The following is a 72089-nucleotide window of genomic DNA, read 5'->3' as shown; positions in this document are numbered from 1 at the left end:
GTCCAGATAAGTCACTTTCAAATAAAATTTGAAATATGCTTGGGATCCACTGTCTAAATTTTGGATCCTCTGAATAAAAGTGTGTTGATCAGTGTTCAGCTGCTGGTATTTGTATGGGGTGCTCATCATACTGACCTCCTACTCCAGTGGGAAACAAGACAGTAAAACATAGAGTCTTGAAGCTATCTTCTCATACACTCATTGGAGCTCCTTTAGCTTGCTTAACTTGGAAAAGGTCTTCTTTGGAATATAATGGATGGATGCTGTAGTGCTCATAATTTTTTTCTGGTCGGGATGAATCTATTATTTTTATTTGTCCACTTCCTGGCAAACTCTCATCACAATTAATATCAGTGAGAACATCAACATTTTTATAATAAACACTATTTTGTACCAGGTATTATGTTGTTTGTTTTACTTTGCTAATATCAACCAACTCTTGCCACATTTTTTATTCTTAGTAGGTATACCATTTACCAGGATTATACGTGGTTTTTCATTGCCTTTCTCTAATCCTATAGTTTCAACATTTTTTAAAGTCTAATGGCAAATACACTAGTCTTCCTTAAAGGCCTTTCAATATCTCTGCTGGGTGCAATTTACCTATCTTTGGTTCCAAAAATATGATTGCTTGAAATGGATGTCCTGATTGTATAAATACATATTCATATACTTTTAAGTTTTGCAGTTGTACTGGAACACTCACAAGTTGTATCCCTTTATAGACTGCTCTAGTTGGTGTTTTCGAATCTTTTAACATATCATAGCAGTACTTACAAATAATTTGCTGAATTGACAAATCAAAATTTTCTTCTACAAATCAAAGAGCAGCAGGTTATTCACACTTTTCTCTGTTTTCCCCTTCAGGTTTTGAAAACACATCCACATTTTGTGTTTGACTTTTATAGCGAACACATCTACAGCAAATGCAGACAAAGTTAGGCTTTTCAGAACAAGCTGAATTAAAATTTAGAATCTCTTGTTCAAAATTCTCAGTAGCAATACTTGTGCTCTCTTCCTCCACAGCTGTACCTGCAAACTCCTCAGTCTCTCTGGAATGTTCTTCAGAACCAAAGAACCGGAACTGCACATCCTCACAATCTTTTTCTACCTGTTGAACAGTACTATGCAAAAGTACTCTATTCATCTCTCCTTAACATAATGCTAACTAACATAGTACAATCCCCTAACTAAAGTATGTTCTTTTAAATGATGAATAGCCAACATTCTAAAATGATGAAAGGAGCTTTGGCACACTTTCTTGGATAAACATGCTAATGAATGTCCTTGTAAATGTGTAAACTTTCTTACTTTGCCTGGATGTAATCCTTTCAAAGTTGACCTTTTATGCTTCAGACTTCTACAAGGAAAGTCTTGTACAAACGTTCTTACTAAGTCAATAGATTGTTGCCAAACGCTACAAATACTGCTACACCTTCACTCGTAAACAGGGCCCTGTCGTCACCTTCCCTGAACCTCGTCAGCTATCACGTCTTCCAAATTTCTTGGAATAATCTTCTCTTTTTCAATTGAACTCCCTTCCTTCAATTCATAACATCCACCAGATATGTCCACTGCATGTACTAATGTGTTCTATTGCAAATAACTTTCTTAATTAATAAAAGGTTAGGTAATGGATGTATGCTGCCGTTCACCAGTAAATATTTTACAGAAATGACTTCTGCCACAAGTCTCTTTCTTCAACTTCATCTCTTTATACCAAACACCATTTTATCCAAGGCTTCCATCATATTGATAGTCAAAATGAAAGGTTTCCTCTTCAAGGCAAATGCCTTGTCAACTATAGCCTCAACTATTTCTTTTGTTTTAGTACTTCTCTTCTACTTCTATGTTTCTTCCTATATTATTCATATTTCTTTCTATTTTTAATAAGATTCTGATTTTCCCTGGTACAAAACATTCTCACTTTAATCTCCTTAAACTGTTTGTATCTTCTGCTTTTACCTTTCTTATTTTAATTTTTGCTTCCATTTACACAAATAATTCTATTTTCTCTAACTGATTTAAAAGTGTTCTGCTTCTTTGGTTCAGCTTGCAAACATTTCAGTTTCCAGCATACAGTTGTTAGATTTTATTTTTCTGTTTACCAGAAACTCCTTTGTCCTTACTTGCATTGTCCACATGTTACTTTTGTTTTTCATAACTTGGAAGTAGATAATATATTTTCTGCACTTTCTTTTTTGTGTTTTCTTTGGCATTTTTCAAATGTCCTCCACTGCAGGAATATGTATGTGCAAATAAAAAAAAATATATCAGAATCATTTCTCTCTAGGATGGTATCATTTCCTCCATAAGCAAATATTTACCCAGCCAGGCACCATGGCGGAAGCTTCTCTACATTAGACCTACCCACAAATTTCTACATCATCACAATGGTAAGTAAAATAAATGTATGTTAATTATATAGGTATTCTACATTTTTCTCATGTTAAAATAGAGTTGGACAACACTACACATCACTACCTACACTCCTTTCCAGCATAGCCTTTTCAAATGCACCTTTATGTCTTTGATTTTTATCACACACTATTCTTCCTGTACCTAATATACCTCCTATTTCAAACGTCACCTATATCAAATAAAAAGTATACCTCTGCCTAACTCTATCCTCATAACAAGTCAATTGATGTTTTCAAGGATTTACCCAAAACTCTAGTATAATATCATAAACATTTTTGAACATAATATCTATCATAAATTTTTTTTTATAATAATTAATATTTTTCTGGCTACACCTAACTTAAAATAGATTTTATATGTCAGCTAAACTTTTATTTACTGCTATTAGCCAACAGAGCCTACTTTCAAATTAATAGTGTAATTTACATACCTGCAAATAGCTTTTGCTGATAGATAAAATACTTTCACACCATCATTTGTGCTCTTTTTATTTAGATGAATAAAAACTCAGAATAAGAATGGTAGCCCACTCTCATACCAAGGAACCAGTAATGGCAACTCTTTTACCTTTGCTCTCACTGATACTGTCCTAGTCATCAAATCACAAATACTGTTTCATCTTTTATTTATGTTAGGCTACATGTAAGTAGTTACTGTGTATTAACCCTATTTTGTGCTCTTAGTCAGAAGCATAATTTGCTACTGTGTGCTACAGAAGTTGCAACTCCGTTGCGTCCCCCTGGGCGGGCCCCTGTGTAACTTTGCGATGGACTCGCAAATCCAGTCGGTAATATACAGATATAGTTCCCATTTTTTTCTGTACATTTTTAACTACATTATAAATAGAGATTATATTTATCTAGAAAAAATGTTTGATTCCAGTTACTATTTCACATTAATGTCACTTTTAGTAACACATGCCTGTGTCCCTTAAGAATTGCTCTCCACCTCACATTCAAGCCCTGATTATGTGTTTGGCAGGCAGAAAAGCTATGCAGCAGCCCTCCCGCAGCCCCTATTACGAGTTTTCTGCTAGGCCATTGGGGCCAGCAGGAAACAGCCCACAACATTGGTGCTGGCTTGTAATCGAGTCAGCTGCAATGTTGCAGTGCGTCAGGTGTAACAGCAGACAGTGAAAAGTGCGACAGGGTTTTCCATGGGGGCCCCTGCACTGTCCATGCCAAGTGCATGGGCAGTGCAGGGGCCCCATGGGGCTCCCAGCACCCCGTCTCTGCCAGCAACCGCCACGTAAAATCCAGCAGAGAGGGGATTCGTAATCCCCAGAGTAGTCCTGCTTACAGCACCTCCCTGGTGGATTAAGACCCCTGGCACCTCCAGGCCGTCGGCTGGTGAAAAAGTGCAGTGCCGGTGGTCTGACTGTGGCGCGGTAACCACGGTCATAATGAGGAGACCCTCCCTTGGGACACAGCTGTTTGTTTTTGCTTGGTAGGAGCAGACAGCTGCCACCAAGCAAAAGCAAACAAAGCCCAGTTTCTGCAAGAAAGAGTTGTCAAACTGCTCTCACTTGCAGAAAGCTGAGTTTTCCTTTGTCTTCCCTACACACAAATATGCATGCAGGGAAAATAGATGAAAACATTGTGCCCACAAACTAGGAGAGCAATGCTGGCTCCCGCAGGACCCAGGGAGCCGGCTAGGACCGCGGGGCCATGAGGCTCCTGCCTCGGTCCTGTCACTCTCGCTCTTTCTCTTCCATCCCATAATGGGATGGAACAGAAAGAGAGAGAGAGCAGCAAGCAGTATCCTGTGGCAAAGCTGTTAAGATCACAGAATCTCTCAATGAAAGTTAAGGGTTCTAGTCCAGGTGTGTCTGTATTTATATCCCTATTTTATTTTATTTTAAACTTTCAAAGTTGAAGGTTCATACTGAAAGGTGATCTCACTCTTTTTAATTGACAAATACATTTTTATTTTCTATTTGTCTAGAAATATCTCATTCCAAGAATATCCTTCACCAAAGCCTAAAAAACTTGCAATCTCTCTCACTTTCTTTCTCTCCTTCTCCATTTTTCTTTTTAAAACTCTTTCTCCCACTCATGCACCCACTCAGACCCTTACGCACCCACTCACAGACCCACTCAATCATGCACCCACTCACAAACCAACTCAGACCTTCGTACAGCCACACAAACCCTCACACACCAAGTCACAGGCCCACTTAGACTCTCACACACCCAGTCACAGACCCACTAAAGCCCTGAAGCACCCACTAACAGACACTAATGCACCCACTAAGACACTGATGAACCCACTCTCACACCCAGACAGACACTCTCATACCTATTCTCACACCTACAGAGACAGGCGGAAGCCAACTCCTGCCTCTCACCGCCAAAGGGCCCAGCACAGCCGGAGGTTGGGGAGTTTGCGGGTTGGCAACAGGGTCGGGCTGCAGGTCAGGCCCTGCAGTTAACTGCCACCACGCACAGCTAAAGGCCTTGCATGATACTGGTTTGATTAAAGCATAGTGACGAAAATTACTTTTACATGAGAAAAAACATAGAAAATTACTGAAAAAAACAAAGGTTACACAGACATTATGGTTGGGCTCACATATTAAACATATAAAAAAATAGAAATTCACCTTTTATAGTTAGAGTTACCTCAAGTAAATATAACTTTTGCCCTAAGGTAACTACAACTTGCACCCTAACCATGCACTGCATGAGTTATAGTTACTCTAGATAAATCTAACAGGTGAATTTCTATGGTTTTGTATGTTTAAAATGTGAGCCTAACTATAACATCCATGTAACCTTTGTTTTTTTAAGTGAAGGTATATATATATATATATGAAGCCAAGGAAGACAGGCACTCCAGGGCAGCAAAATATCTCAGTCCTTTATTGTCTGCCAGAGGATTCCATTACCAATGCACTTTGGCTCTGCGCAAACCTTTGTCAAGGTCACAAGCCCAACTACTATTCAAACTAAATAACAAAACCAGTGTAGACTCTGAGGAAATCCTTTGTTGGATCTCCAAACAATAAGTATCAATTTACAGTAGTTCTGCATCTGACATAACGATAATATAATTTTAAATTTATAGCTGTACATTATGTTATTCCACAGTTTTCTTACCATGTACAAAGAAAATATTACATGAAAAGAAGTGCACAAAGTGTGTAATAAACATAAAGAAAATACTAGTATCAAATATAGACCAGATCACGGGATCAAAGATTCCATTAAGAGGCTTGTAAGATATCGAGGAGCAGCCAATTTTCCCATTAGCTGAACCCACAACATAGGGCAGATCTAGCTCCTGTAGGCACATAATACGTATCTCAGCTAAATGCAGCCCACCAAATCCATCACACATAAACAAATCATGTTTGAGCTTAGATAGTGCCTCTGTGGGCAATACATTGCATACATATCCATATCATAAGTATAAAAATAGTGAAATGGATTTCACGAGTAATGTGCTTATATGCATGTGCTTTGACTAGCTCTTTTAGAATATAGCAAATTAGAAGCAGTGTGTTGCATATATGGCATATATTGTGCAAATGTTTTCATTTGTATGACGAGATGGGACATAATTATATTTAATGGCAGTCTTCGTTTGGTTATTAGGTGTGTCAGACACAAAGAGCCCAATTCACAAAAAAAGGTTATAAATCTGCACCTCCAATGCCAACACTCCTTCATGGAAGCATATTTGCGTTTGAGGAACAAAAGGGTTTCTGGAAGCCTACAACATTTACAGGTTTCTGGTGCCTCATTACATAAAGTGGCCAAGTGGCTCGGGGTGAGGAGGCAGCAAAACAGGTGTGTGCCCCCTTTCTCAGCCCTAGGGGCACTTTGGTATCAAAGAAGATGCTGCAGACACTTTGTATTGCCCTCTCTGTAATGCAGATCGTGCTGGTGTTATGTGTGACCGTAGGAGGCATAGCTCATATCCACTGAGTGTGCTTTACAAGGAAGGTAGTGGCGCACAGCTTGGGTGCACACTGAAAGGGGGTATGCCAGGACAACCTCAGACATACCTCTGCTAGAGGTCAAGTCACTCATGGCACTCGCCAACATGGGTTCTCCCTGCCCATTCAAAAAGCTTGTTCAGTTGCTGCATGCAATGTGAAAGATGGAGCAGCTGATTCTAAAAGCTGGTCCACCTTTCATCAATGAGTTGTGGGAAGCACTAAGGGGCAAATTTAGAAGCCCCTAGCACCTTGAGCTGGCCTAGCGTCATTTTTTTTAATGTTAAGGCAGCGTTAAGGAGGCCGTACTTACAAAGTGGTGCAATGCTCGCATTGCACCACTTTGTAAACCCTTGCATTACATTATGCCTGCGCCAGGCACAATGTATGCAAGGAGGATGGGGACTTTCCCACACAGGGAGGCCGGAAAAAATGGCGCAGTGAAATTCACTAGATTTCACTGCACCATTTTTTCTATCATTTTTAACACCTGCTCAGCCTGCTCTGCCTAGTTCTAGGTGAGCCATGGTGCAAACAGGAACAGGAAACCAAGGCCCATATTTATACTTTTTTAGCGCCACATTTGCGCATCCTTTTGACGCAAAAGCAGCGCAAACTTACAAAATACAATTGTTTTTTGTACGTTTGCGCCACTTTTGCGTCAAAATGACGCAAATACGCCGCTAAAAAAGTATAAATATGGGCCCAAGGGTATAAAATGATCCTGGGCATACTACAGGAAAACATTTGTCAAACAGCATTGAGCCTATATGTAATGGTTTCACAAGTCAGAATTCTAAAGTATGCATGAGGAAATACCATTAAATTAGTGAAACTGTGCTTTTGAAAGAAAAGTTGCGAATTGTTAACAGAATTAATTGATTTTCCGGTGGAGAAATCACTTCTAAATCATCATTGATGTTTGGCGTGTTCTCTTAAACTTCAAACCTTAAAAAAGGATTCACTTATGCTCTCAACAGGAGTAAAACGTAAAATATTCCGAGAAAGGCACGCATTAAAGAAAAAATTTAAAATATTATGGGGCATATTTATACTCTGTTTGCCCCGAATGTGCACATTCGGCGCAAACACTGCCCCATATTTATACTTTGACGTCCGACGCAGCGGGCATCAAAGTTCCACCATGTGCGCCATTTTTTAGAAGGGTGAACCAGCCTTGCGTTAATTATATGCAAGGTAGGCGTTCCCTTCTAAAAAATGGCTTTAAGGCCTGTGCCCCATATTTATACTGTGACGTCATTTTGACGCACAGGAGGGGGCAGGCCTTAAAAAACGGCGTCCAGCCTGATGGGCGCCGTTTTTTAACGCCTGGGTCAGGGCAGGCGTTAAGGGACCTGTGGGCTCAGAAAGAGCCCAGAGGCGCCCTCTCATGCCCCCAGGGACACCCCCTGCCACCCTTGCCCACCCCAGGAGGACACCCAAGGATGGAGGGACCCATCCCAGGGAAAGAAAGGTAAGTGCAGGTAGGTATTTTTTTCGTATTTTTTTTGTGGCATAGGGGGGCCTGATTTGTGCCCCCCACATGCCACTATGCCCAATGACCATGCCCAGGGGACATAAGTCCCCTGGGTATGGTCATTGGGCAAGGGGGCATGACTCCTGTCTTTCCTAAGACAGGAGTCATTTCAATGGGGGTTGGGCGTCGAAAAAAATGGCGCAAATCGGGTTGAGGCCAAAATTTAGCCTCAGCCTGACATGCCCCATTTTTTGACGCCCAAGCTCCATTTTCCCCTACGCCGGCGCTGCCTGGTGTGAGTCATTTTTTTTGACGCACACCAGTCCGCAGCGCCGGCTAACGTCATTCATTAAATACGGCGCCCGCATGGCGCTTTGGAATGGCGTTAGCCGGCGTTAACAGCAGTTGTGCGTCAAAAAGTATAAATATGGGCCTCAGTATCGCTTATGTAATTGTGTGTTTCCAGTCTTTCCAGAAACGCGCAGTCCTTACTACCGTTGAGATGTCCTTGTGCCCAACATGTGGCTATCATGAGATCGAAATACGCTTGAAATGGATTTCTTTTATTGGTAAATTGCATTTGAAAATCAAGCCGTGTGTGTAAACCGAACGTAGACAAACTAATTTGCTTTGAAAATTAACCTCAGGATTTTCAGTACCATAATTTCTTTCTCCACTGAGTTCCGTTGGGAAATAGTAGCCACAGTATAGACAAAACGACACAGTAGATAAACATTATCAAGCACTTTTTTATTACAAATTGTTATAATTTCTATAACCCCCATATTTTTGATGCCTTTGGGTATTTTGTCTAATTTGACAAAGCTGTTTTCAATTTTAGGTATTAGTATTGCTAGACATTGACTATTTTGGTGCTAAACTAGACCCAATGTGCCACCGCTAGGTTACTATGGTAATTCTAGCAAAAATTAGATTGCAATAAGATTTTTGAATGCTGATCACTTGTGTTCTAAATACACCAGGCCATCAAATAACACATTAGGTGCGGCGAATGGATTGTCGAAAATATCACTATCTAAAGCAGCTTTCAAATAAGGAATCTAATTAAAAAGAAACACTTTCTTTTCCACAATATAAAATACACCTGCACCGTTATGTTTATTGACTGTTACATGTTCCACAATTTCCGGGACTGCAAATTGAATATCTCATAAACAGCGCATGAATTCATTTACCACACAGCAGGAATCTTTCAAACTAAAACGAGCAGTTGATTCCAAAGTGTACACTAGAAGTATAGTTAATATTAATAGCTATAATGTGCACTTTCTGGATTGCAAGAAGCTGTTTTTCTTTTCTTTTTATAATTCAAATGTGCAAGATATTAACGTAATTTTGTAGTGTGTAGTCTTCTAACCGACATAATCATTACAGTCTATATTATTCAAATGATGTGTAGGTTGAACTCTTCTTAACAAGCACATAAAGTGGTTAAGGCTGGACTTGCAGCAGTGTGTAAATGGTGAGGCAGACATTAGGTAGGTCTGGAAACAAGATACTGCAGTAACATCCTATATGCAACAGACGGTTAACACGTCTGTGAAACCCGACTTCACTTTACCTGAGCTTCCACGTACAATATTCCTGTTTGTAATGCACCAGCAGTAACATATTAGTTGCATAGACATACAGTTGCACAAGAAAGAAGGGGAATCCAGAAATCCGACTTAGGGTTGAACTGAGAGTAAGGAACATTATCAGTTTATAAGCCTGTCTTAACCACAGTGTCCATCTTCCTTGTCTCACTGGTTGCTTGAAGAGGATAAAGCAACAGTGGCAGGACTTCTGTCGACATCTACTAGCATCTGCCTGTGAAAAAAACACATACACAAAATCAAGCTTTAGAGTCAGTAGCTCCGCCAAACTGTGGCATAAAACAAGTGACAGTTGTGGATACCAATTATTTAGTGGCTGTTGGAGTGAAACCCTCAGTAAATAGGCTATATCATAGTCAGCTGCCAATGGCTATAACGTGTTAAAGGCACTTTCCGCAAGTTATAAGAAGAATGAGAGCCTTTAACAAATGTTCTAGTCTGAGGAAAAATAGATAGAATACTCTTAGCATATTCCACGCACCTAGGGTAGAATACTGAATTAAACCTACATTAAAATTTACACAAAGATTAGAATGCTAAAGCAGAAGGCCTACATGAGCCACTAATCACTGTCTGTCTCTCCATTGTTGTCAATATAGATCCCAACACTTCAGTGTTTTAATTAGGAAATGTAGTTCAGTGGGATCCACCAGCCATCCTTATTACTTTTACATTACACATGGATCAAGTTGGAGGAAGATCTTAGAGATCAAGGCAAAAATGAGTGCTGTGTGCACTGAAATATGCCTAGAACTCTCTGATGATTATTTTGACCTACTATAATTCATCCCCACCTACAACTCGGGACCCACCATAATTGCTTTAGTGGCACTCAACAGGGAAGAATGAAGACATGGTGAAAAAAGGGTAGAAGGTAGGACAGAAAGTTTGTTACTGGGTATGCAGTGCACTTCCTCCATCTCACTGTCATTGCTCGCTGCTGCATGAAGTGCCAGATGAGACATTTTTTAGATTCCATATTTCACATCCTCCTTAAGCCTATGCCTCTCATCTCCAGCTCCATGTATAATTTGTTGATGATCAACATATGACTGTTTAGATATACATTCAAATCAAAGAAACAAATCAGTCATTTTGTAATGGTCTGTGATACATGTTTAACTATCTATGTATGCAGCCAAATCACAGACAAAACAATGGGCCTGATTTAGAGTTTGACAGATGGGATACTACATTACAAATCCAACAGTTACCATCTGTCAGTCACGTTACAATTGCATTATGGCCTATGGCATTTGTAACATGGGAAACAAGATCCCCTCTTTCAAACTCTTGAACAAGCCCATAGTTATTTTGCACTGGGTTATGGTCAACATGTACAAATGTAGATATATAGCCAATGCACTGAAACAACATAATTAATTATTGTTGGTTTGCAGTCAATATGAAACTATTTAGACATACAGCAAATGCACAAAAAACATAGCTGATTTGTAATGGTCAATAAGAGATGAACAGCATGCTGATGATGAGTGCAGGATTGTATGAGTGAATATTCACTCTTTGGGCCAGAAATCTGTCCTGACACCTTGATAGGGCATTCTTGAGAACCCTTCATTTGCCATCTGTTCACCTTTCACTGGTACTAAGTTTATCATTGGTTAATCAGTTTTATTATCAGTAATAAGTGGACATGCGTAATCCCTACAGTGGTTTTACTAAGTGGTGCTTTAAAAACCATATACTGGCATATCTTAAAATCTATACTAGTGCTACTGAAAGTGCTGATGCAAGGTTCAAAGATAAGTCCAGTGGCCTGCAAATATAAAAAGAGTTGGCAAGGAAATATATTGATACCCCACCATCCACACACTTAGGCAATTGGCATAGCACATATTTCACCTGCAGAAAAATGGTAAATGAGGCCTGGGTGTGTTTAAAACCATGTATCTGAGCCCTGGTGATCATTGTACAAGCTGGACACACAGAACCTTTAGGAGGTACAATTATGGAAGTCCCCTGGTTTGATAATAAGAGGAATAGCAAGACAGGACAACAGATTGTCATGTGATATTTAGTCTCAAAAACCTAATTAGACTTGAGACAACACTCCTATTCATTTGCCTAGAAATCAAAAACTGAAAATATAGCTAAGGAGTGCGAGGCAATAAAAAAGTGGGAAAGAAAGTATGTGTCTAACCTCCACTGCATCATCATGCATGCTACTTCCCTACAGGCAAAGAGCTGTCAGAGAAACAGCTCCACCATCATCTTCTCCAGGTAATACATAAGAGTAAAAAGCCCATATAACATATACCGAGGCATTACACAATGATATCTGATGTGGTGCCAGAATCAAAATGACCTAAGTAGGCCAAACAGTACATTACAGCCAGTTTAGGAAGTAATAGTCATCATAACAAACAAAATGCATGACCTATCGGCAGGTAATTCAAACCTCAAAGACCACAAACAATTTTTAATCAGTATTGAAACTCTAGTCCAGGATAAATAAGAGAAATATGGAAATTATTAACGTAAAAGATAAAGGGCCTCATTACAAGGCTGGTGGTCACTAGACTGCCACATTACGTGTTTGACGGGCGGACCTGCCAATAGACTGCCATCTCCACCAAGATTCATGATCCGGACAGGGTAATGGCGGTTTTGTTTGTAATGAGCCAGGGGGGCGCTGAACTCGTCGCTGACCTGCTGCTTTCAACCCTGTTCTCGGCCAGGCTTTTTATGGTGGTTTCCACACAATGAAAGGGCTGGTGGAGGGCAACAGGGGGGCACCTACAGTGAAGGTCCCCCTCTACCCAGCACCATCAGAATGAGCACTGTCTGCTTTGCAGACAGTTTAATGCCAAGGGGGCTGGTCGGCCCCCTCGGTGCTACGAGATTTAAGGGAGCTGAGTGCTATCTCGATGCACTGTTCCTGCCGGTCAGACTGATGGGAAGCTCTATTTCAAGGTTTCCATCAGTCAGCCAGGTCAGACGGGTGGAAACCTTGTCCCCGAGAGTTTGCGTTGTGACTGCAAAATTTATAATGAGTCCCAAAGTGGTTCTTTTGGACAAACAGCAATAGAAGAACTGTGGTACTCAGAAGCAAAAACTACAACTTTACAGGGAAGGAAGGAAGGTAACGGGCAGTGAAAAGATGCATTAATTAATTGAACAAATGTCCATTTCTTTTGCCCTGCACATCCCATGACACATTGTTGACTTGTGTCATGACACAGAATCTGCTCCAGACATTCAACCTGAATAGAAAGTCAAGTTATTGGCACATATATTTATTGACATTTTGACAATTGTGAACTTATTACCAAAATGATATAGAAATAATGTTCCCTAATCCCACAGTTTTGGATCACAAAACAGCCTTACAAAATATCTTATCTCACAAACAGGATCTTTATTCAAATAATGAAAAAGTCTATAAAAACAGACTTTATGATAGTCATAATAGGCTACAGCTGTATAACAAAATGTCTAATGGCCTTAAATCACTAAAACATGGATCTGCATACCTGGGAATCATTATGAGCTTAATCCTTCAATCAATCAGCTCTGTCACGGAAAGAACAGTCTAAAATCATAATGATATCACCATAAATATAGTAACAGGAAACAGAAGACTGTACAGCTAAACCTACCAAAAACTATATTGATGACTGGTTAGGACTCTTGAACAAACCCTTCAACCTCTTCTTGTCTAAAAAGAGATAAAAATTGAAACAGCAGAGTTTTGAAGACCTTCAGTTAACTCTGTACTTACATCAGGGAAGGTTCTGGACAGTGGCTGGGAGTATTAGAAATTGGGTCTCTAATTGACAGAGATTTGCACTCTGTTCAAATAGAGATCGCAATCCTAGTCAGGGCAAGTAAAATACACACTAAATGTTTACCTGTGCTCACCCTCTGGTGGCTTGGCACAGAGAAGTAAGGCTAAACTCACGAGGCAATGTTTAAAGTATTTCTGAACACACACACTAACATGGTGAGAACATTACAAAATGACTCCACAGCAGTTTAGAAAAATAGCAAATATTCATCTGAGTCAAACAAGATTAAAAAATAATAATCTAACATACACAAGGCAAGTTATGAATTTGTAAAGATTATATCAAAATGCAGTGCTTAGAAGACAACAGCGCAAACCGAAACTATCTGGTTGCAGTGGACTGGGGCTAATTCAAAACTGCAGTCTAACCACAATAGAGTGCAGGCCGTGTACAGGAGTCATCTAGACTCACTGACAGTACCTTTGTTGTGCCAATGCTCAGTAATGATGCGTTGATCCAGAGGAGGGTCTGCTTTGGGCTTGCAGGTGATGCATCATTGCCATGATCGGGCAATGTCGGGGATGCGTCGATGTCCAGATTGCGACGAGTACGGGTTCCGATTGTTGGACCTGGCTTTTTTGACAGGGTCATCCCCAAACTTTTTGCCCCCTTCCTTCTATTTTTTCTTACCTGTTGTTGTTGTCTTTTGAACTCTGGGCACTTTACCACTATTAACCAGTGCTAAAGTGCATATGCTCTGTGTAAATTGTACTGTTGATTGGTTTATCCATGATTGGCTATTTGATTTACTTGTAAGACCCTAGTAGACTGCACTATATGTGCCTAGGGCCTGTAGATTAAATGCTACTGGTGGGCCTGCAGCACTGGTTGTGCCACCCACTTAAGTAGCCCCTTCACCTTGTCTCAGGTCTGCCACTACAAGGCCTGTGTGTGCAGTTTCACTGCCACTTCGACTTGGCATTTAAAACTACTTGCAAAGCATAAAAGTCCCCTTTTTCTACATATAAGTCACCCCTAGAGCAGGGTGCTGTGTGGGTAAAAGGCAGGACATGTACCTGTGTAAAATATGTCCTGGTAGTGTAAAACTCCTAAGTTCGTTTTTACACTACTGTGAGGCCTGCTCCCTTCATAGGCTAACATTGGGGCTGCCCTCATACATTGTTGAAGCGGCAGCTGCTGATCTGAAAGGAGCAGGTAGGTCATATTTAGTATGGCCAGAATGGTAATACAAAATCCTGCTGACTGGTGAAGTTGGATTTAATATTACTATTCTAGAAATGCCACTTTTAGAAAGTGAGTATTTCTTTGCACTTAAATCTTTCTGTGCCTTACAATCCACGTCTGGGTAGGTTTAGTTGACAGCTCCTGGTGCATTCACTCAGACACACCCCAAAACAGGGTACTCAGCCTCACTTGCATACATCTGCATTTTGAATGGGTTTTCCTGGGCTGGGGGTTGGAGGGTCTGCCCTAACACACAAAGGACTGCCGCACCCCCTACTGGGACCCTGGCAGACAGGATTGAACTGAAAGGGGACCTGGTGCATTTCCTAGCCACTCTTTGAAGTCACCCACACTTCAAAGGCACATTTGGGTAAAAAACAGGGCCTCTGCCATACCACCTCAGACACTTGCTGGAGAAGTAACCTGAACCAGAACCAATATCCTGCCAAGAAGAACTGCCTGGCTGCTCAAAGGACTCACCTGTCTGTTTTCTACAAAGGACTGCTGCCTTGCTGTTGGCCTGCTGCCTTGCTAAACTATTTTCTGGCAGTAAAAGTGCTCTCCAAGGGCTTGGATAGAGCTTGCCTCCTGTTTTCTGAAGTCTCAGGACCAAAAAGACTTCTTTCTTTCCACTGGACGCCGTGTGCGGCGAAAAATGCGACGCACAGCTTGTTCCGCGGTGAGAAATTCTCCGCACACCGATCCGGAAAGACGCCGCTCGACGCAACGCCTACGGTGCGACCGGAAACTTCGACGCACGGCCTCGCCTGGACAAAGCCGCCCGACTTCTAGAGAGGAAATCGACGCGACGTCTGCCGTGAGGAAGAAAATTCCATGCACAGCCGGTTAACAAGTCTAGGATTCGACGCACAGACCCTGGGACATCTGGTAATCCCGCGAACCATAGAAGGAGTCGGCCCACATGGCGGAAAACGACGCACATCTTCTCCGAGTGAAAAATAACGACGCAAGTCCGTGTGTGAAGGGGCGAAACCGACTCACACACCATTTTTCTGCCCGCAGAATGACGCACTTCTCCCCCGTGAAAAATAACGACGCAAGTCCGTGTGTGAAGGGGCGAAACCGACGCACACACCATTTTTCCACGCATCTCCTTCTCTGCGGCCCTCTTCAGAGATCTTCCACCCCAAACCAGGTACTTTGTGCTTGAAAGAGACACTTTACATCACCTTTCAGTGATATTTCTACAAATTCTTATTGCATCGTTTATTGTGTTGATCTGCAGATATCCAGATAAATATTCTATATTTTTTTCTAAACACTGTGTGGTGTATTTTTGTGATGCTATATTGTGCTATTGTATGATTTATCGCACACATACTTTACACATTGCTTTTTAAGTTAAGCCTGACTACTCTTGCCAAGCTACCAGAGGGTGGGGACAGGATGATTTGGATTGTGTGTGACTTACCCGGACTAGAGTGAGGGTTCTTGCTTGGACAGAGGGTAACACCAATGTATTGTTGCTGCGCTGGCGAAGCTGAGTCTGCATTGTATGTTTGGGTCATTGCATCATGCAGTTCGCGAACAGGGTCTGAGGCTTTGGTGCAGGCAGCGGCAAAGCAGAGTTTCTGCAGCAGATGAGTGTGGATCCCAGTGTCACGCTGGTGCCGTTGTGTTAGTTCTTGTGTTCTAGCACCACACCCACCTCCAAGGGCCCAGGACTGGATTTAGGACCACTTGGCAGAATAGGACTCACAGGAGAGAGGCCCAAGTACTGGTAGCAAGAAGCAGGTGAAGTCTTTGATATCCCTGAGACTTTGGAAACAGGAGGCAAATTCAGTCAGGCCCTTGGAGAAATTTTAGATTGCAAGATGTTGAGAATTCGATCCAGTCCTCTCACTCCCCAGGCAAGAAGTAGCAGTCAGCAGGCCAACACAGCAGAGTAAACAGTTGTAGTCTCTCCTGACAGCACAGCAGTCCTTCTTACTGGTAGATGTCCTCACAAGGCAAGAAGAAGCAGGCAGCATGTCAACACAGCAGAGCAAACAGCAAAGTGTGACAGTCCCTCCTGACAATATCGCAGTCCTGCTTCCTTGTAGAATGTCCTCAGTCCAGATGTTTTCTGAAAACATGGGGTCAGAGCCTCTGTACATATACTCAAAAATGTTTTTGATCAAGGAGTGACTTCAAAGGAACCCTTTCAGGTGTACATTAAAGCCCTTTGAACCCAGCCCTGGCTCCCAACTATCTGTGGAGGGTTATCTCACCTTTGTGTGGGGCAAGCCATTACCCTTTGAAGTATAGGCGAGAGCCCTCCACCCTTCTAGCCCAGGAAGACCCATCAGCATTGAGATGGAATGCAGATACAGTTGAGTGTCCTGTGTTTATGGCTATCTGGATGGAATGCATAAAGGGAGCTGTCAACCCACACAGATCAGACGTAGTCTAAAAGTGGCATTTTCAGAGCAGCAAATTAAAAAAAAACTTTACCAAAATATGTATTTTTAAATTATTAGAAGGTGTTCCAAGGCAATCCAAATGTTAGCCTATGGGTGAGAAAGTCCCTGTAATAGTGAAAAATGAATTTAAGAGTTTTTCACTACCTAGACATGTTAAACTTAAAAGTACATGTCCACCTTTTTAAATACACTGCACCCTGTCCAATGGGGTAACTAGGGCCTCCCTTAGAGGTGACTTACATCCAATAAAAAGGAAGGTTTGGGCTTGGCAAGTGGGTACATAATCCAAGTCGAAATGGCAGCTCAAACTTCACACACAGGCCTTGAGACGACAGGCCTGAGATAGGTTTGAAAGGCTACCATAGTGGGTGGCACAATCAGTGCTGCAGGCACACTAGTAGCATTTGAATTACAAGCCCTGGACATACTTTGTGCTCTTTACTAGGGACTTACTAGTAAATTCAATATCCCAGTCATAGGGAAGTCAGTGTTATCATGTTGTGGACAAAGAACACATGCACTTTATCACTGGTCAGTAGGAAAAATGCACACAGAGTCCTAAAGCAAGAAAAAGCAAGTTTAGCACACAATCAAAATTGGAGGTCAGAAAGCAAAACATCAGGGGTAAGCATGCCAAAAGATGTCAGGTCTAATGGGGAGGCAAATTTATTATTCTAACTCCACCAAGTACTTCCCTCAGGGAAGGTCCTGGACAGGGGCTGGGGACAAATTTACTATTCTGACTCTATCAAGTACTTACCTCAGTGAAGGTGCTGGACAGTGGCTGCTGAACAAATTTACTTTTCTAACACCACCAAGTACTTTTTCCAGGGAAGGTGCAGGACTGTGGCTGGGATGCAGATTTACTATTCTGACTCCGGCAAGTACTTACCGCAGGGAAGGTGCTGGTCAGTGACCGGGGGTGCCGATTTCAGTGTTTTACAACAAGCATAAAACATGCATAAAAATCTTATAAAAAAAAGCTGAAATATACAATTTTTTTATCACATATTACCATACAATACCTAGTATTTTTACCTCATTTAGCTGAAAAATAACACAATAAAGACACCAGTGTAAAACCATTGTGCAGCAACTTTAAGTGAAAAAGATCCAAAATGAAATAGCAATACTTTAACATAAATATTCAATCCCACAGGAAAGGTTAACCAAAAAATATTCTGGCAAAACAAGAAAATAAGTTTTATACCTGAGACATTCTGAAAAAAATTGAACATTATTTTTCAATATTTAACTCAGAATCTCAAGGTACCATCGCATCTCAAAGAACCCAAATCACAAATCAAAGTGAAGAAAGAAATCAAGCAAAACAGACCGAACCTTCAATACAAAAAAGTTAATTACTATTAGTTAAAAAACAACTCTAAAACACTTCTCTTTAAAATTCAGAAAATGAAGCGGCTCATTACAAGTTTGGCGTTATGGCAGAGTCGACAGCGAAACTCGTGGGGATGAGGAGGCTATCAACATGGCTGCCTCACCCCTTCATATTGAGATGTTCCCACCGGACTGACCAGCGGGAACATCGTATTACGATGTTCATACCAGTTCAGTGGTATTGGTCTTGGCTCCAATAACCGTAGCACAACAGCATTCTCGGAAAGCGCACTGTCTGCAAAGCATCCAAGGATGTTGGGTAGGGGGCCCCTGCACTTCCCATGACATGGTTGTACACAGTGCAGGTGTCCCCTTGTGGCCTGCTGCACTGTGTTACCACCAGCCTTTTCATGAAAAGACTGGCGGAAACTCGACTCGTGATCAACGCGCCAGTGTCAAACGCAGCACCTCTATGACTTCACCTGCTGTCAGCCCGTCATGAACCATGTTCCTGGCGAGGATGGCAGTCCCCTGTAAGTCCGACCGACTGGGTCGTAATGTGGCAGTCATACCACCTGAAGTGAGGTGGTCTGTCTGCCACTGCGGCAATGGCAGTCCTAGGACAACCAATGCTGTAATGAGGCACTAACTTTTTTCCCAGGAAATTAACTGACATTTTAACAGAAACTGATTTTTGAAACTAGTATTTTTTTAGTTACAGACAACTAATGCAAAATGTTTACAAAAACATTTTGCTAAAACATTTTTTTCCAGAAAATATAAAATTGACAAGCTGCAAGTGTGCTGTCAACCTAAGGAACTCAACTTCTGAAATACAATGGTTACCTTTATCATAATGAGAGATTAACTGAACCCAGGAGTGATTGGCAGTGCGTTGAGTATTTCTCATCCTGTACCAAAGGCAGAACAGTTGCCATCCATGCCATTTGATGCAAAACTATATCTACTAAAAATAGTAGACAGAGTTTTGCACCACAAGTTAACCCCATTTGTAAGGAGGTGTTAAAAGAAGGAATGTTTTTATTTTGCCTTTCTTTTCTGACTTTGTTTGCAAGCTGCACCGTGCAGCACACATACAAAGTAGGAAAAGTTTTAAAATACGTCTAAGCATAGTGTTTTGTACTGGAAGGGTACCTTCTCAGTACAAAATCTATACAAAAATCATGCACACACCCTTGTCCTATAGCGCAAAGATGTGTGAGTGGCGCACACCAGCTAAAACATGCTCTCACACTAGGGAGAGAGAAGGAGAGAGCAGTGTCTCTATAGCTATGGTGCTCTTCTGCTCCTTCCCTGTCAAGCAGAGCAGCGTAGCATTTTTGGCTGCTGCGCTGCATTCCATGACTGTTTTGTAAATCTGGGCCTGACAATGTTACAATGTGTACCCTCTGAATGTGTGGACAAATTATAGACCTCAATTATAAAATCAGAATACCTAAAATGACAACAAATTGGCACCACTGGTTGAGACATGTGGATTGGATATCTAACCAGGTTGATTCACAAAATAAAACAATGCTTTCCAATTGAGTGGTGGAATTGTTACTCGACCTGCTTAGAGGCACATTCAGAAACCATCAATTCAATAGAAGAATGGCAAAATTCATTTAACAGAAGTATTGGTGAAACCCACTCTAACCTATATGATTTCCTGTACATTTTGAAAACAGAACAAAGTTTCCAAGCAAGAAGAATGACTCAGTCATTGTCAGGTTTCCCTGAGTTTCTAAAAAAAGTAAGAAATAAGTCAAAGAAACTAGTGTGCTATGTCCCACTATTTTCGCTGATGGTTACTTCCGAGTACTTAGACAATCGTGTGTACATTCTAAACCATTAAAATTAAAAACAACTGTGCTGACTACTTTACTGTTTTTACCCTCTAAACTAACTAAACCGCCATTTGTCATATATTTTTATTTAAATTAAAAAACATAAATCCTACCACCCGGATTCTTCTTTTTTCACCTTTTGGTGATTTATCTGAACTCTACTCACCAAAAATTGCAAGTAATCCAATGAAGAAAAAATAACAATCAAAGTTGAACCCAAAAAAACCTTCTTTCCTGGGTTGAAAATATTTAAAGAAATTCATCACCTCCTTCCCCTTAATCACGATCTGAACTGGACTCCAAACTTGTAGTTAAAATAATCCACTTAACATGTGTACTTCTTTTGAAAGTTTTTTAAATTAAAATCCACATATGATCCTTTTCTTCTTCTGCCTGCAAATACTTCGGTATTTCTGGAGTCAAGGGAATTTGTAAGAAACACGTAGCAAACAGTTTAATAAAATATTACATTTTTGTGACATAGGGTTTAAAAAAGAAACATCACCTTTGCTTTTCTTTTTCAAACCTATATTACAAAAATAAAGCTGTCATCCTGATGTGTGCATACGAAAACAACCTGTATGGGGATCTACAACTGGTTAAAAAATCATAAATCTTACAATTTTTACCATTCATACAATTAACTACCACCCTCTACCTCTCCTTACAATAAAGGTACTAGTCTATATGTTTAATAAAGTACATTAGTTTCTCCTTACTTGAGTACAGCTCCACAGTATGTCTGATCTTAACCACAATACTCCACCGACTGTAGAAAAATGTGTTGGAAAATTATTTTTAAAAGGAATTGCAAATGTTCAATAAACTTAAAAAGGTCTACTGTTGTTATAATAAATCTAAAATTAGTAGTGGATTTTCTAAAATTTATTTGACCTTTTTATAAATTGAATAACATTTTTTACAAATATATATTGTAGCGTAAAACTGTTTTTAAATTAAAATGAACAGATTTTTAAATGTAATTATTATTTTTACTTTCATGAATCTTGTCTAACATTTTTAAATATTACTTTGAATCCTGGCTGCCCTCTGAGTGTGCTGACTGCTTGAAGGTTTCCTGTGATCCCCCTCACCTGTTTTAGAGATTATGCTCAATAAGCACCAAGAAGGCTTACATCATCTGTGAGCTACGCAACATAAATACAAAAGTAAATATAAATTATAATAATTCGTTATTTATTATAGACATAAATGATTAAACGCCATTGTACCTAGAGTCTTTGGTTAATATCTGGATGAGGGTGGGGGTAGGGAGTTTTGTAGGTGGGAGATGAGGCTTAGACTAATAGGCACTTGAGCTGGTAGATGTAAGGTCTTGACTGTGGCAGTGATAGATTGTTTGAGGTAACCACATTCACACCTATAATCATTGTGGGATCCTACTGCCTTCTTGACCTACACTGAGAACATAGGCTTCACTGTAAAGAACCAACTGTCAAAGGAGGGATACCCAACTGCGGCAATGGTAGGTGGTAGCAGTGAGCTGAATGTAGTGTGCGATCGGCAGAAAGCTGATGGCCGGCAAACCGGGAGCATCTTCCCCTGCTCTTCACAGTTCTGACTCTCCCGCACAGTGTCTCTGTGTCTGCATCCAGACTGGAGAGTGCAGAAGTAGATGGTAACGCTGGAGGGCAGTCAGTCAAACACTGCTTCCAGTTCCAATTCCACATCCCTACATGATACCTGTGGTGGAGTAAGCTCTGCTGTATAAAGTGGATTTTGCGCTGAGGATGGGAGATGGTTCCTTTCCTGCTTTTATGTTGCTGCAAAAGAAACAACTGTGTGCCTCATGATCAAAGAAATTCCTCAAGTTGAGAAAAAAAAGAATATTAAGGCCATTCTTGAACATGTTAGAGTTGCAGATTGTTAGAGAAGAGCATGAAAAGGGTTGCTGAGGTAATCTTTATGTGTTAAAGCCTTCACATTCCGGTTGGTGCTCTTTTCTGCACAGAGACCCCTGTTCTCTTGAGAACATGTGACTCCCTACCAGGTATTTTATTTAGTTTAATTTGGACAACGCTATTTTGACAATACTCAGTTCCTTAAACGGAAGCCACCACAGCTATATTAGCAGTCCAGTATAGCTATATCAGCAGTGGGGTAATACGGTGTAAAAATCATGTTTCAGAAATCATTAGAGCAGCTGTTTTTTAAAGTCACACCTGCAGAAGCCAATTAGTCGTTGTTTTTATAACTCACTCTGGAGAGCGTGGGGACCTATAGAATTGAGTGGATATGTGGTTCAATAACTAAGGGAGTTATTTAGAGTTTGGAGGAGAGGATACTCTGGATAACCTGTCCGCAGTATTACAAGTACATTATTATCTACAGTACTTGCAATTCTGTAGATAGGATATCCCTCATATTTTGAGAGGTTGATCTTCTGCCAAAGTCTAAATAAGGTACAAAATCTATATCTCAAGACCCAGGGTAAGCATCGAGCTTCTTTCTTAGAATTTAGAAAGTTCACTGAGTTCATTAAAATGAAGTCTAAGCATTTGAGTATACATCAGTGTTGGGGCACTGATTCTAAAAAGATTTCATCCAGGTTTTGATGGGGTGATGGATGAAAGATGGAGACAGGAATGAATCACATCTATGTACACATACACATGCATTTTTTAGACAGAAACAAGTTTAGTGATATTATCCTTGGCAGCTACATTTCGTTATCTTTGAGTAACATCAGCATATTGGTGAATTGAGATACCAATCTTGATGACTAAATCTCCTAAGCATTACTTGCGAGCGATGAACAGTATTAGTGATACGATTCAACATTGAGGCACCACAGAAATATGCTGTGGGTAAAATGTAGAGGTTGTGTTTTAAAATTTCACCAGTTTGCTGTGCTCCTAGACAAAGGAGAGGAAAACTGCTTGTGAACTTGTCAGTTGATAACCACGTGTGACATCTAGATAGTAATTTGGAAACTGTGTTACACTATTTTAAAAGTTGCTAAGACATGGAATGAGAAGGTAGTATTTGGTGTGCACCAATAACATCATCTACCATGAACATTGTCTCAGCCTCAGTTCCTGCAACTTTTTCTTAAGCACTCTTGGCAAGTTCACAGTCAATAGATATCTCTGATGAATTCTAATATTCTGACTGCTATTGTTTGCCATTACCGGGAGGACCATTACATAGAAGTAGTCGTTTAGTTCATTTTGATGCATGTTGGCCTTTAGCAAAGGGTTTCTCATCTAGTTTTCCCTCACTTTGGGAAATACCTTGTTCCAGTGAAGAGCTGATGATGTGGACTCAACAAGGCCCACGTCACAAGGGTTTGAGGAGGTTTTAGAAGGACAAAGGTTATTGTGTGAGCATGCATAGTGATAGGCTACGTTGCGTATCCAATTACAGTCATTTTTTTTTTCTATGTTTGTTGTGCTTCATATGTTTTAGGCACATTTTTAAAACTTTAAGTAAAATTATTGTCAAGAAGCACACAGCTCAATCATGTTTACCTGGCCATGCTGGGCTGGGTCAAAGTTAAAAGTTCAGCCAGAGTGCAATGCAGTGTGGGTTGGATAGAGTGACCAGGGTTGTCCTGCTGGAAAGGCCCATTTAGTTTAGGCAGAAAAATGTAAGGGGCATATTGATAGGCCCCTAGCGCCACCTTGCACCACATTAACTTAATTTATTTTTATGTTAATGTGGCCCAACAAGGCCAAAATCTCTGCGCCGTATTTACAGAGTGGCGCAATTCATTCATTGTGCCACTCTGTAAACCTTTGCGCTACATTATGCCTCAGCCAGGCATAATGTATGCAAAGGGGGCGTTCCCCCATTAGGAGAGCTGGAAAAATGACGTAAGCCATTTTTTATGACACTTTTAAAGCCTGCTCAAGAGCAGACGTTAAAAGGGGCCTTCCATTCTTCATAATGGGGGCCTATGTACACTGCAGGAGTAGCGTCAATATTTTGGCGCTACTCCTGCAGAGTACATCAATAGCGTCATGAAGGATGACGCTATTGCCCCCTACCCTGCGCCATGGTGCACCTTATTTTAAACATGGTGCACACATGGTGGCGGTAGTGGGGTGCTAAGGGGCGCAGGGAATGTGGCACTGCACTCGGTGCAGCGCCACTTTCAATAAATTTGCCCCTAAATGTTTAAGACTAGTAATTTAATATCCGACTTTAACATTAAAGAGGATGTTGAAACCAATATTAATTAGTGGGAGAGATAGTTTGCTATAGTGAAAAACTACTTTGGAAGTTTTTACTGCCAGGAAATGAAAAACCTAAGAACACATGCCCAACTTTTCTAAATACTATGCAACCTACCCTATTAGCTTTTAGATTCATCTTTAATGGTGAATTATAAGTGTTAAAAAGGAAAGTTTAGCCCTGGCAAATGGTTTATGTTGTCAAGATTAAAATGGCAGCATAAAATTGCACACTCAAGCTGCAGGGGCAGGCCTGGAGATGGTGTCTTTGGTGGGTGCTGTAGCCCACTAGGAGCATTTAGAAAACAGGTCCTGGGTACATGTACATATATTGCCACATTCTAAGGATGTATAAGTAAATTAAATGGACCATTTGGGTGTATACCAATTATATCATGTTTAGAAGGGAGTGCTCAAGCATATTACCATTGGCTAGCAGTAGTAAATCATGCAGAGTCCAAAAGCCAGCACAAAATTGTTCAGGAAAGAAAGCAAAAATCTAGGATTACCCTGAAGAAAGGCCCGGTCAACATGACTCCCCCAACCAAAAGCCAGGATAGATAATCAAAACCTCGATGGATGTTAGAATGTGGACAATGGGCCTCATCTGAAGGGGCACTTATCTTTTCTATGCACTCTAAAACTAACTATATTCCTATGTCACTATCCTCCTGAGTGACTGCACTGACCAATGGGAATCCCTTTTCTACACCTGTAGACCCCACACTGTGAGCCCCTGACCTTAGATTGCTCACATGTGCATCCCAGTCAGCTCATGGTACCTGCCTTGCCAACAGGTTGTTGTGGCCCACTTTGCTTCTTCAATCAAACTACCAATTTCAACCCAGGAAAACTCTTCCCATAAGGCCAGCAACCAACAGAACCCACAGACACCTGTCAGTGTCAAGAGCCAGGCTCTTGTCATCCATATATATATGTCAGTCAGTCAGTCAGAAAACTTTATTCGGCATAATGCCATAAAAGTGCACGTGCATATATATGTATCACCATAAAAATACAATACTTATTACATAATTATAAAAGCGAATAGCTTCAATCTGATGATTTACAAGGATTATAAAATCACATTATAAGATCACAACATGTCCCTTAGCCCTTCTAAATCGAAAAAATATTAGTTAATACTTATAAAATCATATACATCAATAAAACAGTATTTAAAATTGCATTAACAAGTGGTCACATCAACCAATTCATATCGATTTCTAATAGCAATAGCTGATTTGATAAAGCTTAAAATGGAACAACACATATGTTTGGATGAGAGGCTTTGAATACCAATCAAACCTTCTTTGTGAGAAAGAGTGTGTAAGTTGCGCAAAATCGGTAATATAAAAGTTTTCCTAAGAACTGAGTAACGTGAAAAAAATAAAATAAAGTGGCAAGTGCTTTGTTTTGAGATGTTATCACAAGGGCATGGTGGTAATGTTTTTACCCACACGCATTTTGTTGGAAACGCCACTCTAAAATGAATCATATTGAATCTTAACAATACAAGTAAGGAATATAAGGAGGGAAATGGAAACCAAACAAAATAGGGTTCTAACGAGTTTGAAAATGAAATTTGTACATATAACTCAAATGATCTCAAATTCTCTGCCGCTTGATATCTAAGATTCATAACATACTCCTTCTTGAGGAATTTAACAATTTCCTTTGCATTAGCAGGGATAAGCTCTGGGTTAAGATACATGAACTCCAAGTCCAAATTTCGGAAACAGGTTTGAATAAAATTTAACCATGGAATTTTATTGTGGTTTGCTAATGAAGAGCAGTCTTTTACACAGTCCTGTGTTAAAGTGGCCGCCGGGGTTGACCATACTTTTATCCAAAAAGGAGGGCAATATCTATCAGATCAGTAATGTAACAAATTCCCAGCTCCTCATGGCATATAATATTAGCTACATTCTTGGGTACCATTAGTAGTCGATGGAGAAATGTATTCTCCGCCCGTTGTAGAATAATTGAACTGGTATATCCCCAAAGGCACCCCCCCCCCAATAAATTGCAGCCAACACACATTTGGATTTGTAGAGCGTAATGATCTGATGAACTGGTCTATGCCCTAGTCTACGAGCAAAACGGAAAATAGCTTCAACATTTCTTTCCATTTGTAAAATCTTAAAATTCAAATGGGGTTTCCATGACAAAGAGGAACTTAGGTACAAACCTAGGTTACAAAAATATTTCACCTTTGTTAGGGTGTTCCCCCCCATTTTAAAACATTTAGGGGGTGATTCTAATTCTGGCGGGCGGCAGAGGCCGCCCGCCAGAATTCCGCCCCCATAATACCGCTCCGCGGTCAGAAGACCGCGGAGGGTATTATGAGTTTTTCCCTGGGCTGGCGAGCGGTCTCCAAAAGACCGCCCGCCAGCCCAGGGAAAAACTCCCTTCCCACGAGGATGCCGGCTCGTAATCGAGCCGGCGGAGTGGGAAGGTGCGACGGGTGCAGTAGCACCCGTCACGTATTTCAGTGTCTGCAAGGCAGACACTGAAATACCTTGCGGGGCCCTCTTACGGGGGCCCCTGCCGTGCCCATGCCATTGGCATGGGCATGGCAGGGGCCCCCAGGGGCCCCGCGACCCCCCCTACCGCCATCCTGTTCATGGCGGCTTTCCCGCCATGAACAGGATGGCGGTAGCGGGGGTCAGAATCCCCCATGGCGGCGCAGCAAGCTGCGCCGCCATGGGGGATTCTGAGGGCAGCGGTAAACCGGCGGGAGACCGCCGGTTTACCCTTTCTGACCGCGGCCAAAGCGCCGCGGTCAGAATGCCCTGCGGGGCACCGCCGGCCTGTCGGCGGTGCTCCCGCCGACCCTCGCCCCGGCGGTCGAAGACCGCCGGGGTTAGAATCAGCCCCTTAGTTCGTGTATTTCTAGGACCACAGATCATAACATGTGACTTTTTAAAATTAACTTTCAGATCAAGCTCTTGTGTATACTTTAAAAAAAGGTCCAGAAGGGTCCGTAGGCCATTAGCTGTACGGGCTACTAAAACAGCATCGTCAGCATACAGTAAAATTGGCAATTGTCTAAAACTCATCCTTGGATAATCCTTACCATTTTGGGCTAAATAACTATACAAGCCATTAATATATAACAAAAATAAAAATGGTGCCATAGTACAGCCCTGTCTTACACCCTGATTGGATGCAAGGGGATGGGACCTTTCACCGTGTTGACCAAACTGAATTGAAATGGTAAGATCAGAGTATAAACGTTTGATCGGATCCAACAATATGTATATATTTTACTGTTTTAGCATTTTAAAAAAAATCTACCAGAATACATTATCGCATGTCTCAGATTTAGCATTAAAAAGGAAATTCCCTATTTTCAATTCTGTTTGAGATTTTGTGTGCTGAATATCACAAGTTACAGCCTTTGAAGTTCGATATTTGCAGCCAAGTGTTTTGTAGGTCCCAGTTTCTTCAGGGTCATTGAACTTCCACCTGATTTCCCCCTTCAAGATTTCTGATGTGATATATGGTTTCCCACTCTTATGTGATCGTTTTCAAAATCTTCCTGTATTCAGCATTAAATCTTGGCCGCACTTGTCAAACAATAATCGGTTCAGTTATTGGATTTGCAATCCAAAAAGCTAATCCAATCACATCCGACAACAGTTCTAGTAAAGATGAATGATGTCCATTAGATCCCTGGAACAGAAATATTCACTATTATATCTCCTTGTGTCAGTATCCCAAATAATCTCCATAACTACTGAGCTATCTGATTGGCTGGTTGCAACATTGATAGAAACGTTGCAATCTCAATTCCAGGTCACAGGGAATCAGTCCCCATCTCCTGAATTTGTAGAAAAAATAGAACATGGGGGGCACGGTGAGAGTACCTAGACCCACTGGCCCTTGCTCATATAGTTGATGAATTCAAAGTTTCACACAAGAAAATTTGAGAACTTATTTTTGATAGACATTTGTATTGATTTCAATACAGTACAAAAGGTCACATCCATGTCAGTTATTTTTTTTAAATCACTAACACCTGTATTAAATAATGTATTTGGTAGAGCATCCAGAGTGAGCCAACTGAGCAACCATACAACCGGTGTAGAATCAAACTTATTGCATCAGGTCCATCCTGGAGGCCTTACACCATTTGTTCCAGATCCTTTCATACTAACCAGACAATCCTCAAGGCTTATACACCAGCTTTTCCTGTTGGGCACACCAGCCTACCCTGTGATGCTACTGAGAGAGTTTAGGGAACTCAGAAGCCTTCCAGTGATTTGCTATATTTTGCTGGGGCACCATGGTGGCTGTTCCCAGCAGTGATTGGTCTGCAACATCAGCTGAGAGAGTTCAACTTCCCCTCCCAGTATTGCCTAGAGTTATGTAACCACAGCATTCCAATATTGTTTTATGACAGGACAGGACCAAGCCATGAGATACAAGTCCACAGGGGTTTGGGAGCTGCAAAACAACACAGGGCTATCAAGGAGGCTGCTGGTATCGGGGTCCGAGAAGAACAGAAGGACATAATTTCTGTATAGTGCGATATGGTCCATGTGACCCATGTCCCACATCTAGCCTTGAACCTGTGCATCCCATCGAAAAAGGAAAGCGGAAGGCTCAATTCCTAGTGTGAAAAGAAGGGGAGGACAAGGGGCATCCCTGCCGAATTGCCTCCTATATGAGTAACTCATCAGAAACCACCCTACTTATCTACACACACGCAGTAGGGTTAGAGTAAAGTACTTGACTAAAGTTGCGGAAGCAGAGTCCAATCCTGGCCCTGCGTGAAATCTGAGAGAGGTATCTCAAATCCACCATGTCAAAAGCCTTCTTAAAATAAATCAGAAGCAAAGCTAATTGGGATGGGAGGAGGTGGCAGCAAGCGAAGGCCACAAGGAGGCAACTATGAAAATGTCTCATGCTCCTGGCTCGCATAAATCCAAATTGGTCCAGATGTACAAAAGTCTGGAGGACTAGTTTAAGACATGAGGCCAGGATGGTTGCAAATATTTTAACTTCTCTAATAATGAGGAAGATTGGATGATAGTCTGCACAAGAGGTGGATGGGGATGTGCCTTTGGAATGACCACAATGGAGGCCAAGTTAATGTCTCACGGGAAATAACTTTTCTTCACTCCTTCCGTATAGAGGTCCAGTAAATGGTGAGCAAGGACCTCTCTATATTTAATGTAGATCTCCATGGGATACCCATTGGCCCAGGTGTCTTTCCGGACACCACAGCTGATATAGTGGTTGTGATCTCTTTGATCATTAAGGGTTGATCTAGGTCTTGTATCTCCATGGGAGAGAGTTGAGGAAGGGGAACGCCATCCAGGAAGAAGGAAACTGTTTCAACCAGCTGCCAAGGGACTGCAGTGTGTAGTTGGGCATAGTGTCAGGCATATGTCTGGGCATTGGTGAGAGAGGTACTTTTTAGGCAACCTTCCCAATCCATTTTCTCAGCTGTGACTCAGCCTGACAAAGCCTGTAATGCCACTTAGCCATTTTTGTCCCCCAACCATATATCTTTGCCGTGGACACATGCCAAATCTGCCTTGCGTGCCTTGAGCAATTGGAGGTGAATAACTGTGCGGATCGATGTCAGTTGCCAAAATTTGTCTCCTTGAGGATCAGTGGGGAGTTGGGTTTCCAAGCGAAGGGTGCAAGCCTCAAGTTGGGTCATGTGTTGATGGTTAAAATTTGAGAACATTTAACGTCATCAAAGTCACAATCTATGACAAGAGATATCGTTGAGGCAAGCCAGTTACCTTTAATGGATTTATGCCAGTTCTCATTTAATTTAAGCAACCTGCTTGTGAGTCTTCATACACATTTTGTTGCTTTAAGATTCACAATTTGTGATAGATAGTGACTATGACAAACTTAACACCCCCAAAACATTCATTAGCTGTAAGATATTGAGGGTGAGCCATGTGATTTTGCCTCCTCGCAGAAACACTTTCAGAGAAAAATTAATATCAATAAGACAATGGCGTGGGATGGCATATAGAGCATTGAAAACCTTAAGGTGATTCTACTAACCTTTATCTTTGCAGACAATCTGACTATGAGAGATTTAGTGGAAACACTAGTTCTACTGAATACACTTTCATTAATGAGTATTCTATTGAATATCATCTGGTTTAATGGATATACACTTGAATGTTTAAATACTTAGGTTTGCAATGCCTGTCTACTGATAAAATGTTTTGTTTACTTCCACTTATTGCTGCAGGGAGATGTCCTTTCATGTAACTTTGAATCATAGTCAGATACCAGATATAATTGTCAACTATTCTCAAGCTAAAATAAATGGAAACTTGCTTACTGGAAAAAAAATAATTCACATAAGACACAATTTCACCTCAACCTTTCTTTTGTGATTTCCTTGAATGCTTGATATCCAGGAGTTTATGACCTAGTGAACAAAAATCCTGAAAGCGTGCAACCATTCCTGGCACCTTGTCTGAAATCTATTGATATCAGAGTGACAAGAATGACATGAAAGCAAATCATTTAATATCCGTGTATTATTCTCATCAAGTCAATAAAGGGTTTGTGATGTAATACCAATGAATTGTTCTCTGCCAGATAGGTCCGTCCAGTCATTCAAAGCGATTTTTGACATCACATGTCTAAACATCAAATAAATTATATCAGATAGTGGTCTGAGAGTGAGTTTAGAAAGCATTTAGGGCCTGGTTTAGATTTTGGCGGACAGGTTACTCTGTCACAAAGGTGACGGATATCCTGTTTGCCGAAATATAAATCCCGTTATTTCCTATGGGATTTATATTTCGGCACACAGGATATTCATCACAGTTGTGAGAGAGTAACCCATCTGCCAAAATCTAAATCAGGCCCTTAATCACAATAAGTGAACCATCCCAGAAGGGAAGATCAACTTACACACATTATTTAAATTGCCAAAAAACAGGATGAATAAAAAATAGAAGCAAGACACACACCACTAACATAGTTATAAAAACATCCAACAAAAAATAGTCTGCAGATCGCCTGCCAACTAACCAATTAAAATGATAGTATCCAATTAGGCACAAAGGTTTCCAATATGTACCTGAGAGTCTGAAAGACTGCTAGCTTTATTTAAATCAAAATTGCCAAAGTTTTCGCTCCAATCACGAACATGTAAGAGCTTGGAAACATTTTGTTAGTTATTACTGAAACAGTTTAGCAAGAGTATAACAACAAACATGAGGAGGAACTTCAAAAATGCACTTAAAAATGAAATTGTAATCCAAATCTGCCAAATCAAATTATTAAAATGATGGGGTTGATATTGACACAATGCTTTCTAATACATACCTTAGAGTTTGAAAGACGGCAATCAATATTTCTATCAAGGTTTCTAAAGTTTTTGACTCAGTTGGAATCTTGTAAGACCTTAGACACATTTTACAAATTATTAGGAAATTAATTCAGCAAGACTGGAACCACAAGCAAAATGTGAACTTTAATAACATTTTTAAAATGAAAGAGACTTAGTTGAGTAATCTTTTGAATAGCCCAGTCTAAATCATTTTATTAAATGTGAAAAAGGCTATATAACATCAAATTGCATTGAATGATTTACTTAAATGTTTTAAGTGGTAGTCATCAAACAGGTCTCTCAAAAAACTCTGTGTCTGGGAAGAAACTAAAAATAAACCTGTGACAGTACAGGAGATCATGTTCAATTAAATGCGTTTGAAAGACTTTGATTTGGTATTCTTTGGTCAGTCTCAAGATGACGATTTTAGACTTAGGTACATATGTTTTAGAAATGTTCCTATGTTTTAAAAACGTTCAGGTGTTCATTACGACTTTGGCGGTCTAAGCAGAAGACCAGCGTCTGTGCGTGGGCCAAAAGACTGCCAATACGACCATTGTATTCTGAGTCACAAACTGCAAACCGGCCACAATCTGCCAAAACTCTGACACCGTCGGCCTGACCGAGGTCAGGAGAGGTCGGTTCCACAACTAGCACCACCACGTCAGCAACATCCCGCCCTCCAAATTATGGCCCACAAATCAGCACAGCGGTCTTTGCACAGTGGCAATACATTGGCGGTCCGAACCACCACCATCAAAAACTCAACTCCACCAGAACACAACACAACATTGGACAATGGAATACACCACACATATACACACCACACACACATGATCACTGCACTATAAAACACACCTCCACACATACCCACAACCCCTTGCATCCAGAATTACACACAGAGAAACGGAAGAAGGCACAAATAGAAAACACTGCATCTGGAGACCATAGGTAACACCACATATAACACACAGCACACACTACACAAGTGCACCCCTGCATACGATAAACACATCACCACTGCACACAACCACCATATACCACAAGCACACTGAACCACACAACCCCGCCTCACCAAACAGCATATCCCGCACCCCTGCACATTACACACCCATCACCCACAATACATCCACTATGTTATGACAGAGACACCTGCGATTCACAGGTGAGGAGTTGAGGGCCATGGTCAATTAAATCATCAGAGTGGAGCCACAACTGTTTGGAGCACAGGTCCAGTATACATCCATAGCCAGGAAAACAGAGTTATGGCAGAGGATCTGCAACAGGGTGAACTCAGTGGGAAACCATCCACGCAAAAAGGAAGACCTCAGTAAGAGGTGGAATGACCTATAGGGGAAGGTCTGGTCCATGGCAGCAAGACACCAGATAGCCATCAACAGAGTCAACATTGTGGGAGCAGAAGGTCTTGGCAATCCTGCAACCAAAGGCCCTGACTGGAATACCAGGTGAACTGGACTCTGGTAAGACAACAACACTCCCTGGGCACCATGTACTCCTGCACAGCAGGTACCCCCAACACCCTTACTCCCCCTCACAGCACCCTTACCTGCACCAATCCACACTGAACCCAATACTCTCCCTTGCATGCCACAACTCTCCACTACCACTAATCCCACACAGGCCCACCAAGAGCACGGATATCTTCCACTGTAGCAAGTACTACAACTACCAGAAGGTAATACTCCCCACTCTAGTATAACTGCTGATTCCACTCCACATTAAGACACCTCTACATAAAACCATGTCACCCCCTTCACCTACAGAATACTTCAACTGCTCACTGGTATATGGCAATGACAGCATCGATGACCAGAACCTGCCATACTACAAGCACACAACAGCACTATCCATCAGCTCCCAAACATTGCCAGTGGTCAATCAGCTGACATTCCCATCACTGGAAAGCACGTCAAGGCTATGATTCCAATCAATCAGGTGAACAACAAGTACATTTCAACAATAAAACACACTTCCTCTCTATCCACAGGTATCCCTTTCACTGCCACCCCACAGAGGATGCCATAGACAGACAGTCAGTCCCTGGAAGTAGGCCCAATTGAGGACTACAACTCGGGATGCCTGGAAGGGGACACCTCACATGGCCCAACCGGGATTACTGGTCAGTTCACCACCACAACCAGCCTCACCCTAACTACTTCTGAGTCCCCCACGTCTATGGCTAGTACAGCACAGGAAACCCTTCCACCCCAAACCTGTGTCCCAAGGACAGATCAATCTATAGTGCGCCCCACAGTACAGGGACCTGAGTCGACCCCTAATATCCAAGATGATGAAGGTCCTGGTGTCAGTGGCAGTGGGCACACTTTGCCAGGGTCACAGGCACAGGGGGCAAGGTGCAGTGTGAGGGCAACTGCGGGTCAAGCGATGAGGTACCAATGGGACACGACTGGCCAAGGGATACCTCCAGAGTCCTGGGAGCATATCAGCAGTCCCAAGACAGGATGGATCAAATACTGGCAACCTTGCAGGAGAACCAGAGGCTGCAGTGGGAATACCACTAGGAGGCCATGCAGCAGTGGCAGGCACACAATGCCACTATGACCTCCATTTGTGGGGTGCTCACAGAAGTCACTGCATCCTGCGTGTGTCCCCCACCTACCAGCAGACCCCTACCGGTAGCAAATCAACACCTGTGTACAACTGCCACAGCTACTGCAATGGAGGCCCAACCAGAGGACCCACAGACTATGAGCACCCCTGCCCCTGCAGCTGAGGATCCCTCACACAAAAGAGGTCGTCCATGCAGACATCCTGCAGGACCTGAGCCCAAGACCAAAAACACACCAGGGAGTGAACTCTCTCCTGAACATTGTCTCTTGTGTGCCACTGAGACACCTAGTTGACTGTCCACTGCCAAAACTCAATTTCTCCTTGGCCCTTGGAGACTGGACCAGTGAAACCAAAAGATGGGCCTCCTACTCTGATGCTTTCAAACCCCAAAACCCCACTCCTCAGCAAAGGCACATTGAATCACAATAAACACATTTCAGCACAGTCATTGCGTACATGTCATTATTGTCACCAGTACCATTTAATGTGAAAGACATAGATAGACATGCACATATAGGTGTCAATAAGTATTACAGATGGACAGTTATGGTAGCAATGTCCAGCAGGTTGGTCATAAAATCCTTTCTGTACTGTAATCCTATGCCAAGGGTACCAACAGTCGGGCCAGAAAGCAGAGTGCCTCCACACATCTGACATGAAGATAGAACTAGATAGGGTAAAGCTTCAATGGTGTCTCTCATGTTGCCCATCCAATACACATACAGGACATTATGCAATCCACAGGAATCATGTTACAGTAGGGAGGTCGCCACAAATCTACATGGTAAATCTGTAGGTCAAACACATGCAGAGTAAAAGTAGCATTCCTCATAGCTAACATCACCAACAGAAAACATATCTTGCAATGTCTAAAACAGGTAGGTACCAAACATCAGCTTTGGGAACAGAGTGGATGGGTAGCTGGACTGTCATGTGATAGGATTGGGTGAGACCATACATATCTAAACTGCAGTCTTGAAACCATGCAACATGGGGAACCCTATGCTGAAATCATGCCATGCCAACAGCAAGTACCACATGGCTTTGGCAGCATAGCAGTTACAACTCCCCTGATGGTAAGTCTGCATCCCATCAAAATGCTTAAAACAGAACACTCATATCCCCTGATGCTAGATAGGAGGGAAAATGTCACCGGGCAGACAAAGTTAGAATCCCCATTAACTTTAGACCACACGTACCTGGCATTCAGAGGAAGAATGGCTGAATCAACTCAGTCCTATAGTCATCTACATCCTGCTCATATGCCTCCTCGTCACTTCCAGAGTCATCAGCCTGAGCCACTGGTCCAGCTGCCACCTCGTCCTCATCCAACAAGGGAATGTGTATTCTCAGGGCAAGATTATGTAACATGCTACAATGATTTGGCAGACTTTCTGTGGTCTGTACTGTAGGGCACTTTCGGACACATGTAGGCATCTGAATCCTGCTTTCAGTAGCCCAAATGTCCTCTCGATCACATGCCTCATATGGCTGTGAATCTCATTGTAACTGTCCTCCCCATCTGTTGTAGGATTCCTCACTGATGTCAGGAGTCAGGGCAGGTTGGGGTAGCTGGAATCACTGTGTGCACAAAGGTACAAATCATTTGAAAACTGTGAGAGGCATAGAGCTGACTGTGAAGTGAAGTAGCATCGATGTTAGACATGGACAGTGGTAAAACTACCAATAAACCAGGCCCGATCACTCTGTAGTTTTGACATCATTTGTAGGATACTGCTGTTCCTCAAGATGTAAGAATCATGTACAGATCCCGGATACTTTGCTGTCATATGGGATATTAATTGGTTGGCAAGATATACCACCTGCACATTGATCGAATAGTGATTCTTCCTGTTCATGTCGACTTGCTCATTGCCCCTTGGAGGAACTAAAGTGATGTGGGTGCCAACAATGGCCCATATTCCATGTGAAATGTGTGCAATGTCATAAAAGGAAGACTTCACAGTGTGCAGATCAGCACGTTGTGGGAACCTGATGTAGCTGTTCAAGTGCTTGAGTGAGGCATCCAGTACGTCCTGTAACACAAAACTGAACATCTGCTTTGACATTCCAGCAGCCAGTCCCACTGCCACCTTAAAAGGTCCTGAGGTGTAGCAATGCATGACAGATAACACCTGTGCTGTTGGTGGGATGGCATGCAGATTACGGATGGCTGGCAGGAGATACGGCTCCAACTGGGTACACAGTTCCCTGATGATCTGCGGGTTCATACGATACGTCTGTATTATGTGTCTTTCTTCCATGGTAGCAAGGTCGAGTAGGGGCTGGTAGACTGGTGCATTTCTCAATCTCCCCACTGGAGGGTATCTAGGAGTAGGACAGAGCACATATCAGGACATCTGTTACACTGTTGTTACTAAAGTACACTATAGAAGTGGTAACCAGGACAAGTGATGTAGGGTATTTGAAACCTGTTGGACCTTTTCCCTTTTGCAGGGTCATCTCCAATCTTTTTGCCTCCTTCCTCCTATTTCTTCTGACCTGTTGTTGTTGGAATTAGGGCTATGGGCACCTTATCATTGTTAACCAGTGCTAAAGTGTATCTCCTTTCTGTGTAAATTCTATTGTTGATTGATTTTTCCATGATTGGCATATTTGATTTACTAGTACATCCCTAGTATAGTGCACTAGAGGCGCCAAGTTCCTGTAAATCAAATACTAATAGTTGGCCTGCAGCACTGGTTGTGCCACCCACATTAGAAGCCCTGTAAACATGGCTCAGACCTGCCACTTCAGTGCCTGTGTGTGCAGCTTTAAAGCTGCCAATTCAACTTGCCAAGTGTTACCAGTTGCCAGGCCTAAACCTTCAATTTTCTTACATATAAGACACCCCTAAGGTAGGCCCGAGGTAGGCTCTTGGGCAGGGTGCAATGTATGTTAAAGGTGGGGCATACTGATGTGTTTTACATGTCCTAAATGTGAAATACTGCCAAATTCAGTTTTCACTGTTGCAAGACCTATCTCTCTCATAGATTAACATCGGGGCTGCCTTTAAATATTATTAAAGCACAGTTTCCCTTTGGCAGTAGATGGACATGTGAAGTTTGGGGTCTCTGAACTCAAAATTTAAAAATACATCTTTTAGTGAAGTTGGTTTTAAGATTGTGCATTTGAAAATGCCACTTTTAGAAAGTGAGCATTTTCTTGCTTATACCATTTCGGTGACTCTGTCTGTTTGTGGATTCCCTGTCTGGGTCAGTTTGACAGTGGGCTGGTTGCACCTCACACTAGAAAGTGACACAAAGGGATCTGGGGTGTAGCCTGCATATCCTGATGAGCCATCTGTGCTAGGAGGGAGGGGAGGAGTGGTCATTCACACCTGAAAGGGCTTTGCCTACTCTCACACAATGCAATCTCCAACCCCCAGGTGTGTGTCTGGGGTCTGGCCTGGGCAAGGCAGGATCTTACAAATAAGGGAGACTTTCCTTTGAAGTAGGCCTACTTCAAAGGCAGAAAGGAGTATAAGAAGAGGACCCAAAGCCCCTGAAAATGAGATCACTTCTGGAAACAAGAAAAACCTCTGCCAAAGACAACAGCTGAAGAGCTGAGGAGAAGTGCTGCCCGGCCTGTGACTGTGCTTTGTGGACCTATCCTTCAGTTGCTGTTTCTGCCTTTGAAAGGGGACAAAGACATGCCTTTGTTGTGCATTCCTGATTGAGAAGAATCTCCAAGGGCTTGGACTGAGCTTGCCTCCTGTTGTTGAAGTCTCAGGGTCATCAAAGACTTCCCCTGCCAGCACCTGGACTCTCGGCTGAGACTCCTGCCAAGTGGTGTCCTATCCAGTTCTTGTGCCATTGAAAGATGAAGCTGGCAGGCCAAGACTGAAAATCCACACACAGACCGTGGTGCGGGAAACTTTTTGATCCACTTTCTGTGACATGGCTGATAAACAGCATGCTGCCGGCTACATGGCTGAAATCAATGCTACAGCTGCATTGTGGCTGGAAGATCGATGTAACTCGGCTTGAAAAACGGCATGCAACACCCGCTAATGGAGGCTAATAATGACACGAAACCCCATGCAGCGTGGTTTTGTGATACCGTGCAACTGGATTTTCAATGCATCATCACTGGCCGTGGAAAAAAAACTCAAAGCCTGCCTGGACCTGAGGTGCTTGTCTGGATTGATGCATCGCTCTCTTGCGAAAGAGGAGAAATGACACACGCTGACCTGACTGGAGGAGGAACGGCGCACGGTCTCACTTGCGAGTGAGAAACCGACTCATCGCTGGCCTTTTCTGATGCACACTAGCCCAAGCAATGTTATTTTGAGGCTACCCAGGCACTTTTGCACGCTAACAACATTCTCACTGTTTCCTAAAGCATTTAAGACTCTTAGGGCCTTCATTATACTTTGTGGTGCAAAACTGCACTAACGCAGTTTTGCACCAAAAGGTTTTTTAGCACCACCTGGGCACCATATTTATGGAATGGTGAAAGCCATTTTTTTTTTACTCTAGCCTGCCCTTTGCACCGGCTTGCACCATTTCATAAATATGGTGCCCGGCTGGTGCACAGAAATGGTGCAAGCCGGTGCTAAACTCTTTGGTGCAAAACTGAGTTAGTGCAGTTTTGCAGCAAAAAGTAAAAATAAGGGCCAATATTTTGTATGTTTGCGCCACTTTCGCGTCAAAAAATGACGTTAATGTGGCGCAAAAAAAGTATAAATCAGGGCCATGGTGCTAGCTGAGTCTAGCACCAAAGTATAAATATGGAGTTAGATTTGCACCGAATTAGAGTAAAATAAATGACGCTAATTCAGTGCAAACAGAGTATAAATATGCTGCAGAGTATAAATATGCCCCTAAATATGGCGTTAAGGCCATAGAGTCATTTTTTGCACAGGAACGCCTACCTTGCAACTCATTAAGGCAAGGTAGGTCTCCAGTTTAAAATAAAGACTTTAACTCCATAAATTTGGCGCTAGAGGGGTCTAGCACCAAAGTATAAATATGGAGTTAGTTTTGCACCAAATTAGAGTTTAAAAAAATGACACTGATTCGGTGCAAACACAGTATAAATATGCCCTTTACTCATTATCTTAGGGTGATTCTCATTTACTCTGACTAGAGTGAGGGTCCTTGCTTGGACAGGGGGTAACCTGACTGCCAAAAGAGGACCCCATTTCCAACTAAATCTGCCACAGGGAAACAGTAATTCACATACTACACAACTGCGACATCCTGACTGTCAATTCCATAACTCTACTTGTCACAGAGATGGACGTTAGACATCGTAAACTTGTTCCTAAGTCAGATGCAGTAATCAAATGTCCACACATTGAAATGATTACACATTAGACATTTTGGCAGGAGACACTCACATTACTAGTGAGTTCACATGAGTTGACATCGTACATCCAGCAGCTAGTAATTAAGTTCATGCTATGATGCACTAGGATGACAGAGAAATCTTTAAAATATGTAAAATGGCAGCCACATGTCCTGCATGCAGAGGACAGATGAAAGTTACCTTATTCCACCGGCATTAGTTGTCATGGCGGGAGGCAGTCAGAACTGCTGTGCAACTCCTCATTGGTTAACATTGATGTCTATGGGAAACTGGGGCCACTGATGATCACCGTCGGCGGTGACAGTCATGACTGCGGCAGCTGTGACTGCCATGTTCAATACCACAGTGCACTTGACTCTCAATACTCTAGCAAGCAAGACCTCCACTGCGTGAGCTACTGTGTTTTATATCTGGAAGCCTCAATGGCACGTCCGGCAGGAGATAGGGCCCCAGACTTCACTAAGGAGGACCTGGAGAAACTGGTGGAAGGGGTCCTACTCCTGTATGGACAGTTGTATGAGGCTCCAGATAAACAGTACAATGCGTTATACTTATCAGCTAGAGTAGTGTTTGACTGCGAGAGTGCGCGAATATAGACATGGAATAATTTACTGCTGAGTTTGTATAGTATGAATGATAATGGTGTATTGTGGACTCTGTATATGCATGTGCTGTGCATTCTGTGTAGGGCACTGCTATAGGTGTACTGTAACCCTACATGAATATCTCCTTTGGTCTGTGTCTCCCATGCAGGTCAGCGCCCATCACAAAAAGGATTTATGGAGAGCCATCGCCAAGCAAGTGTGGACCCTGGGGGTCCACAGCTAGCTGAGCACCCACTGCAGAAAGAAGTGGGAGGACCAGGGAAGCTGGGCCCAGAAGATCACAAGGTCCAGCTGGGGACCTCCTACCAATGAGAGAGGGATGCCCGTCGGACCCTGACCCCTAATGGCCTACCTGGAGATAGATGGGCACTTGAGGGCAGCACAACAGCCACAAGGAGGTGAGGCCAGACTGTATAATTTGAGTTGTATGGCTTCTATTGTGCCAGTTGGATTATGTAGGTGCTAATGAGGTGTATGTACATTAGATGAGATCATAGTCCTGGCTATTACTTCCACTGTTGGAAGCGGTGTGAGTTAGCTTTTGTACACCATGCAAGCAGTAATATGTTGGTGCTACACTTCCTTGTCCAGTTATATATAGACACACTCATATGTTGAGTGATTTCCAAACCTTATATCCGTATCCCTGAGTCTGCTTTAAATACCCAATTCAATCTAGTTAGGGCTGATACTGGATTATGAGTCCTGTGAGTGGGAAACTTCTACTGTGAAATCATTGCATTCTCAATGGACTCATGAACATCACGGCCCTCATTCTGACCCTGGCGGTCGGTGATAAAGCGGCGGCCAAGCCGCCAACAGGCCGGCGGTCTAAAATATGCAATTCTGACCCTGGCGGGAACCGCCAACACAGCCCGCCAACTTAACACTCCGCCCGCCACAGCGGTACAAACAATCAGCGCGGCGGTTCCCGCCAACAGCCAGGCGGCAGACAATGTACCGCCCACCCTATTACGACCCACCAATCTGCCACCTTTTCCGGGGCGGGAGCACCGCCGATAAGAACACGGCGGAAACAGACTACGAACGGGAAAACGCTCACCTCTACGCACTCCACGCGAGATTCTGGCAGTATGGAACCAGAGTTGCAGGTCATCCCCGCACTCCTATTCCTGCTCATATACCAGGAGCACGCCCGGCGGCGCGGAAGACATCGGTGAGTACTGCACCTACGACACAGGGGAGGGAAAAGATTACCGGCACACACCCACCCACCCACACCCACTACAACACACACATCAATGCATTCCCACAGATCACTGTCACAACCCACAAACCACCCCCCTCCTAAATAATGCAAAGACCAAAAAAAGAGATCATAAACAGGCAGATATATTGAAATATGTACACCAGTAATCCCAATAAATAAATAAACTATGTACAAAATATATACAGCTACTAAATGTAGTCCAACCACTGTCCGTGGATCACAGGGGTCCTGTGCAAAGGGGCAAGGCCCAGTCCCACGACAAGAACTCCACGGAGAGAACACTGCAGGGGCATCAGAAAGAAAATAGGACAGGCACCTCAGGGGGAAGGGAAGGGGGGGCACCTCAGCCACTTGAGTACACGACGCCAGATCCACGAGGGGACTCCATGACCACTGGCCCATCCTGGGGAGAGCAAAGCCACAGTCCAAACAGTCCATACAGTGGGTGGCCTGCCCACTGGGCCATCCTGGGGAGAGCAAAGCCACAGTCCATACAGTCCATACAGTGGGTGGCCTGCCCACTGGGCCATCCTGGGGAGAGCAAAGCCACAGTCCATACAGTCCATACAGTGGGTGGCCTGCCCACTGGGCCATCCTGGGGAGAGCAAAGCCACAGTCCATACAGTCCATACAGTGGGTGGCCTGCCCACTGGGCCATCCTGGGGAGAGCAAAGCCACAGTCCATACAGTCCATACAGTGGGTGGCCTGCCCACTGGGCCATCCTGGGGAGAGCAAAGCCACAGTCCAAACAGTCCATACAGTGGGTGGCCTGCCCACTGGGCCATCCTGGGGAGAGCAAAGCCACAGTCCATACAGTCCATACAGTGGGTGGCCTGCCCACTGGGCCATCCTGGGGAGAGCAAAGCCACAGTCCATACAGTCCATACAGTGGGTGGCCTGCCCACTGGGCCATCCTGGGGAGAGCAAAGCCACAGTCCATACAGTCCATACAGTGGGTGGCCTGCCCACTGGGCCATCCTGGGGAGAGCAAAGCCACAGTCCAAACAGTCCATAACAGACCCCACTGCCACTGGAGGAGGCAAGTTGGCCAGAGGACATCCTGCAGCCCTGCCCGAGATAGATCCTGCCCTGCCACGTCTGCCAAAGGGCCAGCGGTTCTTGCCTTGAAGGGCCCAGTTCAGCGGTTCCTGAGACGGCGGGGCCCAGTTCAGCGGTCCTTGCCCTGAAGGGCCCAGTTAAGCGGTTTCTTGAGACGGCGGGGCCCAGCGGAGCGGTGCATGAGACGGCGGGGCCCAGCGGAGCGGTTCTTGAGACGGCGGGGCCCAGCGGAGCGGTGCTTGAGACGGCGGGGCCCAGCGGAGCGGTGCGTGAGACGGCGGGGCCCAGCGGAGCGGTTCTTGAGACGGCGGGGCCCAGCGGAGCGGTGCTTGAGACGGCGGGGCCCAGTTCAGCGGTCCTTGCCCTGAAGGGCCCAGTTAAGCGGTTCTTGAGACGGCGGGGCCCAGCGGAGCGGTGCGTGAGACGGCGGGGCCCAGCGGAGCGGTGCTTGAGACGGCGGGGCCCAGTTCAGCGGTTCTTGAGACGGCGGGGCCCAGTTCAGCGGTCCTTGCCCTGAAGGGCCCAGTTCAGCGGTTCTTCAGACGGCGGGGCCCAGTTCAGCGGTCCTTGCCTTGAAGGGCCCAGTTCAGCGGTTCTTGAGACGGCGGACGGTCTATGGCCAACTGCTAATTGCCTGGTGGTGCCCTCCTGGGCAGCGGGGATGGTGCTCCTTCACTGCCCACCTGGGCTGTGGGTGGTGGGGCCCTCCTGGCCAGCTGGGCTGGGTCCTCCCTGGGCAGCGGCTATGGGGGTGGTGGGCTCTCCCGGGGCAGCTGTACCGGTTCCTCCCGGGGCAGCGGCTATGGGGGTTGTGGGCTCCTCCTGGGCAGCAGGCCTGCTGCCTGACCTCTCCGACTTGCTGCCCTTGCCCTCCTTAGTCGTGGGCCTGTGGCCCTTTCCTCCCTTTGGAGCTGTGGCTGGTGACTGTCTCTGGGTGGTGTCCGGGGGGGATGTAGAAGGCGGGCTCCTGCGGCGCCCCTTCCGCCTTCTGCTCCTCTTCCCAGGGGGTGGGCTGGCTGTCCCCTTGCTGCTGGGCGAAGATCCAGACATGCGGGCTGGCGGGCTCCAATACCCCTGCACCCTTGTCAAGGGGGCTGCAGGGCTGGTGGTGGCTGAGGTGCTCTTCTTACCCCGACGAGAAGGAGGGGGGGGCTCAGGGTCAGGAAAGAAGTTAGTAGTGGCGAGGAAGAGCTTCTTGGGACAATGGAGAGTGGTAGGTACAGTGGGAATGGGAGTGGAGGGAGAGGATGTGGTTGTAGGTGAGTCACGTTTGCTGTCTTTGGGTGCAGGTGCAGGAGGGATAGGCTGTCGTGAGGTGGATGGCTGTTGGGTGGGTGGGTGGCTGCGTTTGTGTGGTGTGGAAGAGGGGGTGACAGACACAGTGGGAGAGGACACAGGGGACGTGTAAATGGCAGTGGGGTGGTGACTGCACGTGTGCGGACTGGAGTGGAGGGTGTGCTGGTGATGGAAACACTGGCTGATGGTGAGGTGAATGGAGGTGTGAGTGTAGACGTCACAGGGAGGGAGGAGGGAGACGAGGAGGTGGGGGTCACAGAGGTGGTAGTGACTGTTGGCATGTCTGCATCGGAATGTTGCGTGTGTGAATGTCTGCGTGATCTGTGGTGCTTATGTTTGGATGAGCTTCTCTTGGGTGTTGAGGTGTGTGCAGGCTGGTCTGATGGTGTGGGTGGGACAGGCAGAGGAACAGGAGACTGGGAGGAGGGAGTTAGTAGAGGCAGGCAGGAGACAGGGACAATGGCTGCCGTCAGTGCTGAGGCCAGAGCCTGGAACGATCGCTGATGGGCAGCCTGACCCGAATGAATGCCCTCCAGGTACGCATTGCTGCGATGAACCTCCCTCTCCACCCCCTGGATGGCATTCAAAAGGGTAGTCTGCCCAACAATGAGCGTTCGGAGGAGGTCAATGACCTCCTCACTGAGGGCAGCGGGGGTAACAGGGGCAGGGCCTGAGGTGCCTGGGGCGAAGGAGATGCCCGGCTTCCTGGCAGAGCGGGCACGGGGCGAACGCTGAGGGGCTGCTGGGAGGGCGGAGATGGTGCGCTGGGTGGCGGCTGTACCTGTAATGGCGGGGGGCACGGATGGTGCCACCCCCGCAAGGGAGCCCCCTTCCGAGGACGTGTCCGTGTCGCTGCAGGCTCCAGTCGTCCCCGTCGTGGAGCTCCCCTCGCCCTCCGTCTCACTGGTCCAGTCTGACTCTGTGGCATGGCCCTCCTGGGCCATGTGAGATGCAGCTCCCTCCTGCCCCGATGCCACTTCTCCTCCGCCTGATGATGCTGATGCACACAAGCACAGAAAGACAAACAAAAAGGGGGGGGGGGAGAGAGAAATAAAGGGATATTGAGTACATGGATCTCCGGTACAGTTAGCGGACATGACAGACACAGATGCCCCCTGCACTAAGTTGCGCACTTGGGGTCCGCTACGCATTCCGTGGAACATGCCCTACACGCCTAGAGTTGACAACTGCACCCATGGATGACACGGCCCAGGGATGGCTGTACTGACAAACTACTGAGGGTGGTGGCTGGGGACACAGGGGCTTACGGGGGTGCCCAGCCTACAGATATCGCCCTGGCCTAGGGGGACCCCCAGCCCTCCTCCCCCAACCAGACACCTCCACTGCGCGACAACAGAGTAGATAATGCTTGTACTCACCCCCTTGTGTCTGCTGTGCTGCCCTCACGCGCCCATCCAATTCAGGGTAGGCCACCGCCAGGATCCGGAACATCAGGGGGCTCAGTTGACGGCAGGCACCCCGCCTACGTTGGGAGGCCATCCCCAGCAGAGACTCGGCGGTCTTCTTGGTCCCGCGGCGGATGTCCTCCCACCTCTTGCGGCAGTGGGTGCCCCGTCGATGGTGGACCCCCAGGGTCCGGACTTCCTTGGCGATGGCACGCCAAATCCCGATCTTCTCATGGGCGCGGACCTATGTGACACGTACAGGGAGGGAGAAATACCACGTTCAAGTTTGTCAGCATTTTCCTTTCCAGTGGCCCAACGCCCCCCATCCCCGCCAGGCCCCCGCCATGCCCCCCGCCAGGCCCAACATGCCCCCCATCCCCGCCAGGCCCCCCGCCAGGACCCCCGCCAGGCCCAACATGCCCCCCATCCCCGCCAGGCCCCCCGCCAGGACCCCCGCCAGGCCCAACATGCCCCCCATCCCCGCCAGGCCCCCCGCCAGGACCCCCGCCAGGCCCAACATGCCCCCCATCCCCGCCAGGCCCCCCGCCAGGCCCCCCGCCAGGCCCCCCGCCAGGCCCAACATGCCCCCCATCCCCACCAGGCCCCCCGCCATGCCCCCCGCCAGGCCCAACATGCCCCCCATCCCCGCCAGGCCCCCCGCCAGGCCCAACATGCCCCCCATCCCCGCCAGGCCCCCCGCCAGGCCCCCAAGCCAGCCAGTGGCCCCAAATCCATATTGAATTAAACTCACTTGTTGGTCTGGAGGACCGTAGAGTAGCGCATACTGGGGGAGGACCCCATCCACAAGTTTCTCCAACTCCTCTCCAGTGAAGGCAGGGGCCCTATCCCCAGGCGCAGCAGCCATTGTCCCTTCCAGACCGAGGTCACAGCAACACTTGCAGTATAGGTCCTCTCCTGTGAAAGTTCAAGTCGCAAGTGGATAAGTAGATAGAAAATGGCGGTGACGTCCGCGGCGGTGCGTATCGCGGCGGTGCGTCCCGCCACCGCTGGCGCCCTTCGCCATTGGCTCCTGAAACCCATAGGCTTCAATGTTAACCAATGCGGCTTTGCGCCGCGGTCTTCGCCCGCCGCCCGCCGCGGTGTGCCACGCCAGCGTATTGACCTCACATCCCATTGTCACACTTCACAGGTCAGGCAGCCGCCATTTCCAGGGCCCACATGGCTCAATTTCAACTGCGTCACACAGGCCTAGGCCTTGCATAGCCACTCAGACACGCCATTCACTGCATAGAGAATCGTATACTGTGCTAGCTGTGAGTACGTACCTGTGGGTTGCTTGACTGTGTGCTCCATGTTGTCCTTCCTAGGCACCGTCCGCTGGGTTGGGCGAGGAGACGGATGAATCCTCCCGTGTACCGACCGCTGGTGGACCTGTCGACAATGGAAGAACGCCACATTATCCTGACCTACCGTCTTAACCGTGCCACTATCCATGAACTGTGTGCCCAGCTGGAGCCCGACCTGATGTCCCCCATCCGCCAACCCACAGGGATTCCCCCTCTGGTGCAGGTCATGTCAGTACTCCATTTCTTGGCAAGTGGGTCATTTCAGACAACCGTGGGAATTGCTTCTGGGATGTCTCAGCCCATGTTTTCGAAGGTGTTATCCAGAGTGTTGTCTGCCCTGATGAAATCCGTGAGGAGCTACATCATTTTCCCTGAGGTGGGCGAATTGGCTACAGTGAAGGGTGATTTCTACGCCCTTGGACATATTCCCAACGTAATTGGTGCCATTGATGGGACCCATGTGGCTTTGGTTCCCCCAAGAGACAGGGAGCAGGTGTACAGGAACAGAAAAAATTACCATTCAATGAACATCCAGGTGGTGTGTTTGGCTGACCAGTACATCTCGCATGTAAATGCCAAATTCCCAGGGTCAGTGCATGACGCCTACATCCTCAGGAATAGCAGCATCCCTTACGTGATGGAACAGCTACAGAGACACCGTGTATGGCTAGTGGGGGACTCTGGGTACCCCAACCTGTCGTGGCTACTGACCCCAGTAAGGAATCCCCGGACCAGGGCAGAGGAACGGTACAATGAGGCCCATGGGCGTACTAGGAGGGTGATCGAACGCACCTTTGGCCTCCTAAAGGCCCGGTTTAGGTGCCTGCATATGACAGGTGGATCCCTAATGTACTCACCTAAGAAGGTGTGTCACATCATCGTGGCCTGCTGCATGCTTCACAACCTGGCTTTGCGCCGCCAGGTGCCTTTCCTGCAGGAGGATGGTCGAGACGGTGGTGTTGTGGCAGCGGTGGAACCTGAGGAGAGTGACGAGGAGGAAGACGACGGGGCTGAAACAGACAACAGGGACAGAATCATTGAACAGTACTTCCAATAGGACACAGGTAAAATTTCAAAGATAATTTAGTAAATGTTAACTACTCTCCAGCATCTCTGCTGCCTGTCTATTTGCCCCAGTGTATGATGACTGAGTTTTGGCTTTTCCCTCCCTATTTCAGATCTGGGGTCCCCACTACGAGTCCTGTGCTTCGTTTCCCCATGGACTACAGCTTTGTGGCAGCTGTTTGTTGACTTCACCATGTACAAGGACATATTTGCACTGTCATGTCAATTACAATCTATTGAAATCACAGCCAGACTCCAGATATTTTGGTGCAAAATAGGTGTTTATTTAAGTGCTCAAAATGGGATGGGTGGTTTCAAGTGGGTGGGGGCTATGGTGAAGGAATGTCCATGGCAGAGTCCAGAGTAACAGTCACACAGGTGCATTGTCCAGAGGCCTGTGGAGAGATGGAGCATGGGCAGTTCAAGGATGGACAGGGTGACAATGTGGGACAGTGGGATGACATCAGGTGGTATCCATTGCTGGCGGGGGTCTTGACATCCTACTCTGTCTTCTTGCGAGATCTCAGGGCCCTCTTGCGGGGTGGTTCTTCTCCTGCAGGAGGTGGGGGTCTGGTGGGCTGCTGCTGTGCGGGGGCCTCCTGTCCACTAGCGCCGGCGGAGGTGGTTGGCTGTTCTTGGTCCAGGGTAGTGGCAGGGGCCCTTGGGTGTTGTTCAGTGTCCGCCCTGTTGTTGACGAGGTCCTGCAGCAGCCCTACCATGGTAACCAGGGTGGTGTTGATGGCTCTGATGTCCTCCCTGTACCCCCGATAGTGTTCCTCCTGCAGTACCTGGATCTCCTGGAACCGGGCCAGTACCGTCGCCATCGTCTCCTGGGAGCGGTTGTATGCTCCCATGATGGGGGTGAGGACCTCGTGGAGAGTGGGTTCCCTGGGCCTCTCCTCCCCCCCCTGTCGCACAGCTGCCCTCCGAGTTCCCCTGTTTCCCTGGGCCTCTGCCCCCTGGCCGGTGTGCCCACTACCACTGCCCCCAGGTCCCTATTGTTGTTGGGGTGGTGGGTTATCCTGGGTGCCCTGTAGTGGTAGACACACCGCAGATTGACGCGCCCTGGAGACAGAGGCATGGGCCCGCTGGGTGGGAGCTGTGCTGGTGTTCCCAGAGGGGTTTGGGTCTGTAGTGGCCTGGGCCTGTGTGAGGGGAACCGACTGTCCAGAGGTCCCCGATGGTCCGGGCTGGTCATCGGTGTCCAGGTCGACAGAGCTGCTGTCATCGCTGACGGCCTCTTGGGTGGGGGGTGTGGAGAATTCTGGCCCCTCCGCCGCGGTGTGTTGACGGTCGGGTCCTGCAGGGGTATAGAGGTATGGTTATAGTTTCAATGTGTGGCATATGGGTGTATCTGTGGGTTCTCGTGTCCCCAAGTGCTGGCATTCGTGTGTGGGGGCTTTGGTGAGGGTGGCTTGTGGGGGGGATGTGTATATGCATTGGGCATGCTTTGGTGATGGGTGTCCATGCTTAGTGGACGCATGCAGGCCTAGGTTTTGGGATGTGTGGGTTGTGATGGTGAGACATTGGCGGGGAATAGGTGTGCTGGGGGTGGGGGTGAGGATGGTGGTGGGGGTGAGGATGGTGGTGCGGGTGAGGATGGTGGTGGGGGTGAGGGTGGGGGTGAGGATGGGGGTGGGGGTGAGGGTGGGGTTCGAGGATGGGGGTGAGGGTTGGGGTCTGATTTGGCATGCAGGTGGGGGGGAAGCAGTATTGAAGCTTCAACTTACCAGTATCCATTCCTCCGCCGACTCCTGCGAGGCCGTCAGGCTGTGATGTGTGTAGTTTGTGTAGTTAGTGTGTGTGTGTGTGTGTGTCTGTAGATGTGTGTGATGATAAGGCCATGTCTTTGCAGGTGTGTGTGGCGGATGCTGTCTGTGATGGGTGTGTGTTGTGTGTGGGTCTGTGGGTGTGTAATATTGCCATTCTCTCCATTGTGTGCTAGGTGGGGGGTACTTACATATGTTGTCTTCATCATCGCCGCTGGTCCTGGTGGGGTATGACGAGATACAACAATGGGAAGACTTCGAGTTCGGGTTCCATGGTGGCCCCGGACACGTCTGTGTACCTGGAGGTGAGCATCTCCTTTTATACTAACAGTTTCTACCAGTTTTTTGTGACAGTCGCACCGCCCTGGAAATCCTGGCAGTCTGCTGACTCGAAATATGGTGGGTGGTGTATTGGTCTCTGCCCGTCTGGAGATGGGTACCGCTGTGGGCGGCAGTCTGACTGCACTGGCGGTACTGGTGGTGATTTAGTTGTTTTGCGGTTGGATCACCGCATGGTCATAATATGGCGGTCAGCACCTCCAGCCCGGTGGTGCGAATGCCAGCATCGCAATCCGGTGACTGCCAAACTCGTAATGAGGGCCTCAGTGTTCAGGAGTCTCCCTAAACTGAAGCTAACACATTTTGATGAAGAGTTAAGGGCTGAGCTGTTCCAAAGTTTTGGACTCCTGTCCTCCTATGTTTTTCCACCATATTTTAGTCTTTTGATGGATCAATTGAGTTGAATGAGTCACTAGATACCAGATGCATTGGAGATAATTCCTGAAAGTTTAAAAGATCTTTAATCCTGGGTAAACTGCAAGAAATTTTGAAATTGATTGGAGACAATGGAGAGACATTATATTTGCCTAAGTTTGTGTGTTTTGTATTCTGGTGCTGAGATTTTTTAAGAGGTCATGCTAATGTACCAATACTGTAACCATGCAATAAGCCACAACTAAGACATTTGTAAATTCATTGTGGGATCAGTTTAAAATGGTGGGGTTTTCCAGAAGAAAGCGAGTTAAACATTAGATTTCATGAACTCTGCATTGATTTGTTGGGTACAGATAAGATATGAATCAACCATGATCCTCAGGTTCTAGTCCCCTGGGATGAGAGGGGAGGAAAGAGCACCTTGGAACACCAGATGAACTGGATTGAAATTGAGCAGTCTCCTATTAGAATCCAATCCATCTGTGATACAGTCAGACAAAAATACTGCTTTATACAAAAATGTACATGGTCTATCCACTCCAAAATACATGCCTGCTTCATCTTGCTGTTCCCAAATGAACATGTAAATAAGTATTTTCTGTGTACACCTAATATTTTACCTGACGTTCATAGATATTGAAATGCACCAAGGTGAGGGAAGATCTCTATGGATCTCTTCTTTTCCCTTTAGGGGAAGACGACATTGCGGAACTTAAGCGTACTTTCTCACTGTGGATGAAAAGAAACATGTAAACTCATTGAAAGGTTGTTGACAATGACTTCACTTTCACTGACCATGCTCAGCAAAATGGTTGAGCATGTCATACATTTCAGACAGTGGAAAGAGGATCAGAGCTGCTTTCCATGCTTAATGAAGGATGGCAATGAGTATCCAGTTAAACGTTGCAAATACTCATCTCTCAACCAACTATGAGGGACCATGATTTTCAGGAAATTTGTGTTTTTATAAAAATGATCAACCTGTGCCTGTAGCCATCCCTTTTTTAGAAAGTATGTATCTATGGATTTATCCTTGTCCACTAACCTTAAGCTTTCCTGCAGTCTTATTAGTAAAACATATTTGTCACCTGTATACAATATGGATGATATCTTCAATATGATAAAGACTTCAGGTTGTTCAAGGTTTGTTCTGTTCAGTGTGCATTAATGTTGTAATGTGCATTAAAAAACATTAATAAATGATATCCAATACTGCTGCTTGGTGTAACCAACCTTATAATGTCTGGACAGCAGACAATTATACTTGGCTTCTATCTTTGAGCTTTAGATGGGGTGAACATTCTTGTGACCATAGAAAATAGATACATCTCCCTCAAAAGTATCTGTTTGACCTTCTCAGAGGGGGAAATACATTAACTTGCACATTAAAAAGATCCCCACTGGAAAAAGCCTTTTCATTAAAGACACTAGGAATGGGCTAAACTTAGATTCAATATTGTTCACAGCTTTTAGCCGCCAACGAGAAGATGTCAAGTAAAGAGGGGAAATATGTCTTAAAAAACCTATCTGGCATCACCTATCCAGATTAGACACTGAGACAACATAAGGAGGAAGCGGCAGAATACACATTAGCACAACATGTTTAACATCTCTCCCTGACACCAGCATTTGTTATATGTGTTTTACCTTAAATGCATAAGTTTTAAATTAATTAAATGTGAATGTTTGTTTGCAAATATTCATCAGGTACTGCCAACAACGCTTACATTCATGATCCTGGCACTTAGGATAGCAGTGGATATTCTCACAAAGCTAGCTTCTAGCTTGTGTTTAAACTTCTTGCCCTTCTTGACAAGAGCCACTTGTGGCTAACTGATGAATTTTAGATAGCAGTTCTTAAAAATGTATGTCTGATTTAACAGTTAACCTCATCATCCAAAATTACACTAATAGTTTGCTGTTAAAAAAGATACTCCGGGCACAAATGGAAATCAATTGTAAATTGTAATGGACTTCATCACCACCTGTTGGGCATGAAACTATACTCTTTGTGATGTGTCTTACATTATGAATTCTAGTGTAGGTGGATGAGCATAAACAAGGATAAGAAACAATATCATCACCTTCCTCAAAAACAAGCAAGACTTGCAAACTCATCTGTTGGACCAGAAAGATTTGTTGGAGGACATCCTTTTTTGCAGTTTTTTATAGGGCAAACTAGGCTCAAAGGCATCAGAGTGCTTCAGATGAGCGCCAGATTATATGTGAGCACCAGATTATAAAATACAAGGTCAGATTGTTATTTTTAAACATCAGGAGATTAAGGGGGTCATTCCGACCCCGCCGGGGACCGCGGAAGCACCGCCAACAGGCTGGCGGTGCTTCCTGGGCCATTCTACTGCTGCGGTCAGAAAAGGGCAACTGGCGGTTTACCCCTGGCCCAGGGAATCCTCCATGGCGGCGCTGCTTGCAGCGCCGTCATGGTGATTCCGAACCCCTTCCCGCCATCCTGTTCCTGGCGGTTTTTACTGCCAGGAACAGGATGGTGGGAACGGGTGTCGTGGGGCCCCTGGGGGCCCCTGCACTGCCCATGCCACTGGCATGGGCAGTGCAGGGGTACCCTAACGGGGCTCCATAATGATTTTCAGTGTCTGCTTTGCAGACACTGAAAATCGCGACGGGTGCCACTGCACCTGTCGCACACCTACAACTCCGCCGGCTCCATTCGGAGCCGGCTTCATTGTTGAGGGGGGTTTGCCGCTGGGCCGGCGGGCGGCCTTCTGTCGGTCGCCCGCCGGCCCAGCGGGAAAGCCAGAATGGCCGCCGCGGTCTTTTGACCAGGGTGCGGGCATTCAGCGGTTCCCTCCAGGTGGGCGGCTCCCGCCGCCCGCCGGGGTCAGAATGACCCCCTAAGTGATTTTACTAGAATCACAAGATGTTGAGCCCACGTTAGGAATCATTCCTGGTTCCCCAGTTCCAAAGTCAGCAAATAAGGTCATTTGGACACCTAGATTCCATATCTTATCCATAGAGTTGCAAAAATGTTGCTAGTTCCACAGGCACAATGGAAAATGACACACACCACTACTCTTGATTTACTTGTTTATTAAATAAAGGTGAGTGTGTATGTGGGGCAGTGGGGGGGTGTTTTTTTTTTGTTTAGGATGTGTGTGTGTGTTATTTATGATACTTTTACATATAGTTATTTATTTATTTATTTATTATTTATTTATTTATTTATTTTTCATCCCTCCAGTATGTATAAAAAATATATCAAGAGATAGACACCCATTTTAATTTTGTTTCTTTATTAATGAATTGGTATTATTTTATCTTTAATTTATAATTATATGTATAATCATATTTATATTTTATGATATGTGTGATCATTATAAATAGAGACCTATAAGCATATAGTCAAATATGTATGTTATTCGTGCAATGACCTATATAGATTTTAAGCATAAATATAAGGAGTGTACTGTATATATTTTAACCATAAGTAATATATACATTGTACATTTTTTAAGCCTAAATATAAGACAGTACAAATATTTTTGTTCAAAGTAACAGACATTTATACAAAGAAATGCACATATCTGAATACACATGTATAATCAAAGTATACATGTTTACAAGCACACATATATGTATCATTGGTGTCTTGTGCATACTATTGATGTACATTTGGATTTTGAATATCATGGTCATGTAGGGAGAGTCAACTCTTGAGGAATCTTCTGAAGATGAAATGTCTATCTGTGGAACTTTGGTTTGCGATAATGAGTCCCGTAGTTTGACTGCTTAAACAGCGAAAGATGCTCCATCTATGTTTTTTGTTTCTCTTGTATGCTGGGATTTAAAAGCAGGCACCTATCTGAAGTGGAGGTTTTGAGATTTTCTTCCTGATGAAAAGTGATCCTGTTCCATAAATTTCTTGGTGGGTGATACAAAGTAGCTTGAAAGGGGGACTTGTGGCAACCGCTAACCAATGTAGGGCATTTAAGGAAGGTGAGATGTGTGCTTGTGGCTTAATATGTAGGTGTAGCCTAGCAGCAGGGTTTTGAATTAGTTGTAGCCTTTTCATAGTTGATTGCAGTGATCCATGGGAGAAGCCATTGGCTTTATCGAGTTTGGACAGTTCAAGATAGATAGTTGCTTGGACCTTATGTAGAAATCCAAGGTAGGGGAAGATGCATCACAGAGTATTCAAAGTACGGAAGCCTGATCTTGCTAACTGAGGCCCGTATTTATACTTTTTTAGTGCCGCATTTGCGCCACTTTTTGATGCAAAATTGGTGCAAACTTACAAAATACAATTTTTTTCTAAGTTTGTGCCAATTTTGCGTCAAAAAATAACACAAATGCAGCGCTAAAAGAGTATAAATATGGGCCTGAGTGACTATGGTAATTCTGAAGTTTCATACTTCCTTGGATACTTTAGGAGTTTTCCCCAGACCAGCAGACCAGGAGGAGAGTGGGTAAAAAAATGTGCAATCACCACAGGTGAGTATTTCAGTTTGTTTGGGATCCATCCAATTTGAGATGGTTCCATGTCATCTAGACTTTTGGCTCAGAGGCAACTGAAATGTTTTGAGTTTCCAGTGCCATTGAGGCTTTCCAGTTTAAGATGTATTTGTGCATGTTCTGCATAGTTATAGCATGTGAGATGAAAGTCATTGATCAGTGCCAGTTATGACCTCATGTAGATGCTGAAAAGAATGTGGTGGATGATAGAGTCTTGAGGGACCCCTGTTTTTATGATGTAGGAGTTGAATGAGAAAGGAGGAGTACAGATGGCATTTGTTCTTTTCTGAAAGTAGAATGTGACTCAATTGAGAGCAGTCCCCTCAATTCTAGCTTCATGATTTATTTGGATTTTAATGTCATGATCAACACTGTCACTAGTGCAGTGACCTTGTTCTGGTCTACTGTGTTTTCCAGGTCATCCCAGATGGTGATTAGGGTAGATTCTGTGCCTCTTCCTTGACAAAATCCTGTTTGGAAGCCAGAGTGTATGCTGTTATCTTCAATTAACTGAGACATCTTGGTAAATGCTGCGCTTTCTATTAATTTGCTGAGGAATGGGCCATTTGCAATAGGTCTGCAGTTGTTTGGGCCTTGCGGGCCCAGGTTTGTTTCCTTTAGTAATGGGTGTATTTGTGTCTTTTTTAGGACTTCAGAAATAAACTCATTTTTTCAAGAAACGATTGATGATTGTTCTGACTGGGATGGCAGCAGAAGTTGTTAAAAGGCTTTTTTTGAAAATTTGTGGTGGACAAAGGTTAGACAGACAGTCTGCTGGCCTGCTTGTTTTGACAAATTCAATAAATTCAGATTCTGATAGTTGTTTGAAGGCTTGATTAACCTACCTAGTTTTTGGGAAAAGGGTTGTTGCTGGTGGTTTCTTTTGGTTTAAATTAGAATCCAACTTGTCTGCTTTTGTTGTGTAATGATTTGCCAATTGGGCAATAAATTCTTAGGAGATGGGATGGTTTCCTTCTGTCCATTTAGGTTTACAAAATTCTGTGGACAATTTATAAAAATCTTCATTCGCACATTTTACATTCTGAATTCTGTTTGAGTAGTAGCTTTTGTGAAAGGATTGTATATTCTGTTGTGTTGGTGTAGGTGGAATTTGTCTTGGATGTTGTTTGTTTTGAGCCAGGTGCATTGCAGCTAGTCATTTTGTTGGTGTATCTTTTGTGTTCTTCATTCATCCAAAGTCCTTGTTTTATTTTGGCATGTTTTATTGTTTTAAGTGGAATTAGGATATCAAAAGTTTACAGGAGCCATTCATAGAGTTTTTGAACTGAATTTATTTTGTGCAGACCTATTTTAGATGTTAGTTCTGACCGCGTGGAAATTCATTGAAAAGACTCTAGTTCTCGATTGGAAAACATTGACATCCAGGATGTCTCCAGCCATGTGTGTGGGTTTGGAGACAGTTTGATGTAGGTTAAGGATGTCTAGGTTAGTGATGATAGTCCACAAATGGGGTATATTGCTTTTATCAAACCATATTTTTAGGATAAAGAGCGGTGGCAGAAGGTTTAAAACTCTGTCTAGCAATGTGTCTCAGAATGTTCCACTGCTAGGTGGTAGTCTGTAAAGAAGGATAAAGTTCTAGGAGAAAGTTGTTGTAGGGTCAGATCTGATGATGGGGGACTCACAACTTTGTATGGAAACATTCCCAGCTTTAGTGACATTAATTGTTATAGCCCTGCTTCTCTTTTGCCACTGTAATTATGTGTGAGAGTTTGACAGCCTGGGAGAACAGCTTCACGCAATACTTGAGCCATGTTGTCCCCCAATTATGATTCGGTTATGAAGAGAAAGTGAGGTTGTGTGTTCAAGAGTTAGTCGTAGATGTGGTGCTGCTTTTTAGAAAGGGTTTGTGCATTTATTAGTAGGCAGTTTTGAGATTGCGCTTTAGTAGTGGTGTGAATTTGTTTTCAGGGAAAGCAAATAATATCCCTTGGGCTTGTAGTAGGTGGACTATCAGTGATGTTGTTAACTGTATGGGAAAAGATATGCTGTTTGTCTATATCATTATCCTCATCCAAAAGGCTTAGAAGGCATTTTGTTAGGTCTGTGTGTGCATGTGGTGGGATTGAGAGTGGGGTGGTGGGCTGTCCATGTGTTTTTATGATGTAGTTGTGTATAACAGACAAGGAGATGCAAATGTTTGAACCATGGTGTGTTGTTTCTATTATTTGAATATGTTGAGGGTGGAAGGTTTCTGTGTGAGGAGTGGTGGTAGAGCATGTGGGTCATGGTTTAAGTCTCTAAACTGTGCAATGAAAGAAAGGTGAGTGGGTGAGTATTGTTATGTATTCAAGTAGTTTGTGTTTGATTTTGTTAATGTTTGAACAGTCATGTGCAAAGTTGGTTTAGGATGTGTATTATTTGTGTGGGCATGAGGGAGGGATTGGGTGTTTGTTTTTTGTGATGGAATGCAGTAAGAAATTGTGTGTTTGCTATGTTTTGTTTTGGTAGAGTGGTCATATGGGATATTGGTGTAGTGAGTTTCTGTGTTGGATTCGGTTCTAAAGTACTGATGGAAATTGTATGTTGAAGTAGAAAGGGGGTAGTGATGTGTGTTGGTGGATAGTATATGTGGTGTTTGAGAGGAGAGAAACAGGAGTTATGATAATCAGAAACAAATCTCTGCAGTTTCTATAAAATATGTTTGTTGAAGAGTTGTGGCACCTACACTTCAAAATGTGAAAATATTCCAGATGCTTCTGACTAGGTAACAGTGCTGGACAATTTCTACAGTAACTTATCAAACACATTCATTAGGCCAGCCTTATAGATATCCATAAAATGGAGACATCAAACCTACCAATAAGTGGTAAGATTACAAATTTGCAAAACAAGATCAAACTATCTATAAACTTGAATGGTAAGGTTGCAAATCAGATCACACAAGCTAAAATTCTTGTGTATGAGGTTCAACAGGACCGTAAAGTGGTGAATATGCATAAAAGTGTCTTCCTCCCTTAATGCTTAGTGAGGAAACAATTTACGAAATGTCACTCTGGAAAAATACAATCTGACAACCTAATAATGCTGTTTAAAACATTGGCTTTTGACATGAACATATACATGATGAAAGGGGTATCTGAATTATATATGTGACGTCACATGTGATGTCTGTAAGAAATCGGGGTTTTAGTTGGACAAGATGTGATACCTTCCCATTCAATAAGTCCAAAAACATGTCACAGAAATTCAGACTGCACTCTTAAGTTAAGCAAAGATGTGTAAAGTATTTAGCAGCAAAGCAATTAACACATCAAAACACAACACTATGAAAGAAAAAAAAAGTAAACTACTAATCAAAAGTAACTAATCACTGTTGACCAGTACCTAGGCTCAGTTTCAAGCTGACCGTGAGGGAGGGAAGGTGAGATACTCCAAGAAGATCATCCTGGTCTAAAGTTTTAACTCCAGGCTTTTTATGGAAGCTGAAATCCTTGAGCGGGCAAGCTTGAAAGCTATATCTAAAGTTATCTCAAAGTCAGATTGCCATTGGATAAGGTCCAACTAAAGTTTTGTCAGGAAGAGCTCAGATCAAGAAAATTAATTCCTGGTGAAGTCCTCTCATTGGTCTGATACCCTTCGCACCTTCACCTGGTTAAAATTTCTATGTCTTATCTCTTTTTAGAGATCAAAAATCTCAAATAGGACATGCTGGAGAGCTGTAGCTGAACGGGTCACAATTCTTAAGCCAAATATCTTAGCCAGCATTTAGTGAAGTCTTCTTTTTGTCAGTAAAAAGCTCTAAGGAAAAGCAACCTGATGTTTTTGCCTGCGTAGGTCGAGTCTTGGTCGAATTGCCATGTGTGATTTTCCTTGATCCTGCAGAGTTCTGGAAGTTGCACTTTTTCCAACATCTTAAAGTAGCTCCTCTTGGTCAGTTCTAAGGTTCTGAATACATCAGAGACAACACTTAGGGATGTGGACCAGTTCCAGCAGGAGCCACAAGCAGCAAGGAGCCACCAGCAGGGTCTAGCCCAGTGTCAAATGCAGCTGGCAGTTGGTCTTACCAGGTAATGGCTTCTTGTAGTTGGATGTGTTCCTAGAGCACACAGTTAGCAAACTGACCCTTGGAATCCATTCCCCAATCATAGGCATAAGTGGGAGCAATTCTAGCTCTTTAGGCCTCCACACGGGTCAGGGATATCAGGTCCAGCCCACATCTGTTCATCTCCAGGTCCAGATGTGTGCTGAAGAGTTGGGGTTGAGGTGACACTTCTGTACAATGTACTAGTCAGTGGGCGAGGATGACTCCTAGCCACTCTCTAACCAATGAGATTAGAGTTTGCATAGGCAAATCTTCCCACTTTTGCAGCACGTCCTGTTTGCTTGCTGAAACCCCACAGTGCACAATTCTAATTGAAATCCAACATGACAGAACCCTCCTGCTGCTGGAGAAGGTTTGTGGCTCAACTAGGGGTGTGCCTTGGGAAATGGGCAGTTCCCTCCTCCTCAACCACACCAAATTGATTCTGAGACCGACTTCCCTTTTGAATAAATCTAGTCTGGCTATAGTCGGTCCTGGTATCAAAAGACTTGACTTTCTCGAGCTTTATTTTACATTTAACTATGAGGGGGAAGATTTCACCCTTATCCCTTTCAAGTTAATTATGTTGCTGAAAGCTCCACAACTGCCCTTCCTGAGAGAGGATGAGTCATATTCCCCACTTCAGGTCTTCCTGCCATAAGGCCCTAGCCATTGTTTCTGCTCTAAGAACAGTTTTTACAACTACTGAAGGGAAATCACTGACAAGGGAGACTCTGCTGGCATTTTTTTTTAGTTTTATAGAACAGTAAAGGTAAATCCTTTTAGCAGATCATGCGATACAAACACATTGGATACATTCTATGTCCAGTGGTATGGATATGAATACACAGATCAATATGCATATCCTTGTTAAAAATTATTTTCATGTATATTTACCAAAATTCCAATTTCTCCATTGCATTTGAAGTTTAGTCAACATGCAAATCAGTTGTCAAAAATGATGCAGCTTATTCCAAACCAAAGTCAGTAAAAATATTATTTTAGTAAAGTTGTATTTTTATTACAGGGACAGCTACAAAACTGTTCATACAGTGAGGTATGATGTGGGTGCTACTCACTGTAGGAACAGTTCAACATGATATTCTTTCATGTTCCTCTTTTAAATGATAGGCAGCCTACTGTGGGGACTGTATGACCTACATGGGGGTGTGCTGCTTAGTATTTCAGAGTAGGCTTTATTTTTGTCAAAAAGGATTATTTGACAGGATTCCCTCCATCTGTAGCAGTCAGGCTACAGATGGAGGCCTAAAGCCCTGTCAACATTCCAGAATATGTGCTGCAGCTTACAGGTGACACTAAATTTTAATGCAAATGGTACATTTTCTGAACCATATACTGTGGCCTTAGTGGAATGGTAAACATGCAAATTGGGGCTTACCCAATTGGATTATGTTTTAGGGGTCAGAGCACATGCACTGGGGATTAAACAACAGTACACCAGCAAGCATCAGTCCAAAATCCAGGCATATGAGTCAGCAAAAAGTGAGGGTGCTCTCACAAAAATTGCATTTTATAACACACACACAACCTCGAAGGGCTGGGAGGTATTCTGACATCTCTTCCAAACCCTTCCTCATGAGCTAAATGATAGGTGGGCTTATGGAAACAGAACTGGGAGGTTATCACTGCCTTTTGCAACTGACTGCCATGCCCTCCAACCCTGATCCACTTTTTCTAAAGGTAGGAAAGGAGAAGGTGGGGAAAAGATGAGAGGAGCAAATCCGCTCCTCTTACCTTCCTCTTACCATCCCTTCCATTCCAGTAGCTGAAGAAGCACTCAAGGAGGTGGGTATTGTTAGGGGATGGACTCGATGTGCTCCTAGTTTCTCCACTCCAATTTACTTTTCCTGGTTTCTTTCATATAACATAAATACTTACACAGCAATGCAGGAGTGACAGTGCACATGGAGAGACAATTTGTGGTAAAATGGTTAGAAATAGTTATTATATACCAGTGTAAGAATGGACTTCAGACAAAAAGAAAAAATAGTGAGGCACACGTATGTAAAAAAGCTATATTTCCAAGTCAATCCATTTGTAAGCTAATCAAGTCATCCATTACTGATTATTTAAGGACATTCGGGTGTTATTTACTATTTTCTATATATCAAAGCTCATAACAAACATCTAATTATATTGTTTTTCTAACATTTACCTCTTTTATTTTCATTATTTATATCTCTTTGTACTTATCAGTACCATCATAATATACAAAAATGTAACCCCATTACTTAATACAATGTTTGCAACCAATTCTTATAAATTTCAGTCTAAATGTTGTAGATTTCGGTCCAATTAGTTGTAAATTCCAGTTAATTGTGAATTAGATCCTCAGCTCAATTGTTGGAGAATTGTGGTCACCATCATCATAATCATAATCATAATCATAAACATTTATAAAGCGCGCTACTCACCCGTGCGGGTCTCAAGGCGCTAGGGGGAAGGGGTTACTGCTGCTCGAAGAGCCAGGTCTTGAGTTGCCTCCGGAATGCGAGGTGGTCCTGGGTGGTCCTGAGGTTGGTGGGGAGGGAATTCCATGTCTTGGCCGCCAGGTAGGAGAAGGATTTCCCACCTGCCGTGGTGCGGCGGATGCGAGGGACGGCGGCGAGAGCGAGGTTGGTGGAGAGAAGTTGACGGGTGGGTGTGTAGAAACTGAGGCGGCGGTTGAGGTATTCGGGTCCCTTGTTGTGGAGGGCTTTGTGTGCATGGGTGAGGAGTCGGAAGGTGATCCTTTTGTTGACGGGAAGCCAGTGCAGGTGTCTCAGGTGGGCGGAGATGTGGCTGTTGCGGGGTATGTCGAGGATGAGGCGGGCGGAGGCGTTTTGAATTCGTTGCAGACGTTTCTGGAGTTTAGCGGTGGTTCCTGCGTATAGGGTGTTGCCGTAGTCCAGGCGGCTTGTGACGAGGGCGTGGGTCACGGTCTTTCTGGTGTCGGCGGGGATCCAACGGAAGATCTTTCGGAGCATGCGGAAGGTGAGGAAGCAGGAGGATGATACGGCGTTGACTTGTTTGGTCATGGTGAGAAGTGGGTCCAGGATGAAACCGAGGTTGCGTGCGTGGTCTGAGGGGGTCGGTGCGGTGCCAAGGGCCGTGGGCCACCAGAAGTCGTCCCAGGCGGTCGGTGTGTTTCCGAGGATGAGAACTTCCATTTTGTCTGAGTTCAGTTTCAGACGGTTGATTTTCATCCAGACTGCGACGTCTTTCATTCCATCTTGCAGGTTGGTCTTGGCGCTGGTGGGGTCTTTGGTGAGGGAAAGTATCAGCTGAGTGTCGTCGGCGTAGGAGGTGATGTTGATGTTGTGTTTCCGTATGATGTCGGTGAGGGGGCTCATGTAGACATTGAAGAGAGTCAGGCTGAGCGAGGAGCCTTGTGGGACGCCGCAGATGATCTCGGTGGAGTCTGAGCGGAAAGGTGGGAGGTAGACTCTTTGGGAGCGTTTGGAGAGGAAGGAGGTGATCCAGTCCAGGGCCTGTCCTTGGATCCCGGTGGAGCGGAGGCGGGATATTAGGGTTCGGTGGCAGACGGTGTCGAAGGCAGCCGAGAGGTCGAGGAGGATGAGGGCGACTGTTTCTCCGTTGTCCATCAGAGTTCTGATGTCATCTGTGACTGAGATGAGGGCGGTTTCTGTGCTGTGATTGGCTCGGAATCCGGACTGAGAGGGGTCGGTGATCTTACGATGATCTCACAGCGGCCGCCATAAGAGGGAGGAGGGGCTAGAGGGGTCTTCTGAGGGTGGGGGGCAGGAGGGGGGCGGCGAATGGGAGCAGGAGGGGTGGGGCCGAGCGGGAGGTGGCGGCGGGAAAGCGGAGGGTGGGGGAGTCAGTTAGAGGGGAGGGGAGAAAAGATAAGGGAGGGGGGGTTAAAGGTGAAGGGGAGTAAGGAAGAAGGATAGGGGAGGGGGGTTACAGAGGTGGAGGGGAGTAAGGAAGGATAGAGAGAAGAGTCAGGAACAGAGGAACAGAGGAGAGAAGAGTCAAGAACAGAAGAACAGAAGAGAGAAGAGTCAAGAACAGAAGAGCCAAGAAGAAGGGTAAAGAAGAAGAGGAGAGAGGAGTCAAGAACAGAAGAACAGAAGAACAGAAGAGCCAAGAAGAAGGGTAAAGAAGAGGAGGAGAGAAGAGTCAAAGAAGAGGAGTCAGGCAGAAGGGGAGAGACCTGAGAAGCAGAGGATACGAAGAACACAGATGAAGAACACAGAAGAAGAACAAATAAGAAGAGAGAACACGCAGGACAGGGTGCAGGGAAGAAAGAACAACACAGATGAAGAAAGAAGAAAGCACACGCAGGTCGCGGTGCAGAGGAGAAAGAAGAAACACAGATGAAGTACACAGATGAAGAACACAGAAGAAGGACAAAGAAGAAGAGAGAACACGCAGGACGGGGTGCAGGGAAGAAAGAAGAGCACAGATGAAGTACACAGATGAAGAAAGAAGAAAGGACACGCAGGTTGGGGTGCAGAGGAGAAGAGAAAGGAGAACACAGGTGAAGGAACACAGAGAAGAACACAGAAGAAGATCAAAGATGAAGAAAGAAGCAGGAAGAGAACGCGGTGAGGAAGAGGAGCGGGGCTGAGGAAGAGCAGAACACGCAGCAAGAGGGCTGCAGAAGAGGAGCAGAGAGCGAAGGGAAGAAGGACAGCAGAGGTGCGGAGAGAGGTAGGAGGAGAGAGCGGAAGGCAGAAGACAGAGGTACAGGAGAAGAGAGGTGAGTAGCGCGGGCTGGGCGAGGGGCTGGGCGGGGGGAGTATTTACTTGTTTTTAGCAGGTCTTGCTGGGAGGTGTCAGGAGCCTGGGCTGGTGGAGCTGCAGCCGCAGGGGGAGCGGCCGGGGGAGCGACCTACCCTCGGGCTCATATTCAACATTGTAAGCCCATTCCCTAAACCGATGTTTATAATCAATAAATGTAGATTTCAATCCAATTGGTTGTGGATTGAATCCTCAGCCCACTTAGTTGGACATTGTAGCCAATGGACTTCATTTTTGAGGTGGTCAGTCCATATTTTTTTCTTTGTTTTTTGCAGTTTTAGGACATGTGCACTTTATTACTGCTAATCAGTGTGATAACTGTGCATTGGTTTCATTTAACTGGTTTATTCAACTTGCTATTAATAGTATGTAAATGATGCAAAAAATGTACCAAGTATTGGGAATGTTAGTTGTCATATGTAGGCTGTAGTATGTAATTAAACCACCCTCATATATGAAAAAGTGTATGGATCCAGAGAGCATCATTGTGATCTGGCTGGATGGCATTTAAAAACACTGTGTGTTGCATTGCAAGGAAGATAGTTTTAGCTGTGACAATAAATCCATATTAAATGTTTGCCAAATCAGCTCTAAATTTTGACTTTTTAGTGCTTACTCTATGCTTGATAATAACGAAAGGTATGTCCCCACAATGAATAGTTATAGAAAGATGTTCATCACTGGGTAGGCTAAGCTATATTTTCCAAGAACAAACACAGTTATGAATGAAATGGTTGTACTACTGAATATCAGCACCAACAATATTGTGGTAAAAGAATATTGAGGGAGAAAACATTGAAAGGTATGTGCATATAGGGGTATATAGACTTGTTTTTCCTAACTCCATACCTACATATACTTAAGATATATGTACCACATAGGTACTTAAATGTGGAGTTAGGCATAGAAAAAGTAGACTCACCTGTTTATTTTATTTTTGATATTCTGTTCTTGATGTGGTTTCCCTTCAATATTGTGGTTACAATTTTCAGAAGCACACCAGTGAGTCAGTATATTGCATCTTGACTCGGAATAATGATAGAACAGTCAACTAGAACTAATTTCCCCTTTATAGTAAACACCTTATTTAATATTGACACCGTGACTGGAGGAGTAATTTTATTAAGTGGTAATTTGTGCTGCCTGATAGATATTTGCGTTAGAACTGTTTTGCACCACAGCCATACTCCAGGGACCCAATTCACATCACTAAATGGCTGTTGAAAGCCTCCTTTTGGAAGGCAATGGTCTATGGCTACAGGAAGGCTAGAGTCCTGTTAACTGTGGCAACTCAGCAGGGACCATCAGGGTGAGGCCAGGACCAGTTGACAACACTAAGGGCAGCTTTGATATGTTTCCTTTGAAGTGAAATTCCAAATTGAATGTTAGGAACTGAAGCTATAATACTCAGACCCCCCCCCCCCCAAGGCTTTCTGTCTCTGCTTTCAGCAGGAGGGAACACCAATTCTAGCACTTTTTTTTATACCTTTGGATGTTTAGGGAAAGTTGCTGAGACCGCCCCAAGGAAGGTGCACATTGGATAGCAAGATATCTAAGTTCCTCCCTATCTGAGCTTTTTTTGGGAAAGGAAGACTTCAGCATTTTGTCACTGTGAAGGTAATCAGGCCCTGATTTATACTTTTTGACACTAAACTGCGCTAAAGCAGTTTAGCGTCAATGAGTATACGCCGGCTAGCGCCATCCCAAGACGCCGGTCGGGCGTCATATTTATAGTATGACGGTAGCAGGCGGTAAGGCCCGGCTTCCGTTATTAAAAAGGATGCTAGCAAGGTGGGGGAGGTGTAGAGGGGACACGGGGTTTAGTGTCATTGGATGCCACTAGTATGGGCAGAGGCATAAATGATGCCTCTGACCAGACTAGCATCATTTTCTGACATTAAAACCCCATCGACATGACTCCTGTCTTAGTTAAGACAGATGTCAGGCCCACCACCCCACTGGCCATGCCCGGGGGACATATGTCCCCTGGGCATGTCCACTGGGCCCAGTGCCATGTAGGGGGGCCCACGTTAGGCAGGGGTGGGGAGGGTGGGAGTGTCTCTGGGGCGAGGGAATGACACCTGTGTGCTTTTTCCATGGTCTCTGACCATGGAAAAAGGTCCACAGGTCCCCTAATGCCTGCCCTGACCCAGGGTTAAAATAATGGTGCTAAGCAACTTCGCACCATCATTTAAGGCCCCCCATCCCCAGTGCTTGATTTTAGCATGAGAGGATAAATATGGCGCTGAGGCCATATCGTCATTTTTTGCCCAGGAACGTCTATCTTGCATCTCGTTGACGTAAGGTAGTTTTCTGCAAGCAAAAAATGACTTTAACCCCATTATTTTGGTGCTAGACATGTCTAGCATCAAAATATAAACATGGAGTTAAGTTTGCACTGAATTAGCATAACAAAAAAATGACGCTAATTCAGCATAAACAGAGTATAAATATGCCCCTCAGACTTGTGGAGTCCTAACTAGCTACAACATTCAGCCTTCCTCTTGCCCAGATTTTGAGATAATAAAAAGTGACTGATAACAAAAGCAAAACTTTCGACTTGGTTAAGGTGTCAAATCTACCTCATTGGCGATTTCATCTCAATGTCTACGAAAGCTTACTTTGCCCACTGTGAAGAGAGCTCAATGGTGAGAATTCTGATTTTGACAGACGCTTGCTTCTTCCTTCTCAGCATTGTTTGAGGACTTGGAGAAAAAAAAAAAAAAACTTTCTAAATCGCAAAGAAAAACTTTGAGTGATGTAACCTGTTTGCCTTACTAAGCAACTGCTTCTTTGTCTGAAATCATCCCTAGGTCCCAGTAAAGTTTGTAGTGAATCTTTCAGTTTACCCTCTGAGATTTCTTGGTGCTTCTTGCATTAAAAATGTATATCACTGCTTCCACTTATCTAATTTGAATCATTTTGGTTTCATTTTGGTCATTACTTTTTCTTGATTTTTTAAATTGGTTTTGAAATGTTATTTGGTTTTCCTTTACTTCAAGATTGGTTGGTACTGGTTGAACTTGAAATGTCTTTCTTTGCTGAACTGCATGCTGCTTGTGCCATGGCTGCCAGAGGGATCAACTGTGTTATGTTCTAAACAGATTATGGGGCTCATTTAGAAGCCCCTAGCACCACCAGAGCATCACATTTAGTGATGTTCTGGTGGTGCTGAGCCCTTTCCCATATTTACAAGGCAGTGCTAAGCCACTTTGCGTGGCTTAACGCCACCTTGTAAATATGGCCTCTCAACACAATTTTCTGCCACAGAGGGCTGTGTAATGGCTGTTGCTGAGGGCATTTCCATGCAACACCCAGTGCTTTTTACACTGCCCCAGATTTATGAGAAATTGTAAAACTGAGGCAGCGCCGAAAACTAACGCCACTACAGGGGTGGCGTTAAAGTGGCACAACAAGAAGAAATATTTTCATTTCTCCTCCTTTTTGTTTTTTTTTCTGTGAAACAAAGAGCAAAACACTATTAATGATTATTCATGTGCACAAAGGTGTCAGTTCCTACAAATCAACAGTCATTCCCTGCAATGTTGACTGTGTTGGTAATAGGCAGCTAATTTTAGGGCTAAGGGACTCACAGTGGTGGCCCGTATTGTTCTAAATACGGCACATCCCTCCATTTTTTCAATGTCACTGTAGTGCCCTGTCAAATTTGGCGCAGCTCATGCTCCAACATTACCTTGTAAATAAGACTCTATGTTTCTGACATACAGTGCCAATTTATTGATCTGCTCTATATATCCTGTATAGCACTCAGATCTCCCTGAGTTCGAATTGGATCAATCTATCCCTATTAGTTTCTCAGAAACCACTCTGTAGGAGGCTGGCCTGGTTTCTAGTGGTTACCTAAGGTATTTACACCTTATACCAGGTCCAGTTATCCCTTCATTGTGAAATGTAGGCAGTGTTCTAGCGGCATAGGCTGTCTAGGGGTAGCTATAGCAGAGCAGCCAAGGCAGAAATAGGAGACATACAAAGCTCCTGCAATACCACTATAGTTACACAGCACTTATAGACAATAAAAGACAATACTCAGTGTTACCAAAAATAAATGTACTTTACTTTAGTGGCATAAGGCCAAACGTATCCTAGAACAATACTCCTTCTGGAGGTAAGTATTACACACAATATATACACTAGTAACCAAAACCAGGTAAGCAAACAGTCATAGAATAGTGCAAACAGTAGAAAATACAATAGATTGCAAAGGGTCAAGGGGCGACACAAACCATATACTAAAATAGTGGAATGCAAATGTTGAATTCCCCCTAGGCAAGTATAGTGTAGAGGGGTGCTGGGAGTGTAAGAAAACACCAAAGGTAAGTAAAGTACCCCACCACAAAGCCCAGGAAAGCAGGATTAAAGTACAGTAAGTTTCCTCAGAACACAATGAAGAATCATGCAAGAACCAAGCAAGACTGCAAGCAACAAGCAATAGGTTCCTGGACCTGAAGACATGTGGAGAGAAGAGACCAAGTTCAGAAGTCGAAGAAGAGACCAGGAAGAACAGGAGCCCCTGCCAAACTGGGAGAAGGTGCAAAAGGGATTCACCGGTTAGAAGAAAAGTACAGAAATGCACCAAAAAAGATAGTAGTCACTCCACTGGAGATTCCTTTGGTTCTTCTGGTGCAAGGTGAAGACGAGCAGTCCTCAGAGCGTGCAGACCTTGGAAACTGTTGCAAATGCTGACTGGAGCTGAGGTTGCAGGTCACAGGAGTCGGCCTGAATACTTTGTTGCAGTTACAGCAGTTCCTGGAGCAGACTGCGGTTGATCCAATAGTCAGAAGCTGAAGCAGAAAATGCAGAGGAGTCCTGGTGAGGTCTTGCAAACAGAATCTGATGAAACACCTACAGGACAGACCCTAAATAGCCCTGAGAGGGGGATTGGCTACCTACCCCGGTATGCACTTATCAGGAGGGGTCTCTGACATCACCTGCTGGCACTGGCCACTCAGATGCTCCCAGAGGGTCCCCACACCTTGGAATCCAAGATGGCTAATGCCAAGGACACTCTGGAGGAGCTCTGGGCACCACCCCTGGGGTGGTGATGGACAGCAGAGTGGTCACTCCCCTTTCCTTTGTCCAGTTTTACACCAGAACAGGGACTGGGGTCCCTGAACCGGTGTAGACTGGATTATGCAAGGAGGGCACCGTTTGTGCCCTTCAAAGCATTTCCAGAGGCTCTGGGAGGATACCCCTCCCATGCCTATAACACCTATTTCCAATGGGAGAGGGTGTAACACCCCTCTCCTAAAGGAAATGCATTGGTCTGCCTTCCTGGGATTGAGCTGCTCAATCCCCAGGAGGGCAGAAACCTGTCTGTGAGGTGAAGCCCCCAGGGTGCATGGAATTGCCTCCCCTATGCCATTTTTGGATTGGGGGTTCAATTTCACAATCTTAGACACCTCACTTGGCCATATTCGGAGTTACCATTGTGAAGCTACATATATCTATTGACAAATATGTAGTGCACTCTTATAATGGTGTCCCCGCACTCACGAAGTCTGGGAAATTGGTCCTGGACAACGTGAGGACATCTTTGCTAGTACAAGGGTGCCCTCACACACAGTAACTTTGCACCTAGCCTTCAGTAATGGAAGGTTGTACATACAGGTGACTTATAAGTTACCTGGTGCAGTGAAAATGGCTGTGAAATAGTGTGTGCACTATTTCACTCAAGCTGCAGTGGCAATCCTGAAGGAGTGTTGTATGAGCTTCTTATGGGTGACAAAAGAAATGCTTCAGCCCATAAGGATCTCCTGGAACCTAATGTCCTGGGTCCCTAGGTTCCATATACCAGGAACTCATAAGGGGTTTCCAGTATGCCAATTTTAATTGGAATATGGAGTCACTAAACTATAGTGACAAATTTGGTAAACAGAGAGAGGATTAGCACTGGAGTTCTGGTTAGCACAACTCCAGTAACACAGTCAAGCATACTGACAACACATTTAGGCCACAAACTATGAGCACTGTGGTTCTGACTCGCAGGATCCCAGTGAGACAGGAAAGACACACTGATAAACACTGATGACAAACAGGCCAAAAAAGGAGGTAACCATGCTAGAAGAAAGCCACCTTCCTACACCGGGTGTATTTAATGCAAGAAGTATGTTATTGGTCCTGGATACCTCTGTTAGGTTGAAAGCAACCTTACAGGAGCAGCCCATGGATGCCGCCAATCTGCCCATTGTTACAAGGCATGATGCCTGTTAGAACTGGGGTTTCTGTTTGATGGAGTATGTACCCTGAATAAGAAGAAACAACCACTTCCATTCAGGGTAAGCTAGATACACACTAAGAGATAACCTGTGCACACCCTCTGGTAGCTTGGCACAAGGCAGGCAGATGTATCTAAAAAGCAATGTGTAACGCATTTGTGCAACACACACAGTAACACAATGAAACCACCACAAAAAGACCTCCACACAGGTATCTGAGTAAAACAAGACCAAAACAACAAAAATCCAATCAGTAGAAGTTGAGAATGAACTTTGTTAGGAATTTCTAAAGATTAAACTAAAAATTATACTTAGAAGTCACTAGCGGTACAAAGGTCACTAGTTCAATAGAAATCCAAAACTTAGGCAGACCACGATGGAGGGTATGCTGGCTAAAAACTTTGTAGGGTCCGCTGAAGAGCTACCTTGTATGGAGCAAGTGTTGACATCGAAGAGCAAATGTTAAGGCTATGCGGAGATATTTTCCAAGCAGTTGTGTCTCACTTCAGTGTTGAGCTCTGCAGAGATTAATGTAGTGTGTTGTCATTGAGCTACACAGAATGTTGTCTTCTGGCCACACAGGATATAAATCTGCTGTTGTCAAACAGCCCTTGCGTCGGCATCGAAGGGGCAATGCAGTGGTTTATGTCTGGCGCAGTGGTGGCGATGCATTTGTTTTTGCAGAATCAGCTGCAAAACCCACTTCTGAGGTATAGCACTAGAGGTGGCACCTCAGGCCAGGGTAGAACTCACAGATGGCTAGCTGAACTAGGAGAGTTGCAGGCAGTCTTTGATGTCCTGGTGACTGCAGAAGAACAGGGGGCAAGCCAGAAACCCTTGGACTCACTCTGGCTACAAGTTAGATGGGCCCAGATCTTGTCCTCCGAGGATATTTCAGTAAAGCAGAACAGGCAGTCCAGACAGGGTGGCAATCCTTACAGCAAAACAGTCTTTAATCCAACAGAGATCTTCACAAGTCCAGTAGTGTGCAGATTTGGTAGAGTCTGAGCACCAGTACTTGTCCCCATATGTGACCTTTGAAATGGTGGTGACTTTAAAGCAGCTCCTTGAACTGCACAGGTCCCCTTTACATCCCTGCCCTGGCTTTAGACTATCAGTAGGGGGGAATAAGTCATTTGTATAGGGACTTCCCTATTAAAGTGTAATTGTCAACTCCCTTCCACTCAGGTGCCCCATCAGAATGCAGATGATTCTTTTGTCACACCTATACTTCCTGTGTTTGTGGCTATTTAGAGGGAATGCTCAAAGTGTACCTCTGACCTAGACTAGTCACGTTTTAGAGACAGGCTACAAGGCACACCGAGCATTAAGAGCAGAGAAATGTGAACTTTCTAAAAGTGGCATTTCTAAAACAATAATGTTTAATCCGACTTTACAAGTAAAGATGATCTATCATTACCATTCCAACAATATGAAACATGCTGTAGCTAGTCCTTTCTAATCACGAATTACAGATTTAAAGTATATTAAGGAATTCCTAATGCTGGCCCATGAGAGGAGTAGGCCTCACAGTGGTAACAAAAATTACGTTGGGAGTATTTCACTCCTATGGCATATAAAACTTAACAGTACCCCTTTGGGCTACCTAGTGTCTACCTTAGAGGTGACCTATATGTAATAAATGGAGAGTTTAAGGTTTGGCAATAGGTTTTAAATGCCAAGTTGAATTGGCAGTGAAGCTGCACACACAGCCCCTGCAATGACAGGCCTGAGAGATGTTTAAAGGGCTACCTAAATAGGTGGCACAATCTGTGCTGAAGGCCCGTTAGTAGAATGTAATTTACAGGCCCTGGGCATATGGCATATCACTTTACAAGGGGTTTACAAGTAAATTACCTGTGACAGTTGTGGATACACCAGTGTTACTGCATTTGGGGGAGATGCACATGCACTTTAGCACTCGTCTGCTGTGGTAAAGTGCTCAGAGTCCTAAGACCAACAAAAACATACAGATAAAACAGGAGGTGAAAGGCAAACCATCTGGGGGAAGATCACCCTAAGAATGCCAGGTCTAACAGTGCCCAATAGATTAGGCCTCCAGTCGACGATGTTTATCACTAACAGTGGGATTAATAAGAGGGTTTTATAGTAGTTTGTCCAAGGTAAAATGAAGGCTCTATAAAAAGAAAAGAAATTACAAAAGGCCTTGGGATAAAGCATTGAAAACAAATTACTCAGTTAGCATCTTTAAAAATGGATATCATGTGAGAAAGAAAGAGGAAGGACATCAGCAGGCTGGATTGATTGACATCATTCTCTGCTGTCTACCTACATCTATAAATGCCAGCTGTGTTGAACATGACTGATGATGTTATATTTTGTTAGGATATATATTAGGAGGAAACATTAGAGCTGGCTTTTGAAAAGAGTACACAATATTTCACATCAAAGTGTATGCCACAAAGTTTTGATTTACATACGCTTTTTAAACCCAATAGACGTTTGTGCCATTACATAAATTATGTTCAGCAGCAGGTGAATTTGATTTTCCTGAGCCTATTTCTGAGTAGGCCATTGTTTATAAATTGTTATGTACCATTATAGGGTCAAGGGATACGGCTTACCTGCTTTTCACTGGAATCACATTTGCCATTT

Source organism: Pleurodeles waltl, chromosome 12 (genome assembly GCF_031143425.1).
Source record: "Pleurodeles waltl isolate 20211129_DDA chromosome 12, aPleWal1.hap1.20221129, whole genome shotgun sequence".
NCBI lineage: Eukaryota > Metazoa > Chordata > Amphibia > Caudata > Salamandridae > Pleurodeles > Pleurodeles waltl.
Note: the sequence above shows the minus strand (reverse complement) of the source record.